General features: G+C 42.5%; 4 protein-coding genes across 10 annotated transcripts; 2 read left to right on the top strand and 2 right to left on the bottom strand.

Annotated features, from left to right (window-relative positions):
- Positions 1-12913: 12913 nt before the first annotated feature.
- Positions 12914-33029, top strand: dhrsx (dehydrogenase/reductase (SDR family) X-linked). 6 transcript variants are annotated; one of them, XM_063465915.1, is made up of 7 exons: positions 12914-13074; positions 25280-25387; positions 26716-26784; positions 27823-27924; positions 28015-28222; positions 30565-30772; positions 31575-33029. In XM_063465915.1, the coding sequence occupies exons 1-7, from the start codon at positions 12975-12977 to the stop codon at positions 31755-31757; spliced, it is 978 nt and encodes a 325-aa protein (XP_063321985.1). In that variant the 5' UTR covers positions 12914-12974; the 3' UTR covers positions 31758-33029. The 6 variants fall into 6 exon arrangements, with proteins under 6 accessions (XP_063321985.1, XP_063321986.1, XP_063321988.1 ...); XM_063465916.1 differs by lacking the exon at positions 12914-13074 and adding an exon at positions 13098-13204; XM_063465918.1 differs by lacking the exon at positions 12914-13074 and adding an exon at positions 19281-19345.
- On the top strand, positions 19178-21746 carry LOC134620024 (E3 SUMO-protein ligase ZBED1-like). Its single transcript, XM_063465912.1, has one exon. The coding sequence runs from the start codon at positions 19178-19180 to the stop codon at positions 21239-21241; it is 2064 nt and encodes a 687-aa protein (XP_063321982.1). The 3' UTR covers positions 21242-21746.
- Positions 33030-33296: 267 nt separating the features above from the next.
- Positions 33297-36683, bottom strand: LOC134620334 (ankyrin repeat domain-containing protein SOWAHC-like). The gene has a single exon (XM_063466461.1). The coding sequence runs from the start codon at positions 35456-35458 to the stop codon at positions 34241-34243; it is 1218 nt and encodes a 405-aa protein (XP_063322531.1). The 5' UTR covers positions 35459-36683; the 3' UTR covers positions 33297-34240.
- A 1695-nt stretch (positions 36684-38378) lies between these two features.
- Positions 38379-52198, bottom strand: cep70 (centrosomal protein 70). Of its 2 annotated transcripts, XM_063466675.1 has the most exons (12): positions 51609-52198; positions 51196-51295; positions 50713-50836; positions 49434-49614; positions 45984-46132; positions 42461-42566; positions 42231-42362; positions 41987-42136; positions 41681-41849; positions 39185-39293; positions 39025-39104; positions 38379-38742 (listed from the first exon to the last, which is right to left on the bottom strand). In XM_063466675.1, the coding sequence occupies exons 1-12, from the start codon at positions 51744-51746 to the stop codon at positions 38681-38683; spliced, it is 1500 nt and encodes a 499-aa protein (XP_063322745.1). In that variant the 5' UTR covers positions 51747-52198; the 3' UTR covers positions 38379-38680. The 2 variants fall into 2 exon arrangements, with proteins under 2 accessions (XP_063322745.1, XP_063322746.1); XM_063466676.1 differs by lacking the exon at positions 41987-42136.
- Positions 52199-71406: the final 19208 nt, after the last annotated feature.

Here is a 71406-nt window from a genome sequence, read left to right as displayed (position 1 = left end):
CACTTTCTGTTCCTGTTCCAACACACAGTAGTGTTTTTGTGTAGTTTATCTGCGTAGTCAATTTAATTAAAAACGAAATAATAGATAACATCTTACTATTCATCACAGATTGAAGAAAACAAGAACAACCCCAGGTTTCTCTTCAGCACTGTAGCCAGGCTGACAAAAAGTCAGAGCTCTGTCGAGCCAACCATCCCTTTAACGTTAACTAGTAATGACTTCATGAACTTCTTCACAAATAAAATTTTAATCATTAGAGAAAAAATTACCAATAATCATCCCACAGATGTAATATTATCTACAGATACTAAAAGTAGCTGTAGATAATAGTCTTTTTCTCTAAAAAGCATCTCTAGACCCAGCTGTCTTAGCTAATTATAGGCCAATCTCCAACCTTCCTTTCATATCAAACATCCTTGAAAGAGTAGTTGTCAAACAGCTAACAGATCATCTGCAGAGGAATGGCTTATTTGAAGAGTTTCAGTCAGGTTTCAGAGCTCATCACAGCACAGAAACAGCTTTAGTGAAGGTTACAAATGATCTGCTTATGGCCTCTGACAGTGGACTCATCTCTGTGCTTGTCCTGCTAGACCTCAGTGCAGCGTTCGATACTGTCGACCATAATATCCTATTAGAGCGATTAGAACATGCTGTAGGTATTACAGGTACTGCACTGCAGTGGTTTGTGTCATGGTCCGTGGGAGTGTCCGGGTTTTTTCCATCTGTGGCTGTAGGTCTCCCGTCCACCCCTTTAGGGTGGAGCCTCCTACATCTCCCCTGGGCCTCATGTATGTGCAATCAGCAGGAGGGCTTCTTAAACCCGGAGCAGTCTGCCATGCCTCGTCGGTCTGTTGTGTGCCATCCGACGGTAACTAGGCCACTCTTTCATGTAGTTAAACTAATTGCCTTTTCCTTGAGTAACCTTCTTCTCCATGTGTGCAGAGGTTGATGTTTCCATAAATCAAACCATCAGGAGTGAGCTTACCTTACTCCGCCCTGGTGATCTCTGGCTGCTTCTCCTACCTGGTTGCCTGCCCACTACACCCCAGCAATTGCCAGGTTTATGACAGGTTTTTACCATATCTATCTAATAGATATAGAGTCACACACTAAGGTTAATTATGGAGTTCCACAGGGTTCAGTGCTAGGACCAATTCTGTTTAGATTATACATGTTTCCCTTGCTTGTTGTTCCTAGAGTATTTAAAAGTAGAATGGGAGGCAGAGCCTTCAGTTTTCAGGCCCCTCTTCTGTGGAACCAGCTTCCAGTTTGGATTCAGGAGACAGACACTATCTCTACTTTTAAGATTAGGCTTCAAACTTTCCTTTTTGCTAAAGCATATAGTTAGGGCTGGACCAGGTGTCCCTGAATCCTCCCTTAGTTATGCTGCAATAGATGTAGGCTGCCGGGGGATTCCCATGATGCACTGGGTGTTTCTTCTTCAGTCACCTATCCCACTTACCTCTCTGCATTGAAAAATTACTTTTTATTAAGTAATGCCCGCAGACCTGCTCTGTCCCCGTTGCTTGCCTCCCAGTCGGCCTCCTGATCTGCCTCGTCCCTGCCCCTGGTCACTTGGCCGGCCTCCTAAACTGTTTTTGTGTCGGACTCTGTTTCCTCAGAACACGGCCGGCCTTCAGAACTGTTTTCACCTTATTGTTGGACTTCTGCTCCTGGTTTTGGGGTTTTGGACTGGTTTATTTCTTCTGTCTCTCTCTCCTGTCTCCTCCTCGCCTGGGTGGCGCTCATTGTGGGCTCTCGCTCTTGGCCAACACACCTGCGGCTCATTATCCTGCCACTCCCGGCCACCATTTAAAACAGTGGCTCAGTGCTTCTCATTACTGGAACGTTAAACTACTCTTGTTAGTGTTGGCTGGTTCTATAAGTATCTCTCGTGTTGCTTTCGTGGTTTTCCTAGTCCTGATTCTCTCGTCTGTCTTCATGTTTAGATTCCCTGGTCCCATCCTTCATTCCCGTCCCTGGATTTCATGGATGCATGGAGATCTGGCATGGTACCTCTAGACTGGCAGACCGGGGTGGTGGTTCCCATCTTTAAGAAGGGGGACCCCTTATCATTGCATGTGACAGAAAGGTAAACTCTGACTTTACGAAAACTGTATGTCAAGGGGCCATGTTGAAGCGTGGTGTTAGGAATAGTTGTAGCCCAGGTTTTGGGTGGCAACAGAAAGTAGAATTCTTATCTACTCCATGATGCGTTTACATGTCATGTTTGTGTAAACTTTTTAACAGCTATCAGTTTATAACCAAACATGTGTAAATAACTTGATACAGTCTATCATGCCATCAGTGCACTGTAGGCTCTAATATTAGATTATAAAAATAATTCCCACTTTAATACATTAAAGGACAGTTTACAAGAGAGTTATTGTCACAGAAGCTTGTAGGTGGAGATCAAGTGAGGAGTGTGGCTGCTGCCCCCGCTGTCCAAGGAGGCTCAGACGCCAGGTTTGGGCTGGGCCTCCCTGGACTCCCCACAGCTCAGCAAACATTATAACAAACACAAATTGTTTGTTATAATGTTATAATGATTAGAGGCATGTTGTACCAAATGATTCGTGACGGTTGCACTAGAGAAGAACACACTCGGTTGTTGGTGCCAAAAAGCCCTCTGGAATTAATTTTCCAGGCGGCTCATTATAGCCTGATGGCTGGTCACATGGAGTATGAATCAACTGTGGATCAACTGATGACCTGATTCTATTGGCAGGAGGGCTGTGCACCGGTTGCGTGCAACTTGTTTACCAGGCTGCCAGTTGGTAAACCAGCTGGCCATTTCAAAAGTGCTGTTGGGTCTGTTACCTTGAATTCAATTCAATTTTATTTATATAGCACCAAATCACAACAACAGCTGCCTCAGGCACTTTATATTCTATGGTGAAAATCCTACAATTATACAGGGAAAACACAAAAGACGTGCTAGTTGCAGGTGAGTTACAGGGTCATTCTAAAGAGATCACTAAATTCAGGTGTTAGCTTGTAGTAGCATGCCAACTTTGCAACAAGATATCTTCCCTCCATAATGAACTGTAATTGACATTATTGCAAAGGACTTGGGAAACCCAAGCAACTCCACCATGAAGTTACAGAGTCGGCACTTTGTGTGTAGAAATCACTAGTGCTCTGCTAAGCCATGAGTCACTTCTTTTTTAAATGATATAACCTCCCAAAAAACTACTCTAAAACTGTGTTTCTATCTTAAGATCCATTTAAGTCCCTCTAATAAAGAAACAACTGTCCGAAGAGATTTAGTTGTTGGTGTGAAGACAGTAAACATCAGAGAGTGCCAAGACATGAATCAGTTTGTTTGAAGCCCTACTAGCAGTTCCTAGAATTTGGAATTTATTGGAAAAGTGAACATTCAAAGTTTGAAGTGGAACAATTAGTCCTGACATCCATGCTAGAGAAAATTAATTTCAGTTCAATTCAATGTTATTTATATAGTGCCAAATAACAGCAACAGTCGCCTCAAGGTGCTTAGAAAAGGTTTGATTCAATGCCAGTAAAGACAAGGCAGCATTTATGACTTATACACTTATACTTCATATCCACATAGCTGCAAGGGCCCGCATGATGCAAGCTTTCATCTGCGTGAACCTGTTATACACTGTGCCTTTATCACAAAGTGGAACTACAAATCCTGTGATGTTTTTGAATTAAGTGAAGACTATATTTTTAATTTATGTGAGAGACAAAAGGATGCACTTATATGTAATCATTCTAACTTGTGCAAACCAATTTGACACTAAAAATGTTTAATAAGATTAGTGTGTGTGTGTGTGTGATAGAAAACATGAATTATTGCAGTGATCAAGCGTGCTGTAGTTATTAAACGCAGTGGTTTGTATCATATCTATCTAATAGATATGTTCATGTAAATGGAGAGTCCTTTTCACACACTGAGGTCAATTATGGAGTTCCACAGGGTTCAGTGCTAGGACCAGTTCTGTTTACATTATACATGCTTCCCTTAGGCAGTATCATTAGAAGACAGCATACATGTTCACTGCTATGCTGATGACACCCACCTTAGGTGCGACCATAAAGGGAGTGACTTTTTTTAAGTGGCAAGTAATTTCAGATGCAACGTTTTTATGAGCTCAACAAACAGCGAACACAAACTGTTTGTGTGCAGTTTGTCTCACAGTGTGTTGCCAGCTAAAAGGTCCAGCTGCTTATTTCACAGGGAGAGAAAAGAAAGAGCTAAGAGAGGGAGGAAGATAAGAAAGAAGATAAGAAAGACAGGAGAGGAAGAAGAGAGCTTAGATTTAAAGGGAAGGATGCTCAGGAGTATTTGAAAAACTGGAAATGTAAAGCTCACATGTAAGTCGTCATGTTTTTAAATCAGCTCTTGGGTCTGTACACGTGACGTTATGTTTTTCATATTGTGAAACCTGCTGCTAAACAAACTGAGGCAGAATAACAGTTTTTTAAAGGCTGCATGAAAATCCTCTGCAGGTTAGTGCAGGATAAACAGGTTAGTTTGCTGCACTGTGATGGATTTAAAGTAAAGAACAGTGTGTGACTGGTGCACAGTGGCTGTGGTTTCATCGTCACAGTTAGGTTACATCAAGTGTAGCAGAGATTCATATACATTGTAGCTGATGATGCTGAGATCCATTGACTGAATTCCACCTTCACACCAACTGTATAGTGTCTAATATAAAGACAGCGTAAACAGTCAGTGTAGAGGATGAAATCAGCCAGGACCGTTTATGAAACATCTGCTCACATCTGGTTGAATTAAGCTGTGTACATCCACAGAGAGCAGCAGGTCAGCTGATCACAGCCTGTACACTAAAAAAAATCTACTGGAGCTCTGTTATGATTTGTTTCCCCACACTAAGACATTACAACCCCAGCCTGCTGAATCCACGGGACCTCCTGACTGTACATGTTTTACAATGTAGGCAATAGAAAATAGAAATATATTTTATTTTCCTTCTTTTTCTTCAGATTGAAGCTGATTATAATTAGAATTTAAAAAATAAATTCTATGAACTTTTAGAAGTTCATAAGCAATTCTGCTCCCAGGTCACAAACATAAAGAAGAAATAGACTATACAAATAAGCTGTAATATGTTATATATAATTGTAACTGTCACAATTACGAGGACCTCACAGCACAAGCATTACTCCCAACCTATGATAACAGTGTCTTGTACTGTAATATATGTCAATCAATCTTTATTTATAAAGCACTTTCCATACAACAAATGTAGCACAAAGTGCTTTACATGGTTAAAAGCAGCCCACCCCACCCACCCTCCCACTCACTCCCCACACTCTCATTAACATAAACGATCATGAATACACACATTCCCCCCCCACACACACACACACACACAGACACACACACACACACTTAAAGAGTAAAACTGGGCTAGGTACGTATTAGCCAAGTGAGGAAACACTATCACAGGGAGCCGTCTGCACCGGGAGCCGGTCACAGACCGCAGCCTCGAGGCTGGGCACACAGCAGGGGGGAGGCAAAGAAGCCCCCCAGCCAGGCTGAGATGACCCACAGAGCCCCGGCAGCCACGGTCGATCACAGCCCCGGTGCAGAGAGCCCCGTCCGAGGAAACACTGGAGATATGACCTAATAAGAATATATACAGGATAAAGAGATAAAATAAATAAGAATGTGATACAATATAAATATAAATATAAATAGCGTAAGAAGATAAAAAAATGAATAAGAATAAAATCAATAAATATTAGGTAAAACCTAAATTAATAATATAAATAGAATAACAGGATAGAATAAATAAGCATAAAATAAATAAAGGTGAAAGCTAAATTAAAAAGGTGGGTCTTGAGCCTGTTCTTAAAAACATGTACGTTCTCTGCAGCCCTGAGCTCCTCCGGCAGGCTGTTCCACAGTCGAGGACCATACCACTGAAAAGCTGCCTCTCCGTGAGTATGTGTCCTGACTTTAGGGACAATCAAAAGGCCAGTACCAGAGGACCTCAGGGTCCGCAAGGGTTCATATGGTAAAAGCAGATCTGAAAGATAAGAAGGCCCAAGACCATTAAGACATTTAAAAACCAATAAAAGAAACACAAGGGGAGCCAATGCAGCGATTGTAAAACCGGTGTAATGTGGGCCCGCCCTCTGGTCTTCGTCAGCACACGAGCTGCAGAGTTTTGTAAAAGCTGTAAAGGTGAAATATTCTTTTTGGGGAGACCAGAGAGCAGGGCATTACAGTAATCAATGCGACTGGTAATAAAAGCATGCATCAGCATCTCCGTGTTGGCCCGAGAGAGAATAGGGCGGACTCTGGCTATATTTTTTAGATGATAAAATCCAATTTTGGTTACGTGTTTAATATGAGGGATAAAACCAAGCTCAGAGTCAAAAATAACACCCAGGTTTTTCACTTGCAGTGAAGGGCATAGTGAAAATGCCTGTAATTTAGACAAGAGTTTCTCTCTCTGAGCCTCAGGACCGATGATTAAAACTTCAGTTTTGTCCTGGTTAAGCTGTAAAAAGTTTTCTGCCATCCAAGATTTTATATCTAGAATACAGTTAAAAAGGGCATCCATTGGTCTGGTGTCATCAGGAGACACGGAGATGTACAGCTGAGTGTCATCAGCGTAACTGTGGAAGTTCACTCCATGCCTCCTGATGACACTGCCAAGAGGGAGCATATACAAATTAAAAAGTACAGGGCCTAAAACCGACCCTTGAGGCACACCACATGTCATTTTATGGATCTTAGAGGAGCATGTATCCATACTCACCATAAAAGTTCTGTCTGAGAGATAGGAAGTGAACTAGTTGTGTGCAGCACCAGAGAGGCCCACCATGTGTTTCAATCTGTTTAAAAGTATAGCGTGGTCTACTGTATCAAAGGCTGCGCTTGGATCCAGTAGCACCAGGACTGAGAGCTTCTGGGCGTCCCAGTTACATCTAAGATCATTTAAAACCTTTAGGAGAGCAGTCTCTGTGCTGTGGTTCACCCGAAATCCAGACTGAAATATCTCTAGGATCTGTTTATCATTCAGAAAATCATTAATCTGAGTAAAAACAAGTTTTTCTAAAATTTTACTTAAAAATGGTAAGTTGGATACAGGTCTGTAATTATTAAAATCATTACAATCCAAATTGCTCTTCTTCAGAAGGGGCCTCACCACCGCCGTTTTAAAGTCAGCAGGGAAGACACCCAACTGAAGAGAGCAATTCATCATGTATAAAAGCTCAGCTTCAAAAAATCCATAAAGTGTTTTAAAAAGTGGAGAGGGGATTGGATCTAAAAGACATGTGGTGGGTCTCACTGTGGAGAAAACTTTCTTAAGGTTCTCAGCATTAACCAGGACAAAGCTGTCCAGTGTCTCCTCAGGTACAATCGAGCCTTCAGATGTGTTTAAAATCATATCACGAGAAGATAAAATATCACATCTGATGGTGTTGATTTTTCCCCTGAAGTGGTCTGCAAACTGCTCGCAGAGTGAGTCTGTGGGAGTCTTTGGGAGCTGTTAAAATCAGGGTTAAATAAATGATCTATGGTGGAAAAGAGGACCTTGGGATTATTTTTGTTATTACTGATTATTTTGGCGAAGTATGAATTTCTTGAATTCCTTAGTGTATTATTGTAAATTTTAAGTTGCTTGCAAAGTATTTGATGGTTGATTTCATTTTTATTTTTCCTCCATCTCCTTTCTGCTGCCCTGCAATTTCTTTTGAGTTTTTTGACTTCTTCGTTTCTCCAGGGTGATACATGTTTTACGTTAATCTTTTTGGTGGTGAGTGGAGCAACGGAGTCAAGGCTTTTCTTCAGTTTGAGGTTAAAATGATTAAAAATAAAATCACAGGTTGCAGGTAGAATCACAGGGGGGCATTTGTCTAAAACCCTGGTAAAATTTGCAGCCACTTCAGAGGTTAGATAGCGCCTCCTCACAGTTCGCACCGAGGTCTCCCGCTGAATAAAACCGGTGATGTTAAAAAACACACAGTAGTGGTCAGAGACAGCCAAGTCAACAACAGAGGACACACTGGTGGACAGCCCATGGGTGATGACCAGGTCCAGAGTGTGTCCTCTGTTGTGAGTCGGCTGCGTGACGTGCTGGGTAAAATCCATACAGTGAAGAATGTTCAAGAATTCTTTTGATGTAGGGTCAGAAGGATTATCTATGTGCAGATTAAAATCACCGGTTAGAATTATCATTTTATATTTTGAATGTATGTTTGTTAAAAATTCTGAGAATTCCTTGATAAAAGCAGCACTGTCTTTAGGTGGTCTATAAATTGTGACAGATAAAACTGGAGGGCTGCTGAAAACAATAGCGTGGAATTCGAAAGTGGTAAAATGATCAAATAAAATTTGTTTGGTGGTGAGTGTGTTATTGGTTAAAGATGCAGTCCCACCACCTCTCTTACCACTTCTAATAGAAAAAGAGAAATTAAAATTTGGTGGGGAGGCCTCAGTGAGAACAACTGGTGCATCCGAACCCAGCCATGTTTCAGTTAAAAATAAACAGTCAAGTTTATTATCTAAAATTAAATCATTAATAATAAAAGACTTATTCAACAGAGAGCGGACATTTAAAAGTGCCATACTGATCGAGACTGGTGGATTTTTGACAGTAGAGTTCAATGAATGCTGAGATTTTTGAAGAGGCCGGAGGTTATTAATGTTTTTGGAGTTACTGGATTTATGATAATTGTGTTGCTCTCTGTTTGTGATTATGACGGGTATTGTGTTGACTGTGGGAGAGAGAGGTCCGAGTCCAGAGTTTTGTGTATTACTGTTAAAAGTGGAACCAATACAGGAGCTGGGACCAGGGGGACATCAGTCAGTGGCGGACAGATCAGCAGGTAATGTCGGTTTGGGGTAGTGACAGGGCCGTGTGCGGGAGTGCTGTAGGCCAAATACCAAATTGGCGGACAGCAAACGGCGTCCCCAGGCATTGAGGTGGAGCCCGTCTGCCCCAAAAAGATGCCTCCTCTCCCAGAAGGCATCAAAATTGTTAATAAAACCCACGCCGTGGGAGACACAGGCGGAGGAAAGCCAGGTGTTAAGGCTGAGCAGCCGGCTGAAACGGCCTATCCCTCTGCCGCAGGTGGGGGTGGGCCCGGAGATAAAAGCACTCACCTGCAACTGACCAAGGAGGCTGAAGAGTTGGAGGAAGTCCAGCTTCAGCAGCTCAGATTGCTGTTTGGGGATGTCATTGGTGCCGATGTGGATGATGAGCCGGTTGGCCTGTGGGTGGGACGCCAGGATGTTGGGAATTCCGTCCACTATGTCGACAACGGTGGCTCCCGGGAACGACAGCGTGAGCGCCCCCCTCATCCGCACGTTCCTGACGATGGAATCCCCGAGGACCAGCGTGGAGAGAGGAGGTGCCACCGGGAACTGCTGACCATCTGAGACGCCCGCGCCGCGGCACCGGGGGTGTTCAGGTGGAGAACCTTGGTGTTACATTTGATACAGCTCTGACGCTGGACACACACGTTAAATCTTTGGTTCGCTCTTGTTTTTACCATTTAAGAAATATCGCTAAGCTGAGTCCCATTGTGTCACGTTCCGAATTGGAAATGATTATTCATGCTTTTGTTTCATCCCGCTTAGACTATTGTAATTCCTTGTTTACTTGCTTAAGTAATGCCTCCCTGGAACGGCTGCAGGTTGTTCAGAATGCTGCTGCTAGGCTTCTGACAAAGCATCACAAACACTCCCATGCCACTCCCCTCCTGATTGAGCTGCATTGGCTCCCTGTCAAGTTCAGGGTCCAATTTAAGATCCTAATCATGACTTATAGGGCCCTGCACAGTGTAGCTCCAACATACTTAAGTGATCTTCTTCTTTCTTATCACCCCAGCAGGTCCCTGAGGTCTTGTGACCAGGGGTTGCTGGTTGTCCCGCATACAAGGTTAAAAACAAAAGGTGAGAGAGCGTTTGTATCAGTGGCTCCCAGACTCTGGAACTCGCTCCCTTTGAGTTTGAGATCTGTGGACTCAGTCATGTCTTTTAAAAAGCAGTTAAAAACCTATCTGTTTAAACTCGCTTTTGGTTAATTTTGTTTTGTTTTGGATTTTAATGTCTGTTTTCTGCCTCTGTAAAGCACTTTGTGATTGTTATCTTGAAAGGTGCTATATAAATAAAATTTTACTTACTTTACTTACTTAGATGCGCCAGCCGGACCGCGTGAGTGACTCCCAGGTAGCCGCGCCTTGGGTCCTCTTCTCCGAGGAGCCGGGGTAAAGCACAGTTCTCCGCGGTGAGTTTGCACCACAGCGTCGGGCTGCCTGCCGCGGCTCCGGGGACGCAGTGGTGGAGATGGCCCAGACCTCAGCGACACAGCGGGATGGCGAGGGCTAGCGGCCAGAGGAGGAAAGTCCACAGGGTCCAGGACACTGAATTTATTCTCCAGCACTACCGCACCGGAGGGGTGAGGGTGCGAGAGACGGATCCTCCTGGCCCCTCTGCAGCCACCGCGCGTCCCAACCATGGTCCATGGCGCTGGTTGGAGTGGAGTGGAGCTGACCAGAGCCTTGGGTCTGGCCCCTAGTTGAAACCAGCAGTTCTCGTCCGTGGCAGAAACACCAGCGACACAAGTTGGGAGCCTGGGTTGACTGTTGGCGGGATCTTGGGACACAACAGCTGGGTGGTGCACTGTGTCGGCTAGCTCAGCGCTAGTAGCGGTGGTTTGAGCTTTGCCAAGGAGGATCGTGTCAAGTTCGCGTTCAGCCCCCTGGATTTGGTATAGCGTGGATATCCTTTGTTCCAGCTCGATCACTTTTTGGCTCAGGTTGATGCAGCTTTCACAACTGGATGTTGAGGTAAGTGGTGCCATTCCGAAATCTCGTACCGGTGACAGCGTCAAAAACAAAAACTGCCACTTTAGCTTACGTTTAGCTAGTTGTGGCAGTTGCTAGCATGTAATGTTTTATTTATCTGTTATCTTTACAAATGTCATCAAGCAAAGGGAGAACACAGCATGACACATGTTCAAACAAGGAAGGTTTCTTCTTTAAAATGATTCATTAGTCAAGTGGACATCACATCATTGTTCAGTCAAATACATGTTCAATGATCACTCAGAAATGTCTCATTATATTAAACAGAACCTGCCAACTGAGCTCTGAGAGTGGGCAGTTCATTGAACTTGTAGATTCAAGCTGTGTTTCATGTTTTTGCCCACCAGATGGCACCAAAGCAGGCTGTATTGAAAACTTTGAGTAATTAAGCCTTCCTCAGTACAAGCTTCAACGCTTCAGAAAGCTTCATTAGCCCATCACTACTGAATAGCCATATTAGTTTTATTGTAGTGTAGGTGGTAGGCTAAACACCAACCGTCTGATTAATAGGTGACCTGCTGTAACTGCTGAACTACAGCCAAAGATGTGGAGAATGAATCTGCTGAAGACCAGAAAATGTCTGTTTGTTAGCAAAAGTATGTAGACAGGTGGAGTTACAGCTAGAGGCTTTTGAAAACCCACTTATCAAAGGAGCAGTGTTACTGATTTAATTTTAGTGAATAAAGCATGTGACCATAGAGTGGAAAATCACTAATGCATTACACTAAGACAAAGAGGGAAGTGTTTCTGGAGATGCAGATTTGGGTTTTATACCCACATAATCTCACTGAGTGTGTGACTAATGACAGATTTGTTGCATTCCTTTTTGTGGGAATATCCAGCAACATTACAAAAAGATCGAAACTGATTGGCCTTTGATTTAATGAGCCAAATATTCACTTTTAAAAACGGACTTTTATTCTAGTTCTGAACATCAGTGTTACTGGTGACGAAATCAAGATTTGTTGGATATTTGCAATAAATCAATCATCTTTACTAATATGTGTGCTTTTGTTGGAAAGAACCAGGAGGAACTAGATTAGAGGTGAGTTTATCTGAGAGATAAACTAGATGCTTTTTCTGTGTGTCTATTTATAAACTGGCTTTTTGTGGCCAGCTGAACCTGTTCTTGCAGTCTGCATCATTGCAGAATTAGAAATCAGCATAGATAATGTTTGGAGCATATCACTACACTGTAACCAGGATTTGGACTTCAAGCAGTATTAAGTTAAGCTTTAGTGTTCGAGTTTACAAAACGAATATCTCTGTATCTACTATTATTGTAGGATCTACTGTACAATATAAAGCACCTTGAGGCGACTGTTGTTGTGATTTGGCACTATATAAATAAAACTGAATTGAATTGAATCATTCAGAAGGATGTTTCAGTCCAAACTATCATGTGATAGATTACAGTCTCGTGTCACTGTAAAGCTCCCTCAGCAACAACAGAAAATATCTGAGCCTCACTCATACAAGTTTGACATATTTTTATTGTCTGTATTTCTTCCAGCTGGGACTGGTTAATGTCTGCCTAGGAACAGAAATTTCAGTTAGTATGGCAAGTTTGGTTAAACTGGTGGAAAATATGACTTTGACATTTACCTGATGTGTAACCTAGTTCTTAGTAGTGACAGTCTGTGAAGCTGAAGCTCCAGTGCATGTGACAAAAAACAAACCACACTGTGCTTCAGAAGCTCTGTGTCGAGGTACCCCCCCCCCCCCCACCCCACTGGGATATATTGTTTTATTTTGTATTCTATTTTTATTGTTGTTAATGTTGATCAATAGACATGTGCTGGGTCTGCACCTCATCTCTGCCCCTACTTTAACCCAGCTGCTATGGCCCAATAAATATAACGTCTAAATAAGGCCATCAAACAGCTCACAGCCTCTTTATCAGAAACGACAAAGTACCAATACTGTTATTACTGACATAACGACAGCAGGATGCACTGATGTGGCTGTTCAAACTAAACAGTGTTCACAGCTTTAGCCGAGAAAATGCGTTTCAGCTCATTTGGTTCCGCCCTCTTTGCGTCAAAACGTCTTGAGGGCGGAACCACTGACAGACTTATCCCAGTGAGGCGTCCACTCGGACTCAGTAACGGACGCACACTCGGACTCGGAAGCGTTTCGGTGTGGGAAGCAGAAGGATGTCTCCTCAGTCGGTGCTGGTGCCTCTCTTCAAACTGTACTTATGCGGGATTAAAGTTCTTCTCTACCAAATTTTCAACCGCTCCTTTACGCTCCCAGGTCAGCTCCGCTCCTCTCTCTTACACAGCTCTCTGTCTGCTGCTTTGTGCCTGATGCATATTTATCACCATATGATCCATGTGCGGTGCTGATGTCGTGAGCATGTCGTCATCGACAGAAGCGCCTGCAGGTATGAAACTGTTCAGTCAGCTGTAAGGACAGGACACGGAGAGTTTGAAGTACTCGTTAGTTCTCTTTGTAGTTCCGGACCGATCGATAGTGTGAGGAAGATGTGATTTCTGTCAGAGACGTGCGGGTGCGTGTGTTTGCGGCTGAAGCTGTTAAAATAGCGTTTTGTATCTCGCAAACGGTTTTATGCTGGGATGAGATTAAACTGAGATTATTCTTACGGTGAGTCCGTCTCCTTGTGGCACCTGCGCGGGCTGTGACACACCTGTACCTGCGCTGTGACACAAAGCTGACTCAGATTGCATCAGAATAATCCTGTTTTCAAAGGAGGTTCATTTAATTTTCATTATCAATCATTTGTTTTTATTTCTTACACTGATTCATGTTTGTACGCTTCCTGTGATGGTGAATGCACTGACCTTTACAAGCACGTTTCTATGCTTTTTCTATTGACGTGCATTAAAAATGTCCCCAGGGACAAGCTTCATACCTCACTGAGCTCATAGGCACTATAGGAAAGGTGTGACATAAGACCAAATGCAAAGAAAAATCTGTGGCGCTGTAACAGCCTGGGTCCATTAAAATGGTGACAGAGGTAATAAGAAGTGAAGCATGTTTTTACCAGCTATTTTAGTCCAAAGTGAACTATATTTATATAACATTAGTGGTGCAACGGATCAAAAATCTCACGGTTCGGATCGGATCACGGTTTTAAGTCACAGATCGGATCAATTTTCGGATCAGCAAAAAAAAGAAAAAAGACAAAAAATTTAACATTTACTTATTGAAGTATTTTTTGCCTGTTAAAAACATTCAACTCAAGACTCATTCCACGCAATTATTTAAAAAAAATTATGGTACAATATAGGACAGTACAGTCTTTGTATCTACCACTCAATTCAATTTTATTTATAAAGCGCCAAATCACAACAACAGTCGCCTCAAGGCGCTTTATTTTGTAAGGTAGACCCTACAATAATACATACCGCTCATTATATCACACTCTGCTGTGATATAATGAGCGGACACGGTCACGTAGCTTTCCTTTGCCCTGGAGGTCCACCCATTTGTAGTAGTTAGGGCAACAGAAGATGCCTGGGACAGTTCAGCCGCAACTTAAATTTTTTCCTGCTCATACATGCTTGGAACTATCTTGCCACTAAAGTGGACGCAAACGAGATATCATAGGGTGGTTCAAGCACGTTCATCATAGTTTAAACCCCTTGTTTTGCACAACGGAATACGGCCTCCCGTCTGCACGTAAACACCCCAATAGCTTCTGTAATAGCTTTAGCCCGGTCGGACTGGGCAGCAAAGGGCTGCTTAAATACCGCAAACTCCTCTGCTCCTCCAGCTAGCGCTGACCATAACTATCGCTTGACAGACCCACCACGCGCACCATACACATACTTTTTTTTTCTTTTTCGAATCATCGGATCACGTGCGTGCTGAACCGTGGAGTGGGATCGGTTCGGATTACGGATCAACCGTGATCTGTTGCACCACTATATAACATGTAATAAAATAATAGTATATGTGAATCCAAACTTTTATTTTTAACCCAAACAGAACTCCTGGGTTAAAGTGGAGTTCAGCAGGTAGGGGAACACCAGCTGTAGTACTGTAACATATCTGAAAGGATCCCAGTGATTCGTGCTGTGAGCTCCAGCAGATCTTTGTGTACCTGTGATTAGCTGCCATGTGTGACCACTGCTGCTCCATAGTGGACTTACACAGCTGACTTCACCATGATCTAACCCAGTGTTTCATTTTTCCATTCCCTACACTGAGGTGGTTTTTCAGGTGAACTTCTCATCACCGAAGACCAGAAAATGTTTGTTTTTATTTTATTTTTCAAAATCATAGCAAAAGTATGTAGACAGGTGGAGTAACAGCTAGAGGCTTTTGAAAACCCACTTATCAAAGGAGCAGTGTTACTGATTTAATTTTAGTGAATAAAGCATGTGACCATAGAGTGGAAAATCACTAATGCATTACACTAAGACAAAGAGGGAAGTGTTTCTGGAGATGCAGATTTGGGTTTTATACCCACATAATCTCACTGAGTGTGTGACTAATGACAGATTTGTTGCATTCCTTTTTGTGGGAATATCCAGCAACATTACAAAAAGATCGAAACTGATTGGCCTTTGATTTAATGAGCCAAATATTCACTTTTAAAAACGGACTTTTATTCTAGTTCTGAACATCAGTGTTACTGGTGACGAAATCAAGATTTGTTGGATATTTGCAATAAATCAATCATCTTTACTAATATGTGTGCTTTTGTTGGAAAGAACCAGGAGGAACTAGATTAGAGATGAGTTTATCTGAGAGACCGCTCAGGTTGGAGGCAGGGCTTTAGACATGTACACAGTAGGATTGTCAAGAAAAAAATGTTACTCCAGTATTTATTGATACGAAAATGAACACAGAATTACGATACTCATTTGCATCAATATTGATACAAACAGCTTAAGAGGAATTTTAGAGGTCAGTAAAGCTCCCGTTTCAACAACATTGATATAAAGTTATCATAAATGTTAACCTGGATGATGCACACGTTAACATTAGACACTTAACTATTAGCTCAAGTGGCTATCAGGTAATTGCTGTGTTATCATTGATGTGGCAGCTAGCAAACTGTAGTTGGATAGAAGAATTATTCCGGCTCAGCTGGTCACAGATGGAGTATTTAACCAGGGCAGATTATATTGGCATAATGTAAATATTGCTTCTTCTTCTTTTTTCAAATGTAGTTATAATGTATCAGCAATTTTTAATTAAAAAAATTCAAGGGAATGTATATTTTTCATCTTCTGCTTATTGTTGTTACATCATAATATAATTATTCTAAAAAACAATTAAAGGAACACTTTGAAAACACATCAGGTCTCAATGGGGAAATAAATCTATACTGATATGGAGTGGGTTGATAGAAATGACACAAGACTGAGCATTTTCTTGCACCAGGTGGGACCTAGAACTAACTGCATAGGGTTTGACAGTGGGTCTAGGGTAGTCTGAGTGCTGTTATCCAGCCTGTAGAGATCCGTGTGTTGCTCCATGGATATACCTTACCAAACTATCACTGACCCACCGCCAAATGCTGCACATTCTCCACAGTATTTCCAGACCCTTTTACATCTTTCACATGTACTGAGTGCTGCAGGTACTACGGCTGCTGCTTTGAAAACCACAGAGCCCCACTAGTGGACGTGACAATTCCACAATTCTATGGCAAATGCTAATTAGGCTCCACAGGGCCAAACAGTAAGCACATAATCCACTGGAGGACCTCGGACCCTCAGGCCACCCTCATGAAGTCTGTCCCAGGGACAGCAGCAGGGAAGCCCAGACCTCCCTCTTGCCACTTCTTCCAGCTTATCTGAAGGAACATCAAGATGTTCCCAGGGAACAGATACACACTCTCCAGTGTGTCCTGGGTTTACGCCGGGGCCTCCTCCCAGTAGGACATGCAGGGCTGGAACACCTTAGAGGACACCCTTAGCTGTTTCCTTTCAATGTGGAGCAGTAGCAGCTATACTCTGAACCCTTCCCAAATGACTGAAAGCCCATCCACGAAAGGTGGAAGCTAATATTCGCTATATATGACAAAAACATCAGGCTAATATTAAAAGATTTATTGCGACGCCACCATTTGCGGCATCTGGTGACAAATGGCTGCCACCAGATGGCAGATGGACACAATAATTTACCTGTATTGGGCATCAATTAAAATTTTAACAATTAAATTAAGCAACTAGTGCGTCTGGTACCAACTACTGATGACAGCAACGATTAGTCGGTTAGTCTCTAGTTAACTCTTCATCATCTACGATAAAACCACCAGAGCTTATCTTTGCATTGTTACATGCTGTAGTGCTATGTTTTTGTTTTTAAGCATTTCAATTTGTTCTACATGGGCAGCACGGTGGTTAGCACTGTTGCCTCACAGCAAGAAGGTCCTGAGTTCAATTCCACCATCAGGCTGGGGTCTTTCTGTGTGGAGTTTGCATGTTCTCCCCGTGTTTGCGTGGGTTCTCCCCGGGTACTCCGGCTTCCTCCCACCGTCCAGCGACCCTGAAAAGGATAAGTGAATGGATGGATGGAATTTGTTCTACATCAATATTACATTTTTTTTTAATCCTAATTTTAGTAACTTTAGTTCATAGTAACTAAATAAATTGCTAAAAAGTGCAATAAAACCACAAAGAAACTGAAAGTCATTTTTCTAGCTGTAGACCTCAATTTATAAATAAAAGGTTGAAAATCCTTTCAAACCACCTAAAATTATTTTTTTGTTTTCATAACTTTGTTCTTGATATGTATTTATTTTTATATATAAACTATAGCAAAAATGGGGAAAAAAACAGTGCATATTGTGCTCAATTTACAAAAAGTCATCAGTACTAAGGTAGTGCAATCAAAGTGTCCCAGTAACCAACAGAAAGTGTATATAGAACAGGAAGTATATAGAAGGCCACAAAGTTAAACAGTATTTTTTTCTGTTATTAATTTCAATAATGCCAAAGCAGCTGAAGCTGATTGACAATCCTCTCTGCTACTTCACTGACCATATCAATGTCTCAGAGGTTTAATTGACTTAGTGCTGTACTCTGATTAAAAAGTGTTCCTTTAATTTGTTTGAGAAGTGTGTTTATATAATTCGCGCAACCTGTGGCAGTCATTTTCACGCAGGGCTAAACAACCATTACACAAACTTGAAATCTGGTTCCAAGAATGTGAACGTAGTTGAAGGATTCGTGTTTTTGTTTTTTTTGTTTTTTTGAAGAGCATGTGAATTGACCGTGTCACGTCACATGTGCCACTTTGGAATGTGAACAGCGTTTCACACGCATTAAATGCGCCATGCTTTAGCAGTATTTGCAACCGGTAGCCTTCATTCCTTAAGGTTAATGTTAATATGCCTGTTTATAATTTGTCATTCCTGTAATTAAATGGTTGTGTCTGATTACTCTGACTCACAAACATTTATTTTGTACAGCCAAATATTGGAGAACTGCAGCTCCCCTTGGCTGTTATTGGTCTTGAGTTAGATACGATGTGGCTGCCAAATAGTTGTGGGTGGAACCATGGTGTAGTAAAACCAGCAGTTAAATGATGTGGTAAACGAATTAGATATGAGTAATTTGTTTAATTGACTAATATTTCTGTTACTGACCTAAAAGGGCAGCAACATTATCGACTTATTAAAGGTAGGTTTAAAGTGGACATGAAACACTGTGTGTAAAGACTCATTTACACTATGGAGGATGTGCTGTCAAAAACTGACATAGATGTAACACTAAAATAAGAATAAGTGCTTAAAGGTTTTAGAACATGCTTAGCACTATCCTGTGCCAGTACAGGATGTGACATCACAGAGTTGGTTGGTTGGTTGGTTGGGGTTAACAGACTTATATTAGTTTATGTAAGCTAGTGACGAAAACTGCTAACTCAATGGAAAACAAGAAAACTAAAACTAAAAAATGTGTTCAAAGGGTATTTTTTTTTTAATTACTCCTGGCTGCAACAACGAGTTTTTTTTCAATCTAATGTGGGTCTATCAGTTGCAAATAACCAACCAACCTGGTGACCTGATATTCTATACTAACTCAAGATGGTGCTAAACATGTTCTAAAAATGTGAACTTTTAAACAGTTATTTCTTAAATCCAGCTTCAGAGGCAGTGTTAAATCTGTCAGTTTTTGAGAGCAGGATTGCGTAGTGTACATGTAGTGTCTCATGTGGCGTTGTTATGTTATGTTACTTGTGCAAACCTCAGTATCAGTGGTAACCATCATGCAAATTCCTATCTTAGCCAGATATGTTATTTTATCTGCTCATTTGCATGTTAATTGTTGGGAGGATTGTAAAATCCAGTTCTCAAACACTTAAAATGTTTTTATCACCAAAATCAAATGTTTATTTCACTGTTCTTGTTAGGTTCTCGATAAGAGAAGCCATCCTGATGGACTTTTTACCTAAGGAGCCAATGGAGGGTAAAAGTTCAGGACCTTCGTGCTCAGGCCTCAACCTGGTCGCACACCCACGTGCCAAAAGCAAAGTGTGGAAGTACTTTGGCTTTGACACAGATGCAGATGGCTGCATATTACACTGGAAAAGGATTTACTGTCGTGTATGTATGAGCCAAATTGCCTACTCTGGAAACACCTCAAACTTGTCATACCACCTTGAAAAGAACCATCCCATAGAGTTCAGTGAGTTCGTGAAAAGCAACACAGATCAGATGCGTGAAGCTTTTGCTACGGCGTTTTCTAGGATAAAGACTGAGCCTACAGTTTCACAGCAGCAGTCCCAGGAAACATGTTTAAGGCAGAGCTTAGACTCTGAAAACAAACGACACAATGATTTGACAGTAGCTATTATGAACTTCATTTGTGAGGGGTTATATCCTGTATGTACAGTTGAGGAGCCTACGTTCAAGAATTTAATCGGTATTGTCGACCCTGGATATTCTCCTCCAAGCAAAAGTGACCTCGCAGGCAAAATGGTTCCTCAAATGTACTGCCATACCCAAAATGTGGTCTTTAATGAGCTTAGTGGAGTTATGAATTGTGGCATTGCTACAGATCTGTGGCAAAGCCAAACACAAAACAGAACATATATTTCACTTTCTGTGCATTCAATCAATTACAACAGTGCATCTGGCTTCTCAGTGACCAACAAATGCCTTAAAACTTTTGAAGTACAAGAGGACAACAGAGCTGAGAATATCACCAGAGCCATGTATGAAGCCTTTGTGAAGTGGGGGATAACTCATAAAGTCATCGGGGCTACCACAGACGGTTCGGTGGATGTGGTGAAAGCATGCTCCCTCCTGGATCTGTCAGTAGAAATGCCCTGCCTTGGGCACACAATCAATCATGCAATGGCTGAAGCCTTCCAGCTGCCACGAGTGAGTGGCTTTTTGGGATGCTGCCGCAAGCTTGTCGATCATTATAGAGAATCTGCTATGTATACAGTACGAGAAAAGCAGAAGCAACAGGGCCTTGCTCAGTGTACACTCATCACAGACCAGGACAGGTCATGGTTTGGTACATTGGCAATGCTACAAAGACTGAAAGAGCAACAGGCTGTTATAAGTACGACACTTATAGAGAGTTCTAGTAGCCATCATTTCACCTTCAGTGGTTCTGACTGGGCCTTGTTGGAGGGCTTGATTGAAGTCCTCCAGCCCTTTAAAGTTGTGGCAAACATGATCACTTCTTGTAAGTATCCAACCATTAGCATGGTGAGACCTGTCCTTCATATGCTCCTGAACACCACCCTCAAAATTAAGGAAGGGGATCTCAAAGAGATCAGCATGAGCAAAGAGGTCATCGCCAAGGTCTTGTCAAGCACATATTCACAGAATTCACAGTTATCCCAAGAGATCGCAACATTCCTCAACATTGCTACATTTTTGGATCCTCGTTATAAGAAACTGCCTTTTCTTTCCACCCAAGAACGCTCCAAAGTTGAGAGTATTATTATTGAAGAGGCCAAAGCAATCCTTGAGAAGCAGATTTCAGAGCGATCGTGCCTTGATGATTTTTCTTTGGTGTCTGATGAGCCACCTTGCAAGAAACAGGGACTTCCGGGTGAATCTTCTGCCAGCACTTCAGTTCAAGACAACCCTTTGGCTGCCATATTTTGCCAGTCAGATGCAGACCAGAGCCAGGAGGAGCTACATGCTCAAGTAGTAGAGGAGCTGAGCAACTACAAGTCACAGAGGGTTCTAGGTCTGAATGAAGACCCTTTGCTTTGGTGGTCGAACCATGCACCTTTGTTCCCCACACTTCCTAAGGTGCTCCAGAAGTATTGGTGCGTTCCTGCCACAAGTGTTCCTTGTCATAGGTTGTTCAGCTCATCAGGTACTTTTCTTTCTGGGAAAAGAAACCGTATACCTTCAGCTCTAGTGGATATGCAGGTTTTCCTGTATGAGAACTCTCGGAGCTACTATGAGCCTGAACCCTGTGAGGATGAATTTGAAACTGTTTTGGAAACCAACTCTAGTTTGGCTCAGCACTAAAGTGACTGAGGTTTTAAAGAACTTTATTTACTTTGCTATCTGTATTCTTTGTGTGTTTACTTGACAGAGGTTCTAAAGGCTGAAAAGCCACTGGTGGCATAAAGGGACAACGTTTTCAGCCTTTATAACATATGGGACACATTAGCTTTTAAGTTAACTGCTGTAAACACATTTCTCCTTTACAGAGTGGATGTCCTTATGCATTCAAAATCTGCACAGAAACTCTATTGTATTAAAATGAAGTAGAAGGTTATAAAAGAAGAAAAGATTTATCGTTTATGTAGCAATATTGTGTTTTGTCTTTATTATAAATGTGTATCAGCTGGTTTTTTGTTTTTGTTGTTTTGTTTTTTAAATTACAACTCATGTGTTCATGCATGCTCAGTCGGCCAGGTAAGTAAATCCCAAAAGGCTGATTCTGTTCATCTGGACATTTTTTAGTGGGAGAAACGTTTCGTCATATCCAGGTGACTTCTTCAGTCTCAGCTGACTGCAGGTTTCAATCTTATAAACAGTACACTTGCATAATGACTGAAACCAGCCCACTGAAGGAACAATGGGCTGGGAGGTCATTTCCTTGATCATTAATATGCAAATCAAAGCTCACTGATCAATGGCCATGAGTCCCATTCACAGAGAGTTGGGGAATGGCTGCAATCACAGCATTGTAAGATGGTGACAGATGTACCCTTAGACCCCATCCTCGATTCAGAGATGGTCTTTCCCTTTTCACGTAAATGGCCTCCTTGACTCCGCCCTCAAACCAGCGTTCCTCCCTGTCCAGGATGTGTACATCCTCATCATTGAAAGAGTGTCCACTGGCCTGTAGGTGTAAATAGACTGCAGAGTCCTGGCCGGACGAGGTAGCTCTTCTGTGTTGTAGCCAGAGGTTGTTTGGTTTCTCCGATGTATAAATCCTGGCAATCCTCCTGGCACTTAACAGCGTACACTATGTTACTCTGTTTGTGTCGGGGGACCCGATCCTTGGGGTGGACCAGTTTTTGGCGCAGTGTGTTTTGGGGTTTAAAAGCCACAGAGACCCGGTGTTTAGAAAAAATGTGTCTCAACTGTTCTGACACTCCTGACACATATGGGATCACTATGGGTTTTCGCTTAGTCAGCGGTTGTGTTTCTCTCCTGGATTGGCTGGAGCTTCCGGGTCAGGACCTGGACCTGGATCAGCTGGAGCAGAGGTGGGAAAGACCATCTCTGAATCGAGGAGGGGGCCTAAGGGTACATCTGTCACCATCTTACAATGCTGTGATTGCAGCCATTCCCCAAATCTCTGTGAATGGGACTCATGGACATTGATCAGTGGTCTTTGATCAGTGGGTTTTGTTCAGTGGTTGTTGATCAATGGTCATGAGAATTTACATAATTATGATGAAGGAACTGACCTCCCAGCCCATTGTTCCTTCAGTGGGCTGGTTTCACTCATTGTGCAAATGAACTTTTTATAAGATTGGAAACCAGCAGTCAGCTGAGACTGACGAAGTCACTTGAATTATAACAAAATATTTCTCCCACTGAAATCACTACATCCAGATGAACAGAATCAATATGGAATATTGGAAGGCTAGGTATTCAGGATTTTTCCATTAGATGGGTCACAAAACCTAAAATCCACAGCCTATTTTTTCCCCTCATCTGTGCACATCTGTTGCATTTAAATGCAAATTAATCTGACAAGTGCCACGCCAAGTCAAGAGGGTATGAAGAGCTATAAGGGAACATGCATGTATCCATTGTTTTTGTGTTTGTTTGATTGATTGATTTGTTTCTTTCTTTGCTTTCTTGGTTTGAGTTATGCAGGCAGTGGCCTAAGCCTAAACAGTGAATCTCAGACTTCCATCAACCCAGAATCCTCTTCTGGCTTATTCTGGGTGGGGCACCAAGTTGTTTCCAAGCTAAATGAGGGATATAATCTCTCCAGTGAGTCCTGGGTCTGCCCGGAGGTTTCGTCCCAGTAGGACATACCCGAAACACCCCACCTAGGAATCATCCTAGTCAGATGTCTGAACCACCTCAACTGACTCCTTTTGACGTGTAGAAACAGTGGCTCAACACAGAGTCTCTATTGATTGACTGATCAAAGGGAGAATCCACCCACCTATTTAAAAAGAAACTCAGCTGCTTGCTACCTTCTCTTGGTTGCTATGCAGAGCTTGTGATCATAGGTAAGAGGTAGGAGATTGACCAGGGAATCAATTGCATTGTTTTAGCTCTGCTGTCTTTTCACTGTAAAATGTCACCCTCCACTTTAAGTATCTCTCACTTTTGAGATACTTAAACTGAAGTGGGCGCTTCACCCTTTTCTAGACTTGGAGATGCTGTCTATCATTCCCACTGCTTCACACTCGGCCACGAACAGTACCTGATGAACTGTGGAAGACCGTCGAGGAGATGAAGTGTTGAGGCCAGTAGCATCTCACTACCACTATGTAGAGTGTGAGTTTAGCTCCGATTCCCTCTCGTGAGTCATTTGACAGTTTTCCTGAATCACTTTGTGGCCATTCTCAAAGTCTTGCTTGATGGTCTCACCTGTACACATCTTGTTGTACACATCTCGGTGGGGGAACGTAGTGCACAAACACACCTCTCCAGGTAAAACATTTGTTGCCCATGCGGGCATGGAAATTCCACAGTAAGGGGTACAAGCACACTCTGCCAGCCTCTTTTCATTTAGAGTAAGTCCAGAGTGGAACAGAGTACAGGCCAGGAAACTGGTTCCAGTGCCCAAGCTGTGCACTGAAGTGAGCCTAACTCTATCTAGTCGCCATCGCTCGCTTGCTTAGGCTCAGACTCCTTTCCCACCAGTGAAGTGACACTGCATGTACCACAAGCCAATGTTGGAAGCCAGAGATGGATTAATTATATCTCTTTAAACTTCATACATTTAAACATGATATTGTGTGATAAGGAAACGTGTAATTTACTGCGCTGTGGTGAATTATTGGTTCATAAATATCTCTAAGAAATACCACTAGGGTGATCAGTTTACACAGTCTGAAACAACAATGTTTTATTTGCTGTTAAATTTAATTTTCAGTGGCTGTTGAGATTTATGTACCAAAACTACATTGTAATGGTTAGGAGAAGATCATGGTACAGATTAAAATAGAATATTTTAAACTCATTAACCATGTGAAAATCTTCCGGTTTGTATGTTGGGGGACGAATGCCTCGCCAGACTTACAGAAACCTGCCTTTGATAGTAGTTGGGCGCATCTTACCTCACTGATCAGTTGTTGTGACTTCCTAGAATACTCTGTTTAGTTGTCCTTTTTGCCCCTCAAATGTCATTCAGGCTATGTACTTTGTAAATACTTGTCCACATATTGCAGAACTGACTGATAATAATTGTGAGTAAAGGTTTAGCTTGCCTGGCTGCGTGATGTCTTCACTTTGCATGGGAACAATGTTCAATATTTGAAAATGCAATGCAGTCGTACAAACGGATTTCACCAATCTGTTCTGGAGCGGTGTATTTCATAGGTTTCATATATTCCTGCTGTTTTCCTGGGTTAAAAGCAAAACAAAGCAGATTAACTGGTATTTATTTCTTAAAGAGCGTTACAAGAAAGGTTCTGTGAAAATTGATCTAAGAAATCCACATTTCATGCTCTTCATTGCACTATTTAAAAGATGTCAGTCACTGGCCTGGGTAATTGGTCATTGTATTTCCCAGTGGCAGTCAAGTAGACTGACATGTCATTGCATTCATAATTAATTTGCATCGTCTTCAGATATGTTTCTAAGTTCTATACAAAACCAGCAGAGCAACTATAGAAAGTTTCTTGTAAATCACCTGACTTACAAAAGTGTGTATAGACTTATCTGCACTCACTGTAATTCTGTTCTGTTGATTCTTTGAATGCTGTGTTGCTGCTGCATATTTACAGATGACTGTTAATAAATCAGTCACGGAAGACTTTCATCCCAGCATTGTCTTAAACCTCATCGTTACTGAACCTCGCCAGAGTTTAAGTGAAAGATTGTGTAATGTTCTTATGTGGTCCCCTCTCTCCTCCTACACAGTCTTACCCAAGCAAAATGGAAGGGTTGCCATTGTGACTGGGGGTACCAGAGGAATTGGTTTTGAAACAGCAAGACACCTGGCAAGCCTTGGCATGCATGTTATCATAGGTAGGCTAATGTCCGATCACATGCCTTCACTCGGTCAGTTCCCCTTTTTATACTTGTTCTTAGTTGTGGCAGTGCCTTAAGGTTGCATTGTTTCAGATGTCCCACAGGCTGGGACTCTGGTCTCAAAAATAAGCTCACTGTGTACAACTATGAGAAAAGGAACCTACTGCCCACTTGATCTATAAACCTTTTGTATGTTGTCTATGGAACTAAACAGCAGCTGTGTTTAATATGAACTTTTTGACCTTTTGTATTCATTTATTGAATGACTTGCACACAACAGCACTGGAATCTTTCCATATATGGAGCTGAATGCTTCATATCTGCACTGCCAGTAGATCCTAGGTTCTCAAAGTGTAGCCCACAGGCCAGCTAAATGTATTAATGAAAATGAAGTGATCTTGAATGAATCTACAGTTTATGCAGGACCAACTGAGCGTTTCACTTAGATTTAAAATCTTTAACTTTTCTAGCACAACAAGGCTAACTAAACGTTCCTGGTGTCAATGCATGCCACCTTACTACTGATTAAAGATTGTTACAAAATGAGAATTCCAACAATAAATACTTTCTGTAAAGACATTAACATACAGACTTTGCAAACCCCAACTCTGGAGCAGGGATGTCAAACTCATCTTATATTGCAGGCCACGTACAGCGCATTTTGATCTTAAGTGGGCCGAACCAGAGACGCCCTCGTTTCAGTCAGTGTAAATACGTTAAACTACACTTTTAACCCCATTAAGTGCAATTTCAATAGTACGTCTCTTTTTTACTACAAGATAAAGAAATGCTGCTGTAGTAACTGAAAGAAATCTGTTGTCACAAATAAATGTGTAAAATTATAGAAAGTTCTGCTATCTCATCGCCCAGGAGAGTAATTCACACGAATTCTTCTGTGTTTTAATTATTGTTTATCTAATTACTGTGGTGTACTATGAATGGTCATGGTACTGGTGTTCATCAGCAGGAAAAGCTGTAAAACCCATGAAAATACAGCTAAAAGTCCAAAATCTATAACTTCCTAAACATATTCCAAAACCATCCAGTGGACCCCATTGGAGTCTTTGGCAGGCCGATTCTGGCCCCTGGGCCTCATGTTTGACAACCCTGCTCTAGATTATTTTTTCATTACCTCCATCATCCTGATGATGACGGACTAAAATACAAGAATATTACCTTCCCCTGTTGATAGACGAGTTGTGATTGGCTTTTTCTCCAGTGTTTTGTTCATTAGTGTCAGTCGTACCAAAGGTTTTGTTAGTGAGTGTAGGCTGTAGGATTGATATCTGCCCACCAAGCCTCTCTTTGATCTTCATCATCTCCAGCTGGGAATGAGAGAGAAGAAGGTGCAGCAGCTGTTAGGAAGATTCATGAAGAAGGGACCGAAGGAACCGGTAAGTCCCATCCAGTAACACGGAAGCTCTCATTCGGTACTGTCTATGAAACAGGAAGTGGGTCTTCCAAAATAAAAGCTCAAATTTCAGATAAAAATGTTATACCATGGCAATGCTTTACATCATAAATACATGTATGAAATAATGTCAGCTGTGATACTTGCTCTCTGAAAAGCTAAATAACATGATCACATCTGAGCTGACACAGAGAGCAAATGAAAGCCGACTGTAGACCCAGACACGGTTTAATGAGTTAAAATAAAGTCTTAGTGTAGTCCAGCCTAACTGGAAAACTCAAAAAATACAGTGCAGAAAAACACACACACATGTCAGGTGTTGCTATCCTAGTGGGGACATCTCATTGACATAATGCTTACCCTAACCATCAAAAATGAAGGCCTGAGCCTAAACCTAACCATAACCCAATTGTAACCCTGACACTAAAACCACATTTTGAGTGTGACACACACACACACACACACACCTTTTATCCCTACACACGGTGAGTATCAGTCATCCCAGCCTGTAGCAAAACATATAAGTGATAATCTAAAATAATATCAATGACAATATTCCAGATTTCTTCCTAAAAATGATACTTTAACAGTAAATAATCGCTGTTATGAACCAGGGATGTCACATTTTCTTCTCCATTACCATGGCAACATTGAGGGTGTTAAAACCAGTTTGACCTCAGACATGATCTCCCCTCAGAATAAAAATGTAAATCCTGACAAACCAGCTTCCCCTGCTGTGTAACAATATGTAAAGAAATTAGCATGTGTGCTAATGCTCACTAGTATAAAGCCCTTCGTCTTACATATGTTCCATACTGTCCTCACTTGTTGAGATGTTTGTTACCTTTGGGGAGTTCTGGGAGACAAACTAAATCATTTCTGCCTATTGATGGTGGAGCGAATGATGTGGCGTGCACAGTGACCTCGAGAGGTCAAATGCACTGCAGCTACTAACTGCTGTTACCTGATGACAGTCATGGAGTCAGAGTCAGGATTCAGTGCTGTTCTTTTCTTACTGCAGCTGAGTTTGTCTTCGTGGACATGACGTCACTGAAATCTGTGCGGCACTTTGTGCGGTTGTTCAGGGACAGAGGTCTACCCCTCCATGTCCTGGTTAATAACGGTAGGCTATACAAACACACACACACTGATGATGGTCTTTACAAAGTCACGCACCAGTTTACTAAATATTGAACTTGTTCCTTTCACGTAGCTGGGACCATGATGGTTCCTGAGAGACAAACAGAGGATGGCTTTGAGTACCACTTGGGCCTCAATTACCTGAGCCACTTCCTGCTGACCAACTTGTTGCTTGATCTGCTGAAGAGGTCAGGAAAACCGGGCTGCTGCTCTAGAATCATCAACATGTCCTCTGCTACACATTACGCAGGAGTCGTAGACATGGAGGACTTAAACAGGAGGTGAGAAGATCAATCAGTGCGTATGAAACCCTCTGAGTCTGAAAGAATACAAAAAGTTTGAGTGATTACATTTTATAATAATCACACAGGAAATCTGCAACTTCACTGTCATGTTTAAACTGGAACACTTTGTCATCTTCATTCCCCTAGATCCCAGAGTTAGCACTGTTAGCGCTCCTGCACACCACTAAAAACAAACTACAGAAGGTACATCCTGCTGCAGGTCACAGCATAGCTGCAGACTTTAATCAGACACATCTGAAGACTGTGCTTCCTGATTTCACCCAGCAAAGTGGTGTACACGTGAGAAGTGGAAGGAAAATCATACATGATTCCAAACATTTTTTACAAATAAATAACTGCAAAGTGGGGTGTGCGTAATTATTCAGCCCCCTTTGGTCTGAGTGCAGTCAGTTGCCCATAGACGTTGCCTGATGAGGGCTAATGACTAAATAGAGTGCACCTGTGTGTAATCTAATGTCAGTACAAATACAGCTGCTGTGTGACGGCCTCAGAGGTTGTCTAAGAGAATATTGGGGGCAACAACACCATGAAGTCCAAAGAACACACCAGACAGGTCAGGGATAAAGTTACTGAGAAATTTAAAGCAGGCTTAGGCTACAAAAAGATTTCCCAAGCCTTGAACATCCCACGGAGCACTGTTCAAGCCATCATTCAGGAATGGAAGGAGTATGGCACAACTGTAAACCTACCAAGACAAGGCCGTCCACCTAAACTCACAGGCCGAACAAGGAGAGGGTGGGGGAATCTGTCCATAGGACAACTATTAGTCGTGCACTGCACAAAGTTGGCCTTTATGGAAGAGTGGCAAGAAGAAAGCCATTGTTAACAGGAAACCATAAGAAGTCCCGTTTGCAGTTTGCCACAAGCCATGTGGGGGACACAGCAAACATGTGGAAGAAGGTGCTCTGGTCAGATGAGACCAAAATGCAAAACGCTATGTGTGGCGGGAAACTAACACTGCACATCACTCTGAACACACCATCCCCACTGTCAAATATGGTGGTGGCAGCATCATGCTCTGGGGGTGCTTCTCTTCAGCAGGGACAGGGAAGCTGGTCAGAGTTGATGGGAAGATGGATGGAGCCAAATACAGGGCAATCTTGGAAGAAAACCTCTTGGAGTCTGCAAAAGACTTGAGACTGGGGTGGAGGTTCACCTTCCAGCAGGACAACGACCCTAAACATAAAGCCAGGGCAGCAATGGAACGGTTTAAAACAAAACATATCCATGTGTTAGAATGGCCCAGTCAAAGTCCAGATCTAAATCCAATCCAGAATCTGTGGCAAGATCTGAAAACTGCTGTTCACAAACGCTGTCCATCTAATCTGACTGAGCTGGAGCTGTTTTGCAAAGAAGAATGGGCAAGGATTTCAGTCTGTAGATGTGCAAAGCTGGTAGAGACATACCCTAAACGACTGGCAGCTGGAATTGCAGCAAAAGGTGGTTCTACAAAGTATTGACTCAGGGGGCTGAATAATTACGCACACCCCACTTTTCAGTTATTTATTTGTAAAAAATGTTTGGAATCATGTATGATTTTCGTTCCACTTCTCACGTGTACACCACTTTGTATTGGTCTTTCACGTGGAATTCCAATAAAATTGATTCATGTTTGTGGCTGTAATGTGACAAAATGTGGGAAAGTTCAAGGGGGCTGAATACTTTTGCAAGCCACTGTAGTTACAGTGCGGTGCAAATGTACTAAAATATGAAAAGTCTGGGAAAATACAAAGAACAGGACTGTGAGTACTGTCTGTCAATGTTTCCTGTAAAAGCACTAAATATTCCTTCTAAATATTATTTATAAATAAATAATAGGCATATAAATAATATTTATTTCTATAACTATTATCCTTCTAAATGTGTTTTAGCTGTAACCTTGCTAAAACAAAGGTACTGTAGATAAAAATATGGCTCAAACTAAAACATTTTGAGAACTTTCTCTGTTTAACTGAATGAAGAAAAAGTGTGAAAGGACTCAGTATAATATAAATCATATTAGGATAAATATTAGTCCTGACAGACGAGTAAAACCAAAACATGTAAATGAGTTTTTCTGTGTCCATGTTCTTCTGAATGGTAGCTGTAGTAAGCAGGTGGAGTAATGAGTAAAGTAAATGCTGACGAGTACATAAGCAGCCAGTAAAGATGAGTCTGGGTAACACCCACACCGTACTCTTTAACAGCAGCTGGATGTGAAGCAGCTTTTCCATCAGGCTGCTCTGAGCTCTGTACCGGCTGCAGTACTCTGGGGGAAGTTTGGGATATATAAAAAAGCCAGGTTAACTCTGATTCTCCCTTCATCCTCTTCTTCCCAGGATCCAGTACAGTTCCCATGGTGCTTACTCCCAAAGCAAACTGGCTCTGGTCCTGTTCACCTATTACCTGCAGGAGCAGCTGACTGCCAGCAGCTGCTCTGTGACTGTGAATGCTGTGGACCCGGGAATGGTGGACACGGCGCTGTACGATAACCTGTGGACTCTGGTGCAGCTGCTCAAGAGGCCAGTAGCCAAGATACTGTTCAGGGTGAGGACTAAGTTATTCATCGTCTTCAGCTGGAAGCTTTTCCTCCATTATTATTATTCTTTGTTCATGTTTTGGAGATTATGTATCGGAATTTCAGGAGCAGGACCACGCCTCCAAACACGCTCCTTCCGGTTGTCATCTACAGAGGTTCCCCCAGTTCTGCAAACTGATCATTCTCGTTTACGTGCCCCACCCTCCCTCCTTGTTCTCAATTCTTTAACTTCTTCACTTCTATTTAGTGCATGGGGATCTGCCAGGCCCGGGAGCCGTCGCCAGTCCCCTTCCAGGCCTTCCCCAAACCACAGCTCTGTTCATGTCCAAGCGTTCACCTTTACCACTAAAAAACTGTCAAACATAAAATGAGGACGTGGCCCAGCTGGTGAATTCTTATCTCCGATACTGATAATGATGTATATAAAGACCTGGTGTACGGTCATGCTGGCCTGTGTGTGTGTGTTCCTCTGTCAGTCATAAATAGTGAGTTGTCCATTGATATTCATCATCACTCTCTCTCACTCACTCTCACACACACACACTCTCTGCAGGTGTAAGCTGTTGGTTAGCAGCTGTGTGTGTGGCTGATGCTCTGCACTAAACCTTCAGTTCAGTTTGAACCACATGGTTGTGAAACTTTGCAGGTGTGTGATGCTGTTATGACATGATGTGTTCACTGACAGGCACAGAAATCAGACATGCTGCACCTGAAGTCTTCTAAACCATCTTTCTGAGAGGAAACACTCACTTTTGGAGATGTTACAGATACGAGACTTTTGAAGCTGTTGTTGTTCTGTGCTTTGCTCAGACTCCAGCAGAGGGAGCCTCTACAGCCGTCTATGCTGCAGCTGCTTCTGAGATGGAGGGGGTGGGTAGCTGTTACCTGTACAACGGCCAGAAGACGCAGTCTGCAGGTGTTTCCTATGACTCTGAACTACAGGCCAAGCTGTGGAAAAAGAGCTGTCAGCTGGTGGGTCTGCAGGAGGCCTGACCCACCCAGCTGACCTTAAGGCTGGATACTTCTGCATCCTCAGTACTCACTGGGACAATCTTATCTAACAGTGTTTGAGAAGTCAAACATTTCAAAGTTTTGCAACAATACTCTTGATTTCATATATAACTTTTACTCATATAGACGTGTTCATTGTGTTATGATTTTAACCACCTCTATTTGAGCTTTACCTGACAAAAAAGATAACTATACCAAAGGAGCAATTACATCCATGGCCTCTGGTAGACCCGAGCTCATGGCCCATCATATGTACCAGACATCAGCATGACTCCACACATGTGCCTGTTTTTAAACCACACCTTAATATGATTAATATTCCAAACAAAGACAGACGTAGAAAGGTCTGAGCTCACATGAAGCCTTCGTGCCTTAGCTTTACCTGTTCATGCCCGTAAATGACTGTGGACTGATTTATATTTCACTGTGTGCTATGATGTTGCTGCTAAAGGAGCAAATCGTGCCTCAGGAGTGATGTATGCTTTATCAGTTTTATTTATATAGCACCAAATCACAACAACACTCGCTTTAAGGCGCTGAAATGACTGAAGGTGGAGCCGGAGGTGGAGCTGGCAGAGTTCAGTATGCTGTGATTTTCATTGGCAGTGAGCAGGATGGATGGCAGTATAAATGAATATTGTGTGCTCAGGCTGGGACAAAGTTAGAGGTGAGACATGTGCATATACGGGACAAACACAGCTGCCAAAGAGGAAGTTCATGGATGTAGTGAAGGAGGGAGGTTAGGATGATCTGCTGTGGTGACCTCTAAATAGAGAAGCTAGAAGAAGATGATTAAAATGTTGGAATGTAGATGTACATAATAAAATACTACATTGATGTGTTTTACTGCAGAATAGCCTTGTATTGGCTGACAGGTGAGTACAGTCAGACTTGGAGCTGAGAGCAGTCCCTTTACCTCAGGCTTCACCCAGAGACGGGACCACTTAGTGTGACTGTAATGCTTCATGAATGTGACTCCATAAAACAAACATGAACCTGTCAGTGTTATTAAAACTAATGATCACTGCTGCTTTAGTCTGGTTTGCTGTAATGAACTCGTCTCCTACATGTTAACGCCTCTCAGACGCTGTCACAGGCCCACAGCGCCACCGTGTGGACACTGTATGCATGACTTCATTTATGTTGTTCCATGTACATTCTGCTCTGTTTCAGCACTTTGGACCAATGTAGCCATGTTTCTGCTGCCTGTGCTGTTATTTGATCTCTTTGCAATGGTAAATAAAAGTCACGTCTCGGTCTATTAAGGATTGGTGTTGTTACTCTGTAGTTTAGTACTGTTGTAAGTACTTTTTCTTGCATGTACTCTTTTAGAGAAGAGTTTTTAGAAAGGTCTAAATCAAAGTCACTCACTGGGCTTTTGTAAAAATCTGCATCTCTACTGAAGCAGCAGTTTGCTTTAACGGATTTGGAAACGAAACATTTTCAAATTACAAAGATGGACAGCCCGAATATTTCCTCAGACCAGGAAACCCAAGCTGAGCTGAAACAACAAGAGTTAAATCAGATGGAGATGGAGTGTTTTATTTAATAAGTAAAACAAACATTCAAATGGTGTCATTAAACCAGGTAAACGTGCAAAAATAAATGCTGAAGTGCAAGCTGTTAAAGATTAAACGTGCAGCTAAGAGAAGAAGTGCTTCTTTACACACTGATGAAAACAGGGTGACGAAACTTCCACACATCCACACAACATCAGGGAGAAGGGTTTTCCCAGAAATGAGATGCCGGGTGTGAGAAGGAGGTGAAGCAGGACGTTTAGTACATGCGTGGCTCATAAGCCTCTGCTCCACTGCTGTCCTCACATACAGTAAACCATAAACTCAATGGATCATGTGACATGTGTCAGTGCACTCAGTGCTCAGCGGTCACACAAAGTGGTCACACTTTGCTAGAGCTTCTCTGTCACCTTACACTCCCTCACAGCCTCGTGACACAGTAATCTGGATGACTGCAGGCGGATTACTGACTTAAGGTCGACGGGCTTTACTGTCAGCTGTGGATGGATAAAAATACCCAGCTTGGCCTGCAGAGGGAGTCTCACCATCTGTGATCTGATTTAAAGGCTAGTAGGAGTTACTGCTGTGAACACACAGTGTGCGTTTGTTGTACATCATGGAGCTGATCATTACTGTTCCCTTAGTTTATTTCATAAAGAAAACTAAAAGGAGAGAAAAGCTGTTAAAAGTACAGTCGCTCATGTCCTCCTCCACTGACCCCACAGCCTTCAGTGGGCCACAGTAACCATGAAAGCTGCTTCATATATTCACCACACAGAAAAGTTCCTGTTTGATAATCCAAAGCTAGTAAAGCATGTTTTTCATGTTCCCATTGAATCAACATGATGTTCAGTCAAGTCAAGCAGACACTGCACTGAAAGGCTGTTTGCAATAACGATAAATGAAAATAAGCTGGGAGATATACGTAGTGCTCCACCACATCCTGTGTCAGTACTGATCTGACCCAAAGAAGTGGCTCTTGGCTCTGGATCTAGAGGCTCTCTTTGACCCTCCTAGTTGCTCTTTATCTTTGAATGAAGTGCTGTGGACGATCTGGGATGTCCTGTCACGAAGCTTCTGCAGTTTGGGCTTCATCCTGCTCAGTGAGGACTTCCTCCTGAGGGGCATTTCCCTGGGTTGGCCCTCACTGTCCCCAGAAGCACAATCGTTGGAGTTAAGCTGGCTGAGGGGCTTTATGTTAGAGATCCTCCAGCGTCTTCCGTCCCTGGGATGAGAGTTCTCACCTGCAGAGCACTCACAGCCTCCAGCGATGCTCCGTATGTCCACGCTCAAGTTGTCAGTGAGGTACTGGCAGGCCTTCCTCCCACTATAGTCTCTGATCTCCACATCTGCATTGTAGGTTCTAACCAGAAGCTTGACCACCTCCACACGACCGTGCATGGCGGCGATGTGCAGAGGTGTGTAGCCAGTGCTGGATCGAATATCAATACTAATAGAAATGTTGTGCAGCTTGGCAAAATTAATAATCATGGCTATGAGCTCAGGCTTGCCGTGCTTGGCGGCCCAGTGCAGGCAGGTGAAGCCAGTCACAAAATCCTTCTTCAGGATGAGGCTGGGTTCTGCGGTGAGGAGGCGATGCAAGCTGCTCCACTGCCCGTCTGAAGCACACATCATCCACTCATGCTCCATAGGCTCCAAGGCTACAGCTGTCCTGTCTTCGTCCAGGGTGGAGGAAACCATAGAGGTGGAGTCAGCTTCAGCCCTGGGGGACAGGTAAAAAGAGCGCCGAATCGCTGGGGAGCTGTTCATCATGACCTCTATGAAATGCTTGCGACTCCCTCTTGGGGTGCTGTTATCGTCACTTCCAGACAAACTGTGCGTATCTACGCGCTCCTCCTCCTGTGACTCCGGCGGGCCAAAGGGAGACCTGTGCTGGGACTCTGCAGACTTTCTGCACATGGTCACACTAAGCCCCTCTGCTGCGCTCAGGCTTTCCTGTGACTCAGACTCAGCCTGCTGCTCAGCAGCAGTAAGTACCTGTCCCGTCGTACCAGTGTGTGCAGGCCCGGGTACGCTAAAGAAAGATCTCTCTGGAGAGAGCGGCGACGCTTCAGTCACTGTAATTTCTGGTACGTTGGGCTCTTTTCCAACCGGCTCCTTTCTGGACTCCCTGTTGTCTCGTCTGAAGCTTTCCCAGTTTCCCATCGCCTTCCAGCTGCGGTCCAGTCCTCCACTGTACAAACACACCGAGGACACTTTGTCCCGTCAAATTCTTTCAGTGTTGAAATTATGCGGAACTCTGACTTGGCTGTTATTTCCGTAACCTGAGCCAGGTGTTTCTCCTCACTTCTTGTTCCGCGGGCTGTAACGCATCCACCAAAACTACTAACAGCTGTGATTTACTGGACTTCTACTTTTTAAGTACCGATTGCGCCAAAGCACCATTTTTCTGTGAAATAGGGCAGCGCTTATAAAACTAAAATACTCGTCGACTTTTTATTTACACGTGTACCTGTGTACGTAAAAACCCACGACGGAGTGTTAAAGCCACATTAGGAAAAAATAATTATAGCTCAGTTTGAGAAGAAAATCTCTTGTAGAGCCTTTTTTTTCAACGCAGTAATACCCGCACGTTTAAGGAGTCAAACTGGACCCCACCCAGTGTTTACTGGACAAGATACTGGGACACTAAACCAGAACTGATGAACGTCTGTACCGCACTCACAGCATTTATTACAGTCTAACCTCCTGCTAGTTCCGTTGGATACTTTGAAAGCATGTGTTGGATCAATAAATACTGAAATCTGTTCCGTCGTTGTTGTTTGTTAAATCCAAAAACTGAAACCTGACAAACGTTATTTCACTTTCTTTCATTCTGTTCCAGCCGTTCTGCATAATCTGCTGCCACACTGTTGTTATTATGTGTTTGGAGCAAACCATCTGTGTAAATATTAATGTAATTGGCCTTAAATTATTCAGAATATTTCGTTTTGGTATTAAACTAATTATCTCTCGCTTCACTGTATACATTGTTTTATTGCTTTACGAAGCAAACCTCTGATATCTGCGCAAAATGCTGAAGCCTTCTTGTCCTGGTGATTTTCTCAGAGCCGTTCTCTTCGTAGCTGAGTCAAGTTCATTTTTAAAAAGTCACTTCCTTTTCAGATCAATCTGACAAATAACCAGTTTAACCTTTTCTAAAAATAATACCTAGAGAGAGTAGCTATGGAGTTAAAATATTCTGATAACATTTACATTTTCTTTACGGCTGGTCATAATTGTACCGTCACATTTGCTCATTCTCCTTTTTTGTAATTCGATGAAGTAGGAACTGTTTTTTTTAATCACCTTCAGTAATGTTTGTATTATTGTAGGGTCTGCCTTACAGTGTAAAGCGCCCTGAGACGACTGTTGTTGTGATTTGGTGCTGTATAAATAAAGCTGAATTGAAAATCTGTTTACATCTGGCTTTACTCCGATACAACGCGTCTAACCTGATCGGACGTTTCTAAGTTATTCCTTGTGGGTATGTGACACTACATTGTTTTTACAACAAATACCGATGTCATTGATTAGTTTTCTCTCCGTTTCTTTTGTCTGTAGTTTGTCTTCTGGGATTCTCTCACTTTATAAATAGAAATAAACAAGTTGACCTTTTTCATTACATGAATTTGTTTTTCACCATCATTTAAACTTTATGCGTTAAATTTCCACCATTTTTGTCAGTGTTAGTTCTGTTCCAGGTTTTAAAGTTATAGTGACGCCACAATGATCAATAATTTTTATATTAAGGAGTGCGCATGCGTCAACCGGCACGCAGCCTGTTTCAGTTGCTCCCGCTTTTCTCTCCATACTTTGTCTTACTTTTAATTAAAGTACTCTGATTCAGATGAATGGCAGCTGCAGAGATGTTGGCTTGCAGCACATTTAACAAATATCTTGGGTAACAAACCAAAAACTAATTCTTGAGCAACAATATCAATTGGGTCTGATCCATGAAAACCAGCTTATTATGGGGTTAAAATGTGTCCATACACCAATTACATTATTATTATTCAGTTAAATTCAATGTTATTTATGTAGCACCAAATCACAACAACAGTTGTCCTGAGATGCTTATTAAAAGAATCTTGTAATGTTTTGATTGTATTCATGGTGTAAATAGGAGACTATCACACCATTCATCAGGGCCACAACTAACACCCACTAATGTAAAGTCATCTGGGTATTTTGCTTTTAGATCTCCAATAACATCTGAATTTTTTCCCAGTAATATCTTGTTCTTAGAGTCTCCATTATATCCAAACATTCAAACGAATAAAGACAGACTGTTCGACATTCAAAACTGCAGAAATCCAGTTTGTTTCCTGGGAAACTGTTCGGGTGTACAGCTAAATAAAACTGTCCCTCTATCATTGATTACTCCAAAAGTTTGAGTCTTCCTTACTGGAATTAATTTTATTGTAGAAAGACTCAGAGTTCATCGTTAGTTTACTTCAACTAATTTCTTCTTGAATCAGTCTCACATGAATATGACATCTTTCCAACATCTCCTCTTAGTTTCACAGGGTTACCTTTTCTCTTCACGACTCTGGGTTTCAATCACAACATAATCTAAAATCCCCTTTTCAGTCGTACATGGTAAAGTTCTCACATCTCTCTGTCTTCTACAATCTCACATATAACACTATCTGCTCTCACAGCAGTGATAACAACGCTCCTGGGAGTCAGGGTAAAAAGGTCAGGCCTAAAAATCCTTTCCATTACTCAGACTACATTTCTCATTCATGAGTTTGATTATATCCTGATTAGGATTTAACCATGATTCAGCTACATGTTGCTGCTGCCACCAAATAAAACCATTCTGATGGTTAAACCAGCAAACAGTGTCCAGTTAAACCTACTGATCAAGACGTTATCTGTGAAAAGCACAATAAGTGTTAAACTGCAACATTTTGTGTTTCCCTCAGTAACACAGTATGCTAACCAGCTTCATGTGAGGCGTTTGTCCATTTACAGCTGGCACAGTTTTGCTTCTTAATGCTTGGGAGTATAAGTCTATGAGACGTGTGTGGACGCTGCATTCACCAAACCAAATGAAGACGTCACAGACATGAAACCGCTAATAACTGACAAATGCTTTATTCCTCCCATATTTGGGACCTGCTTTTGGTACAGCTATGTACACATGTCAAACACAAGTACTGACAGTACTGACATGATTTTCAGAGACCACACCTCCTATGGCACCACCACCATCACATCGTGCCTTTAACTCATCTACTCCTGTAAGCTTTACAATGGTAAAGTATCAAAAGTGTAAAAATCTGTTGGCATCATCCACACAGAGGTGAAAACAGTATCAGCCATGCTTTCAAGGCAGCTTATAATATAGACGTTTGACTAAAAACAAGAAGCTGATCCAGGTCACTGTGCTGTTTCTGTCAAAGCCTTCAGAGCTGGCAGGATGTCGTCTAGGTGGCTCACTCCTGTAACACACAGAGAGAAGAGCAGTAGTAGAAATCTCAGGCTTAAAGTCAGCTCGGCCAATCCCAGCCCAGGATCGTCTTAAAATCAAATTACAACGAGCAGTTCACAATCAGTCAGTGTTTGGAAGGCACCCAACACCATAATGATACTGACTGCGAGCTCCTCGAAACACCAATCTGTTCATCTTCATGTTTCCTCAGTAAATATTGGATGAGAGTCCTGGATTTATTTCCACCAAGAAGTCATTTGTAAATAAAATAAATAGAGTTGGTTGAATTTACCTAGAGTCTGTAAGATTCCTGTAACCAGGGCATGGAAAGCAGGGAAGAACTCCTCGTGCCGTTTCACCTTCATGATGATGCTGAAAAACAGGAGCAAAGATTGAAGCAGGCCTGAGCAGCTGCCATCTGGTAGTCCAAGTAATGTGTGAGAAAAGCAAACCTGTCAATATCAATGTCTCCCAGCAACTCAGGGAACCTCGCCATGCTTTCAATGGAGGACACCAGTCTGGACACATGTTTCACAACTTCAGCAGGAGAAACACCACCGTCTGACAAAACCACAGACAGCCCTGTTAGTCACATGCTGAATGATGCTGAATGACAGTAATCCACACTCAGTGTAATATGGAAGACTCTCCTGACTATGGAAGCAGCATGAAAAAGAAGCCATTATGAAAGCTACTGCTGTGGTCAAGGTCAGGAGGAAGATGCTCGTTAGTAATCGAGAACAAAGAGTCACAGCCAGTGGAGACATGAGACCAAGGGCGTCGATTTGGCATGGAAGGAGTGGACATGTCCCCACCAATATCCAGCGATTATTGAATTGTCCCCACCAATAATTTGATCGCTTCTTGTAAAAAAAACCCAAACCCGATAGAAAGAAAAAAAAAATCGATCAGCGTCTCAGTCACCCAGCGGTGCAGAAAGGGTTAAATGACGTTCTCTACTGGAGTCCGACCTCATGTGACAAATATGGCCAATGTGATTGGCTGAGCCTTTCAGGGAGCTCTGTTTAGTTTCAGCAGCGGCAAACCTGCGCTGAGAGGAGGAGAGGAGGACGGCAGCAAAGAGGAAGAACGTGCATATAAGAAAGTATTTTTCAAAGAAACCTGTAAGTCACTGAAAGTCAAGCTCACTCATAAAATGTGTCCGTCACAATAACGTTACAGGCTATGCTCGGCTTTGGCCCACATCAGTCTAAAATTGTGTTTAACCATGAATGACGTGTTTTGGACACTAACTGCACAACAGGCAGCTCTGTTGGTTCTCTCAGTCTCAGAGCAGCATTTCTAATTTTGATTGAAAATGTCAGAAAAAATGGCAGCCTCGAGCAAGCCAGGATATTAGTTTACAGAGGCTGTTAAAATTATATGTCTCTACATTAAAATGTTGGTGACACAATAATTTCATCCTAGTGGCACTGACATATTCATAGGGTTAATTTTTGAGACAAAATATCATGAGGTAGTCATGATTTTGCAAATATTCCACCTTGTAGTGCAGTTTGCACTACAATTGTTAGGCTGCTGATGTAAATTGATTGATTAGTGTAGATTTGACAAAGAATCTGAATTGACATGTCTCACTTTTTATATGGCACGAATCAATGTGTTATTTTATCAATATGTCCTAGTGCAGTCAGAGGGGAAAAGCCAGGGCCAAAGGTGAGGCACATCAAGCATAGAATAATAATTTTGTGGTCATCTTAGATGAGTTTTATCGACAAAAACCACCAGTTCATTTAGTGTTCCCTTAGTGCTAATGTATAAGAGAAGTTGGTGTACTATAACTGAAGTAATCGTGTCAAGATAAGATTGCCTTTCGTTTTGTCACAGCAGAAAGTGGACAGTGCAAAGTTATATAGCAAAAATTAGAATACAATAAGAATAATATACTGTACAGAATAGAATAAAATAGTAGAATAAAATATACATTAGGATAAAAATAGAATACAAATGTTATATACAACTGAGTAAAAATACAACTTACAACGTCTTATTGTGTGTTTGATCAGCTGCAAAAGTCTTTGTTGTGGAGTCTGACAGCAGTGGGGAGGAAAGACCTGCGAAATCGCTCCCTCCCACATTTAAGTCCTTAAAGTCATATTCTTTTATTGTCTTGACTGTATTTGAAGCTATTTTTAATTTTGTATGATACCTGATTTACATGGAATGTGGCTGAAGTAAACTAAAGTCTAAAATACTTAGTCAGTCATTTGTTTAATAGTAATTTAACATTATATAATTCACATATAAAACTATGAATTGTAATTTTAAATGGTTTAATAGCATGTAGAATAGCTTAAGTAGGCGAGTATATTTCTCCTTTTTTTATCAAGAAGCAAAGACGAAAAGGAAAAAAAAGAAACAGGGTGGGGTTCGGTGGTTGAAACACCCGTCCCCACCAATGCCAAAACCAAATCTACGCCCTTGCATGAGACCCAAACTGCAGGAACCAAAGATGACGATACAGTTATACAAATATTCATTTTTGTCAGTCTGCCCCATCTAGTGGCCGAGGCGTGCATTAGGAGATAAGTGTAGGTGATGCTACCTGCAGGGAGTAGCAGTGTTTGGCAGGTCCAGGCCTCTACAGTCGCTGTTTTTAGTTTACTTTGAACTTCTGGACAGTGTGTGTGCCAAGTGTTTTAATTAAGCACTACTGTGCAGTACTTTGGAATATCTTGGATGTGAAGAACCGGATGTTTATACAGTCAAAACAATGGATTATCATGAGGACATTAGCACTAGTACCTCCTAGGATAGGTCTACTCTGCCTCCAGGAGTGAGTTTGCTTATTTTAATGACTCTTAATTACTTTTAACTTCAGGGTTTCAATCCTAACAAAGAAAAACGTGTCCAAGAGATGCTCATAGAAACCCATACTGTCATACTGCATAAATAACATCCATAACTAGGCACTCTGTGTAAGTCACCTAGATCAAGTATATCTCGAAGGTTCCTCATGGCATTGGTCATCTCTCCCAGTTTAGTGTAGACCTCATTCATACGAGGGTACACTCCTCTCAGAGAGGTGACGTCAAACAGCTTCTGAAAATGAGACACCATGGACTCCAGAGTGTGTCGAGTGGGGCTTCTGAGGACCTAACAAGGAAAGAAAACGCTCCAATAAGCAGGCTTCTCTGAAGTATACGCTCAGACATGTGAGCCACCGCGCCCTGCAGTGTCATTTACACACCAGCCTGATAAAGTAGTACAACAAAAGAGTAACAAACTTCTACCTTATCATCAGCCGAAGCATTTTCCAGCATGGCGTCTACAAGCAGCAACATGTCTCCAACCTCTGCTGCTTCGTCAGTGTTATAACCACCATCACATGGTTGTAAGGGCATTAGTCTGACAGACAGTTCTTTTAAACGGCACTGAAGACCCTGAAGCACGCATGCACAGGAAGTTCATCTTCAAAGCAGACGTCACATACCTAACCGAGGGCTCGAGATAGTTTCGCAGGTTGTTGGTGTTTACCTTCAGCAGGTCGAGCTGCTCTGCCCACACTTTCAGTGTAGACAGGACATCCTGGAAGTCAGACCGCTCTGGTCTGTGCACTCTCAGAGGACCTTTATGATCAGTTACAACTGCACTTATCTCATTCAACAGCTGAAATTTCAGGAAAGAAAAGTAGAAATATTTCTGTTATGTCAGGAAAAAAAGGCTCAAAGCAGTACGTGCCCGAGACTACATGAAGTCACACTTACATGATGATAGTAGACACACAGCCTGGCTTCCTTGGCTGGGTCACTGATGAGCTCGCTAATCTCAGCTGTGCAGTCTTGTTTTGGCGAGCTCCACAGGAAGTTGGCTCTGCGAATGAGAAATGAGATGAACTGCCGGATACAGAAATTCTACTTAAATTCTGTTTAATACTTTGGACTTTCAGGAACAGGTCAAATTCACTTTGGTCATCTTCACACTGATAAAGTCTGGACAGCAAAAAACTCATATGACTCATTTAAACACTATTTGGAGTTTTTTTGTTTGTTAATGGGAGTTCAGTTTCTACTTAAATTGGATTTTGTGTCTATCATGAGTCACAATGCAGTGCATGACCATTTCTAATGGAGTGTGACTGACGATAAGGTTGCTCAATTAATCGAATCTTAATCTAAATTACGATCTGGGCTTTCAACGATCATTAAAAATGACTGAGCCGATTATTAGCCCCTCCCTCGTGCTTTACTCTCGCGCTGCTCCCTGTGGCAAATCTAGCGCACCTCTCTGCGTTTCGAACACGCGTTACAACAATTAAGAGGACACGAGGGAAGCTTGGAAAGCTAAGCAGAAGTTATTTGGAGAGGAGAGGATAACAGCTGCTGAAGAAAGAATGCCGTTGGTTGAAAAGAGAGGTAAAACGACTTCAGTGGTGTGGAAACATTTTGGGTTCGTGGAGTCAGACGTGGATCAAGTAGACATAGTGTGTCGTAGCTGCACCACAGAGCAACACTACAAATTTATTCAATCATTTGAAGACCGCTCACAAAGTGACATACGATCAAACAATGAAGGAGCATAGAGAAAAACTCTCGACAACACCTGCTTCATCCTCACAGACCTCCATTCACGCTACCCTGTACAACGCGACTAAATATCCCACCAGCTCCCAGAGACACCAGGAGATAACAAACGCGGTAAAGTTTTCCTCGCCAAAGACCACTGCTCAATTTCATTTATTTTTTATATTGCAAACATTTGCACTGTAATCAGTATTTGCACACTATTTTATATAATTTTTTTGACATCTTTAAAGCCAATTTTCAATACATTGTTATTGTTAAATAAATATCGTCAAATAATCGAGATCTCAATTTCAGTGAAAATAATCGTGATTATCATTTTTGCCATAATCGAGCAGCCCTAACTGACGATCTAGGAGAGTGCTGTGGAGGAAAGCTTGGAGTTTGTAGGTATATCTTACAGGAGGGAAGCGATTGCAGCTTCTTACATAGTTACTGAAACTTGCTGAACAAACTGGGATGATGAAAACATGTGTATGAATGATGAGTTATTGTGACATGATCCCCAAAGCCTGAGAGGATTTTTCATAGTGACCGAAAACAAAACCAGGGTTTAACTGGTAGATGGACTGGTTCTTACAGAGCACTCGGAGCACTCAAAGTACACTCACACACATTCAGACTCCAACGGATGCAATGGAGAGCAAGTTGCAGCCACAGTGGGCACGGGGCCCTACAGTGGGCCCTACAGTGGGCACGGGGACCTACAGTGGGCACGGGGCCTTACAGTGGGCACGGGGCCTTACAGTGGGCACGGGGCCTTACAGTGGGAACGGGGACCTACAGTGGGCACGGGGCCTTACAGTGGTCACAGGGCCCTACAGTGGGCACGGGGGCCTACAGTGGGAATGGGGCCCTACAGTGGGCCTGGGGCCTACAGTGGGCACGGGGCCTTACAGTGGGCACAGGGCCTTACAGTGGGCACAGGGCCTTACAGTGGGAACGGGGGCCTACAGTGGGAATGGGGCCCTACAGTGGGCACGGGGCCCTACAGTGGGCACGGGGCCCTCTCTTCTCTGTATTATTGTGGGGTGTTTACTTTACAACAGTAAGCGCCTTGAGGCGACGGTTGTTGTGATTCGCTGTTATATAAATAAATAACAACACTTCCTCCTGATACCAGGACTCACAGTGGGCCATAGAGGGCCCAAGGCTGCTTAAGAACAAGCTGTTCTTTACCACATAACTGACTTGGCAGATGTTTACACCCGATTCCCCTCCCAGTACAACCTACAAGGGTTTTACAGTATTCACTGCCCTTCACTGGCTCCACATTTTGTCATGTTACAGCCTTATTGGAAACTGGATTCATAAAATGCAAATTCATAAAATAAATAAATGTAACTTTAACAAAAGTGTTCATCTTTTAGTCTGTGAAGGTTGTCAGTCATCCAGGTCATTGTAGTCTAAGGAGCTCAGAAAGAAAAGGGGCTGGATTTCTTTAAGTTTCTTTGAAGGGGTTTCATCTGAGTTCTCAGTTCTAAGAGGAGGAGGTGGAGAGTCCCAGATTTTATTACACCAGTTGCTCTTAGAACTGAAGAAGCTTCTCAAATGAGAGGTGAAACACCTTCAAGAAACTTAAAGAAGTCCAGAAGCTTTTCTTTCCAAGCTCCTTAGACTGTTCGTCTTTTAGTTTGTACAACTTGGAGTCCACCTGTAGTAAATTCAGTTGACTGGACACATGTTGTAAAGTAGCACACTTGTCTATATAAGATCCTGCAGTTGACAGTGAATGTCAGGGCACAAGTCCTGAAGTCCAAAGAGCAGTCTGCAGACCTCAGAGACAGGACTGTATCGAGGCACAGATCTGAGAAAGACTACAGAACAATTCCTGCAGCAGCGATGGTCCTAATGAGCACAGTGGCCTCCAGATGGCTCTGAAGCTCAGACCTGGGCAAAGGTTTATCGTCCAAAACGACAATAACCCTAAGCCCACAGCTGAGATAACAAAGGACTGGCTTCAGGACCAGTCTGTATATGTCCTTAAGTGGCTCAGCCAGAGCCAAGATACGAATCCAACTAGACATCTTTTGAGAGATCTGAAACTACTAGCAGCAGCCAGTACTAGCTCTCAGCCTCCCAACAGTGTCAGAATCCTACATCGCCTTGTTCTGAAGTTATTGCATTCACTGAATTTTCAGAAAACCTGACCTCTGACCTTGCAGTCAATTCACCAGGATTCAAACCAGTCTCTGATTTTTTTTATTACATGAAACTATGGTATCAATTTGAAAATCCTATATCGCATTGTTCTCTAGACATCGCATTGACAATGTGACGTGCACTGACCTTGGGTCAGATTGGTCTGTTTCCTCCGGGTTCTTCTGCTGGTGCTCTGACTTAGAACGAGGCCAAATTTGAGGCAATCTGGGGTCAGATTAAGCCTCGCTGACTCAGTCAAACAGCAGCGGAGACTTCCCCAAAAACTCACAGCATGTTTCCGTCTGCATGCCTGAGCACGTCTGGGGCACAGGCCTGACTTTTGAGCACGGGCCCTGCTACAACATGCCATGTTTGACTGATGTGAATAGGCTCACTTTGACTTGGTATTCTACAAAAACTATGTTGTAGCATTATTTGATATGAGCCCTCCTCTACAGATCTGCACAACGGTATGGCTGACTGCCTACCCTAGACAGTCTAGAACAGACTTTACACACTGTTCAATGATTTTGTGTGTGGGGTTTTCAAATAAAGTAGTTCTTACTGTTGATCTGCAGACCTCTGCTGGGAGGCTTGACGCTGCAAAGCCAATCGCTGCTCTTCTTTTTTGGTGATGAAATGGAGTTTCCTCTGAAGCTGGGTTGCCTCCTCTTTCTGTTTCGACAGCTTTTGCTCTAGAATCTCACACCGTCTCTGAAAGTACGCAGAAGGTTTTTCTTTTACCAGTACACGGAAACTGCAAACCATTGAAACATGAAACATAACTGTGGTGCGAATGAGACACGGCAAGCCCACGGGTGACAGTTTTGAGCCATTTTATTACATGCGGCTGCAGCTCTCAAGCTGCCAGCCGCAAATACACCACAACAACCACACCAACCCCTGAGTCCCCGTGTTTTACCAGGCGGCCGTGATTGCGGATGCCGTGCAGGTGCGTCCGCACGGCACCGCCAACTACGCCTCGCCACAATAACATTAATGTTTAAATGTGTGCTCTACAAGAAAACATGCAGTCGATAAAAATAAACGCCTACACTCATCTTAAAGAGTTCAGGGTAGCCTGTTAAATGTTTGGGAAACAGCTCAAGGTTCAGTGTTAACTTTGGTGACTCGGGAATATCTTTGTTCATTACAGATAATATGTTCACATCATGTAAACTTTAGCAGACACCTGGAGACATCTGCTTATATGAATTATAGAGTTTGTTCAGTGTTTTACATGCACAGAGCTAGTGCTGGGCGATATGACGATATATATCGTGTGGACAATAGAAAAGTGTCTATTGTGCCATTTGTCTTCTATCTTTTATATCGTACTAACCCAAATTTTATAAATTATTACATAAAATATATAATTAACCCTTTACAACCGGTCGGAGCAGGCACACTCCGTTTTACCTAACTATTTTTAAATCCCTGTAGAACTGGAACCACGTAAGGTAGTGCAATTTTTTTTTTTTTTGCATGTGAAACCGGAGGAGTTGTACTTACATCTTATGCCATTAGCTTGTCCTAGGTCACGGTTTCCTTCCACATATAACTTTGCAAAAATTGCATAAGAAGCACTTGCAGCAACAAAAACATAATATTCCAAACTTGCAGCAACAAAAACATAATATTCCAGAAACACGCTTTGCTGACATTCATAACACTTCCTACGTTGGCATAGACGTCAGCGCGAACTATCGCATGTCCGCCATTACCTGCCCGAAACCGGAAGTGACGTCATTTTCGCAAAAGGGCCTTATAAGCCTATGTTGGTGTTTCTAAAAGTCATGTTTGACTTTATGCTTTTCTGTATCGTTTCTGCGATGCTTAGAACTCAAATTACACTGTTGGAAATAGTTTATTTTGATGCATTATAATATTTATTTTCATTTTTCCTGTAGTATATAAGAATTAGTGTATCTCAAAAATAAAACTATGAAGACACTCAAAATAAATTTCTCCTGGTTGGAAACTTTTGTATTTACAGTTTTGAGGGATACACCTCTTAAATTTTTTTTAACTAGAAATATATGTAAAAAACAAAACAAAAACGATTTTCAATTTTTTTGTAGTTTATTGCACTACAAGTTTTTGCAATTTATGTAGTTACTATGGACTTAATGCATACATATAGAGCTGGGCGATATAAGATTTTTTCATATCACGATATGTTTTTTTCATTTCAGGCGATAACGATATATATCACGATATAAGCCAAATAACTATATTTGTAAGATTTAAATGTGCCGTTGCTCACAAGTAAAATGTGAAATAATCTGCAGCTTGTCTTGATTTTAATATTTATTTCCCATAATAAGTTCAACAGGGTAGATGTACTTAAGGAACGTGAGACTTCAGTTTCAGATAAATAAAGGCAAATATTGCAAACTACACAAAAGGCAGCCGCTAAAGCGTCTAAGTTTCAAAATAGAACAAACAAAACAGACTACTAAATTGTCAATTCCACTTAGAAACAAAATATTAATTCTAAAAATAAATCTTAGTTTGTTTTACAGAAGAACAGACAAAATTGACTAACTTGTCAATATCAAATAAACTGAGAACTAAAAGGAAATTGTCAATCTCTCCTTGTTGTATAGCTTAGCTTTTCAAACAGTTCTAACAGTGACTTTAGTCTGACAAAAGCCGAATGACGAATTAGCGCTTTCAGTCAGAGATTGAGCATGCACCGGTTTATTGTATTGGCATTGGAGCCATCATCGTTTTTTTCTTCGGTAACCTTCGCTCACGCTCTCGGTTGATTTTTCTCTTTTCTCGGCTTTTGTCAGACTAAAGTCACTGTTAAAACTGTTTGAAAAGCTAAGCTATACAACAAGGAGAGATTGAGAATTTCCTTTTAGTTCTCAGTTTATTTGATATTGACAAAAGTTAGTCAATTTTGTCTGTTCTTCTGTAAAACAAACTAAGATTTTTTTTTAGAATTAATATTTTGTTTCTAAGTGGAATTGACAATTTAGTAGTCTGTTTTGTTTGTTCTATTTTGAAACTTAGACGCTTTAGCGGCTGCCTTTTGTGTAGTTTGCAATATTTGCCTTTATTTATCTGAAAAAGTCTGATGTTCCTTAAGTACATCTACCCTGTTGAACTTATTATGGGAAATAAATATTAAAATCAAAACAAGCTGCTGATTATTTCACATTTTACTTGTGAGCAACGGCACATTTAAATCTTACAAATATAGTTATTTGGCTTATATCGTGATATATATCGTTATCGCCTGAAATGAAAAAAACATATCGTGATATGAAAAAATCTTATATCGCCCAGCTCTACGCAATACATATCGTTATCGTTCTATCGCCCAGCTCTACATACATATTATTAAAATTTGGGCTATAACGGTTGTATTGATATATGGAAACTTGAAATACTCCCACAAGTGGCACTACAGCATGTAAAATGTAAACATAAGCTCTGGCGGACTTGGTTCTATGGTTGGTCTTAAAGGGTTAAATAGCCTGTGGCAAATATATTAGTGTTGTCTTCTCACTATACATGCTCTTAACTTTATGCAAGAAAAAATAAAGTATAAAAAAATGATATTTTTCGCAAAGAAACTCCGTCTCGTGGTTTGCGAGCTGGTGCTGCTGTACGTGCACCCGGATTTGCGACATACTTTACGGTAACTCAAAACAAAGACTGCACCCTCGGCACTCGCTGTTTACAGACTGCGTACTTTCTAGATGACCACAGGTCAGGTCGTATATCGTGATATATATCGTTATCGTGATATAAAATAATTCATATCGTGATAAATATTTTTTCCATATCGCCCAGCACTACACAGAGCTGTTCAGCATGATTATGACTAAGACTTCCAAAAGAAATTTAATTTACTTGGTGCCGAGTTGGAGCTTGAAAGAAAAATTATACAAAGAAGTAACTGTGGCTTCGAGTGCCTGTCCCGTTTGTTTTGACCCTTTGTACATGCCCTTTTGTTAACGGGAAATTTAAAGACAGTGAAATAAAAAGCTGAATGACCCACGTGTGCTTCCAGTTTTTCCTTCTGCAGTTGCTGTGTGTGGCTGTGCTGCTGGACTGCCTTGCTAAGGTAGCGGTCCTCCAGATCCTGGACTCTGGTCTTCACCTTGTCCAACACTTCCTCCAGCTCTGTGACCCTCTGAGACTGCTGAGCTGCTCGGCTCATGTGCTCCTGAACCTCCATTCTAACAACACACAAAGCAAAGCATCTTTGCACCTGCTGACTGCAGTTTGTGTAGTCCTGAAGGCCCTGAAAGGCTCACTGAATACTTTATGGCAACATGACTTCAAACTTCTACGTAAAATTATTAAAACAGCATCAACAAGTTAAAATCTCAAAGGGTGAGGAAAGAAGAGCATATGTACCAAGAGGAATGTGCCAGACTCTTACTCTGGATGGCATTACCATGTCGTCTAATAACACTGTGAGTAACCTTGGAGTCATTTTTGACCAAATATGTCCTTCATATTAAACAAATATGTAGGACTGCTTTCTTCTATTGACCTCTCTGCACTGAATCATACCTGTTATTAATCTCTGTTTCTCTTCCACAGCATGTCTTTATCCTGTCTTCCTTCTCTCACCCCAACCAATCACAGCAGATGGCCCCGCCCCTCCCTGAGCCTGGTTCTGCTGGAGGTTTCTTCCTGTTAAAAGGGAGTTTTTGCTTCCCACTGTGGGCAAAGTGCTTGCTCATAGGGGGTCATATGATTGTTGGGGTTTCTCTGCTCTAATTTGGATTCTTTGCTTGACAATATAAAGCGTCTTGAGGAAACTGTTATCATTTGGCCCTATAAACATAAAACTGAATTGAATAGAGCTGAACTGTTGGAGAAAAACCAAGCACCAACAGAAAACTTGGTGAGCATGCATACTCCATACAGACTCCATCTCAGCAGCGTGCCACCCAGTCTCACATTTCATGCCTGTACTGGTCTGTGAGGATCGAGAAATGTGTGTTCCTGATACTCATCTGATGTTGGAGAGGTTAAATGACAGCAGGACAGGTGGTCTATACAACACTGCATATACATTATTAATATCCAGCAGTAGCATTGCACATGTGTCACTGAAACAGACCCCAGCTCTCCTAGCCACGTTACAGGACAGACTGAGGTTCAGTCCAGTCAGATTCGTGACTGCAATAAAGTCCTTGGGGGGGGGGGGGGCTATTTACAGTTTCCATATTTAAACAGATAGTTAGAAACATGTTTCACTGAAAACATCACTAAATAACATCACATTATCACTTAGAATTTTTCTTACACAGTGCTGAACTTACTTGAGCTGGTTGTTGGACATGACAAGCTCCTGGATCAGGGCCTGCCTTCTCTCTGAGTCTGTGAGCATCATCCTCAGAGTTGTCCTCAGCTCAGCAGCCGACTTCTTGTCCAGAAGGACCAAATCTGCAAACACAGCCGTATACATTACTCATCAAATCACAGTGACAAGTCTCTTAAAGCCAAACATTTTTGCTTAAAAATCAAAGTAGAATTTATAAACAAGTAAACAACAAAAAGACCATTCAAATCATTCTTTTCATTTAAAGTTGCATCTAAATTAAATCTATTGACATTTAACACAGTAACTATATTGTTGAGCCACTTTAATTTTATACACTCTGTCCTTAGTCAGCCGTTTTCAATTCTGTTTTTTGTTTCCATTTATAGTTGGTTACAGTCTTCAGCCTGATACGATTGTTCACTTTCGACCACCGTAACACGTGACCTTTGATAAAGTCTTATACTCGTACTTTTATTCTTACCTGCAGGACTCTTATTCTCAGCGGGATCTGCAAAAAGCACCGGTTTAAAACCATGATGTTGTAAACGTTTGTTCACGTCATCCCACTCCACTTGTTCCTGCTGCAACACACACAAACCATCACTGCCAGCGGAGTTCAACACGTTCCAGTTAACAGAAATACAGCTCTACCTGAAACTGCTTGTAGCTCCACAGATAAACATATGTTTGATTTCTTGACTGTAAAGCATAAGTAGTCCTGAAGTCCATATCCACGCGTAAAAACGTCCCGCTCAACGTAAACCCAGCTTTCATTAACAATGCAGCTCGTGTATCTGAGAGCGGTCGCTGAAGCTAAGCAGTGTATGAAAGGCGATCCAACAACCCAGCAGCCTCGGATCACCTTAATCATGCTGTTTTAATAACGTAGCTTACCTGTTTCATCGGTTCAGTCTGCAGAAAGAAATCAACAAGTGTCCAAAGGGCTTCAGTGAAAAGCTCTTCTTTTGGCGTCTCAACACAACTTGGTAATCTTCGTTTAATGTATTCTTTAATCAGCCAAACCACATTCATTCACTTTAGACTTCCTAAAGTGGTTAAATTAAGTCCTTACTGTAAGTACTTCCTGTAAAAAGTCGATAAATAAACGTCCACTTAAAAATATAATCCTAATCGAGCAAACAGGCACAGACTGTGTTAGCAGCACTAGTAGCTAACAAGTTAGCGTTGGCCCTAAACGTTAGCTTAGCAAATATTACCGTAGTGAACAAAGAAGTCTAGTTAATTTAGTATAAGTTACCAGATGTTGATGTACACTTGGCTAATTTTTAGACATCTAATACAGAAAATATGCTCCTTCCGTCATTCAAATAAGTGCGCGATGATGTCACTATAGTAAACCAATAGGAAGTGCTTATTCGACTTGTTCACCAATCAGCTTACAGAAAAAAATATCCGACAGGGTTTTTTTTTTTCAAACAAGTGTAACAAGCAAACTATCCGACAGGTGTCGTGCCAAGGTAGGTATCCCCCGCTTCCTCTTCTTCGTCTTCTTCGTCTATCTTGTTAAACTTCAGGTGCATTACCGCCACCTTCTGGGGTGGAGTGTGGATCGGAACAGCTTTTATACCTATGGTCTCATATAAATACTTATTGCTCTTTAAAAACCCAAATATTTCCATTAGTTCCTTTTAGAGGATACTTAACTTCGGCTCAGCTCCTCACTTCCTGGCTGCTAAACAGGCTTGGGAAAGAGACCTAGGCCGCTCTATAAATGGCCCAGACTGGCAGGAGATTTGGGCCTGTGCCTCTAGGATATTTGTCTGTAACCAGGCTAAATCGATTCAGTTCAAAATTGTGTGATGTATTCATTGTGCATACATCACACCCTCTTTAAAAAGTAAAGCAGATGTAAACTCCTCCCCTTTATGTTGGAAGTGTATTGCGGGGGGGACTTTATCCATTGTTTTTGGTCATGTGTGAAAATTCTAAAGTTTTGGTCTGATGTTGCAAAGGTGCTTTCAGTTATTTTCATTCCCGCTGTTCCTCTGGACCCTCTAGTTCTTATACTGGGAGTAATGGACATTCTGGTTTTCAAAGGCAAACACAAGAGGCTGTTCCAGTTGTTATCTTTTGCGGCCAGAAAGAATATCCTGCTCCTCTGGGGCAGGCTAGCAATCCCAACTAAGAAATCCTGGCACAACATTGTTATGGACTGTATTCCCAATGAATATATAACTTGTATGCTCAACTCCACCTTGGACTCTTTCCACAGACCTGGGACCCATATCTACGTTGGACCTGTACTGCCATCCTCCTTGTTGCGGGGCTTTCCCAAACTGAATTAATTTGCCTGACTGTTGGTCTTACTGTGATTTGTTTTGATTCCTGGAGGGGTTGTGGTTTACCTCAACTGCCTTGTATATGCCTCAAATTTTGTACTGTCTGAGGTAAGTTCTGGTCCTTGTGTACTTTTTCTTTTGTCTTTGTCTGTTACTATGAAAAAAATCCTAATAAAAATATTAAAAACAAACAAAAAATCAAATATTGCCCTATAAACTACACCACCTGTGTCCCTTTGAAATATTTCTTTTACCCTTAATTGAACTCTATTCTTCTGCAATTCAGATTTGAGCATTTGCCTTTCCCATCTGTTTACCATATTCCAACATCACATGTTCAAATGTTTCCTCTTGTCCACAAAGTTCACAATTCCTTGTCTCATTCTTATTCATCTTTTTTAGTGTTATTTAAACCTATGTGACCAAATCTTACTCTTGAAATTATTTCTTTTTCTTTTTCTTGTTGCACTTTTTGCAAACTTATCAGCCTGTTCATTTTCATCTAAACCGATACGTAAAATTTATTTCTATTCCCGCATGTTTGACTCTATAGATTAAATGAATTATATCAAAAAACAATATCGTGTCTAGAATCCAAACACATATCACATATGCTCGATAGTGCGCTACTGGAGTCTGAGCAAATCAAATACTTCCTACTGGTGCCTCCTCCACCCAGTTTGAAGTGATTAAAACTGCTACAGTTGCCCAGTATAAACTGTTAAATCATCAGTAATTCTTTTATTCATCACAAAGCTTCTTTCTGGAATAACAAACACGACAGCCGCTTTATTATCTAACAATTATGATGCATCAGTATTTATCTCCACATGTTCTGAATACTTTTCCCTTATATAATCATATATCTGGCTCTTTCCTTGTGTAATGAATGAAATCAGGAGTTGTCATATATCCATGGCAGTAAAATTGAAAATGTTTCTGCTGGATTAATATGTTTGTTACTAATTCCTATCTCATTTATTTGTCCCCTATAATCCAACCAAAACTTCTTATTCGTTCACTTTCTTTTTCTTCTTCTTAAACAAGGTTTAATTATTTTCTGAGTTTTATGATTTTCAGTGTGTCCCTTTAACTTTGCACTTTAAGTTAAAGACATTTGATGTGTCCTGATTTCTAACAGTTTTTCACCCATTCCAACTCACAGTGTGGACACTGGTGTAGTTTTAATGGCTCCACAACACAACCTCAGTGCTTGATAATGAATTTTATCTAAGTTATTTAACAATGTTTTAGCCGCTGAACCATAAAGCAGAACTGATCTAATGAGACCTATATGTAAAGCTTTTAATGCTGTCCTATCTGTATCCCACTCGCTTCCTTTTAAACATCTTAAAATATTCTAAATCTTTTTACATTTCTCAGTTATTTCCCCAATATGTGTTTTCCATGTAAGCCTTTTATCAAACCAGATAAATATTTAAAGCAATCAACCTTTTCTACTTCATTCCCATATAATTTGAGATTAAACTGGTAATCTACTCTCTTACATGTGAAAATAATTCATTTTATTTTTGTAACAGAGAACCTAAATCCCCATCCCAGAGCCCAATCCTCCACCTTTTGTAGTTCTTGCTGTACTTTAGTCATGATGAACCTTATACATCTTCACTTTCCCTTCACTTAATGTTTTAAATAAACCCCAGTTTGCTTCTTCTTAATGAATAAACTCTCGATGTGACGATGGTAGAATGTAATTGTAACCCTGTGTTAATTTAGTCGTTTGATACTGTTTAATATTCAGTACATCTGTTGGGTGTTTTGTTATAACATGACCTGCAATAATTTTAAGTTATACAATGCCGCTGATTTACGACTATTTCACGACAGTCAACTGGGGAGTAATCTCTGGTGGGTCTCATAGCTAGCTTATATGAGCCAGCAGTGATATCTGTACACACAGTACCCTTTAAATACTCATCTTTCATTCTGCCGCGAGTGGTGGAGGAGACTGTTCTGTTGAGGAAGAGGCCCTGCTGTCCTGCTGGTGCCATTGATAAGATAAGATAAGATAAGACTTTATTGATCCTATGACGGGGAAATATTTGCGTTACCTCAGCTCAGGTACAGATATCAGAAGGAAATACAAAAATACAAATAAGTACAACCAATGAAAAAAAGTAAGATAATACATTATGTACAATGGTAGCATACACAGTATGTGATTATGGATATGGTTGGAAATATGCAAGACATAGACTATATAGCTTAACATAACTATTGTCCCACTACTATTCCTATGTATAGTCATGTACACACACACACATGTACACACTAAATATACATATGTATACATATACATACATATATACCTGCACATGTCCATACACATGGAAGGTCCATTATGCATGAAGTGGTGACCGTGGATGTTCACAGTGTCCAGTGAGTCATGACATCGTGATTGAGGAGTTATAGAGTCTAACTGCTGTTGGGATGAATGATCTGCGAAAGCGCTCCTTCCTGCAGCGACAGTGTTTCAGTCTCTGACTAAAGGAGCTGCTCAGCCCACTCACATACTTATGAAGTGGGTGATGTGGGTTGTTCATGATGGATGTCAGCTTTACTAACATCCTCCTCTCGCCAACCACCTCCACAGACTCCAGAGGACATCCCAGCATGGAGCTAGACCTCTGCACCAGTTTGTCAATCCTGCTCCTGTCCCTGTCCGTGTTGATCTGCTGCCCTCTGGCAGACGGTACAGAAGCCTGCAGACCAGGACCACCCGACACAGGAACAGTTTCTTTCCCCTCGCCATCTCCCTCCTAAATAGTTGACCTGTCACACTGCTCCCACTGCCAGACTGCAACTGCACCTTGTGTACATTCTGTAGTATTCATTGCACCTCATTTCATTTCTGTATTTTATGTATATAAGTTTAGATTAGTTATTTATAGTTGGTTTATACAGCTTTGTGTATGTATGTGTGTGCATGTGTAATGTATATATAGACATGTATATATAGACACGTGTGTGTGTGTGTGTGTGTGTGTGTGTGTGTGTGTGTGTGATTTACATTGCTGTGCTTGAGAGCCACCATCTACCGGAACCAAATTCCTTGTATTTGTCTGCACATATACATGGCCAATAAACACGATTCTGATTCTGATTCTGATCCACTCCCCCAGCAGGCCACTGCATAGAAAAGGGTGTTGTAGGGGATGACTTCCTCCTGAAGTCTATGATCATCTCCTTTGTCTTGCCGGCGTTGATTTGGAGTGCGTTGGTCTCACACCAGGCAATAAAGTCACTGATGACCCCCCTGCATTCCTGATCATTCCCGTCTGATACGCATCCAATGATGGCTGTATCATCTGAGAACTTCTGTAGATGGCAATCATCTGAATTATAACAGAAGTCTGAAGTGTAAAGGCTGAACAGGAAAGGTGAGAGAACCGTGCCCTGTGGTGCTGCAGATTACCACCTCGGACACACAGTCATGGAGCCTCACATACTGTGGTCTGTTGGTAAGGTAGTCGACAGTCCTGCTCCGGCTCCCTCCAGCTTCCCTCTCAGTAGTGCAAGTTGGATGGTATAGAATAGCCTTTATTGTCATTGTACAGGGTACAACGAAATTCGAGTGCCACTCCCATGGTGCAAAATACAATAATAAATATAAATATAAAATATAAAATGTGCAATAAAACAATCGTAAGTACTCAAACAATAGTAAGTATGATATTTACAGGATAGCAGCATTAATATAATGACAGTATGAACAGCAGCATAATATAATGGCAGTGACAGTATGGTATAGCTAAGCAGGTTCAATTGTTTTTGTGCTTATTTACTACGGTGATAGCTCTGGGAAAGAAGCTATCCCTGAATCTGTTTGTCCTGGTTTTATGTGACCTGTACCGTCGGCCTGACGGTAATAGTTCAAACAGTTGATTGCTGGGGTGAGAATAGTCCTTGATGATATTGCCAGCTCTGCTGAGGTACCGAGAGTTTGCAATGACCTCCAGGCTGGGCAGAGAGCAGCCAGTGATCTTCTGGGCTGTGTTGATGACCCTCTGCAGTACTTTCCTGTCTGCAGCTGAGCACCCTGCATACCATGTTGTTATACCGTATGTTAGGGTGCTCTCTATGGTGGCTCTGTAGAATGTCACCAGCAGCCTCTCCTCCAGGTTGTTCTTCCTGAGCACTCTCAGAAAGTGGAGACGCTGCTGGGCCTTTTTTTACCACCGCCGTGGTATTTGCAGTCCAGGAGAGATCATCAGAGATCTGCACGCCCAGAAACCTCATGGAGTATACCCTCTCCACACAGTTCCGGTGAATGTAAAGTGGGGCCGGGTCTGCTCTGCCCTTCCTGAAGTCCAAGATAAGTTCTTTAGTTTTCGTGGTGTTCAGTTGGAGGTTGTTAACTGAACACCACTCAGTCAGTCTGTTGACCTCATCTCTGTAGTCCGACTCATCCCCCCTTGAGATGAGTCCAACCACGGTGGTGTCATCCACTAACTTTATGATGGTGTTTGAGAGATGGGTAGGGGAGCAGTCGGATGTGTAGAGCGTAAACAAGAGGGGACTCAGAACACATCCTTGTGGAGACCCGGTGCTGAGTGTGATGGTGCTGGACAGGTGGGGGCCGAGTCTAACAGACTGTGGTCTATTTGTCAGGAAGTCCTTGATCCAGAGGCAGATGGGGGTGGAGAGTCCCAGGTGAGACAGTTTCTGGACCAGGATCTCCGGGATGATGTGATTGAATGCTGAGCTGAAGTCCAGGAAGAGCATTCTCACATAGCGTCCTCTGTGCTCCAGGTGACTCAGCGCAGTGTGGAGCGCTATGGTGATAGCGTCCTCGGTGGATCGATTTGTCCTGTAGGCAAATTGGTGGGGGTCCAGTGTGGGTGGCAGACCGGCCCTGATGTGCTGACAGACCAGTCTCTCAAAGCATTTCATCACTACAGGCGTAAGTGCAACAGGCCTGTAGTCATTTGGGCTGACCACAGCTGTCTTCTTGGCGATGGGGATGATGGTGGAGGTTTTGAGGCAGGGCGGGACGGTATTTAATGACAAGGAAAGGTTGAAGATTTTAGTGAAGACTCCGGTCAGTTTGTCAGCACATGCTCTGAGAACCTTTCCATGTATTCCATCAGGACCAGCCGCCGTCCTGGGATTCACTGACCTTAGAACACACCTCACTTGATGTTCCCCAGGGGCGGATCTAGATTAATTTTCTTAGGGTGGAATGAGGGTGGCAAAGAAATCAAATGGGGTGGCAAAATCAAAGCCTTTTTTTCCCCCAAACACATACGCAGGTGGTTACATATGGTTAAAATGATTCAAATGCAGTAAGTATACACGTTTTTCATATAAATATAGTCTATAACTTAATTATTGTCTGTAGCCCACATAATTACACAATTTAGTTACATAAAACATGTGAGTTTTGATGTTATGTACTGTATAGCCTGTATAATAAATAAATATGTAGCCCAATAAGTATAAAATCCAGAAAGCTACACAACATGGGGCGGTTCATTTACAAACACAAGTCTAATTTAAGTTTCACACTGTTTTTTGTTAGAAAACAATCACATTGTTACAGCTTAAATTACACAAAATGTCAGAAATCTGCACTGTCATGAACAAAAATTTAAACCTAATTTTTCATGATTTGTTGGATTAACCCACTGAGGTCTGAAATACAACCGGCCATTTTTGACTCCTTTTGAGTTTACGTTTGTATTTCACGCTCAGATTGTTTCATTTATTTTCCCCCTTGCCTTGTTTGGTATCTTTTCAGCTCAACTGAATTTAGTTGTTTTTTTCACTGACATACTGCATTAGTATTACTGATCTGAAATCAGACAAAGAACTTGTTGAGTAAATTTTTATAACTTGAAATGCAAATATAAATTGTACATTTTGTAAACATATACAATTATTTATCTAAAAATGCAGCCAATACACCTGCCGTTTTTTTTTTCATTTTCTACAACCATTTAAAAATATTACTAAAACTAAAATGAGAGAACAATCAGGTGTCGCAATAAGATGCCCCACAAATGATGTGTGCCAGTAAAAAAAAAAAAAGTTTGTCCACCAAAAGACAGAGAACAGCGCAGGGATAAGCCTGCAGGCCTGACAGCAGGAGGTGTATCACTCCGCTGGTTTTCTACTTAGTCACAGTGTTTACATTGCAAATGTGCCTTTGTGACATTCATTAGTGCCCTCACTGACACACAAAACAACGACTACACAACAGAACAGCTACACAAGACAACACAACACACTAAGTATACACTCCACACTAAACGTCACAAATCTCCCACATCTAAAAACTCTCTCTCTCTCTCTCCCTCTCTCACTCGCTCTGTCTCGCTGTCGTTACCGTCACTCCCAAAACTTTCCCCTTTTCCTAAACCAAATCCAACATGTTGACTTTTTTTTAATTGGTCGACATGGTACATTTTTCCACCAATAGGAAAGAGGTGGCTTTTTTCCCTTTCTTTACTGTTTTCGCGCTGTCCTTAGAAAACGCTTAAAACACACACACACAAAAACGTGACGACAGTATTTAGAAAAATATATATATTATCATAACTCTGGATTTACTGGCCTGTAATTAAAATTTAAAAACTTTGAAGTCCGAACTTTCAATGTGAGCTGAAATAGAGACTCAGCGTGGCTGCAGCTTGTTGTTGTCAGCTAAAAATAGTCATGTGATTTGGAGGTGCAGCGTGCTCGTGGACCACAGAGGGTTAATAACACTCACCTTCCTTCCATTTCCAGAGTGTAACATCCAAACACCTGTGTAAAATCCATGGTGTTGTTCAAAATGTGCTCTGGCACAATAATAAGCATCGCTTGCTACTGAAAACAAGAAAAAAGCCGGTGTTCTGACAAAACGTCCTACGGTCCCGCTATGGGCTGAACCATTTGTTAATGGTGGAGGGGGGGAACACTATGCAATATATTCAGTTTTAGCATTTATATTTACTGTTGACTGTAACTACGCTCAAACTGTTAATGCTATCTTATTTTAATAAACTACACTGTCATATGCAAAACTGGGGTGGCACTTGGGGAGGCAAGGGATCATTTTAGGGTGGCACTTGCCACCCCATGCCACCCTTCTAGATCCGCCCCTGATGCTCCCTAAGTGTTAGTGTGCCGGTGCTGGAGGCGGGTGGAAGTGGTGTGACAGCTGAGGGCCTGGTCGTCTCAAAGCGGGCGAAGAAACGGTTTAGATCCTCAGCCAGCGAGGCATCAGTCCTAGATGTCGCCTGGTTATTGCTTCTGTAGTTGGTAATGTGATTGATCCCCTGCCACATTTTTCTGGGGTCGTTGTCAGCAAAGTGATCTTCAATCCTCCTCCTATAGGCAGCCTTAGCTTTCCTGATGCCTCTACTCAGGTCTGCCCTGGCCGCCCTATACGCAGCCCTGTCCCCTGACTTGAAGGCAGTGTTGCGGCTTTTTAGGAGGGATTGCACTTCGCTATTCATCCAGGGTTTTTGATTTGGAAACACCCTGACCCTTTTGTTGACGGTGACATTGTCAACACAGTTCCTGATGTACGAGAGTACAGTGTCCGTGTTCTCCTGGAGGTTGTGGCTGGAGAATAAATCCCATACAGTTGTTGAGAAGCAGTCCTGCAGTTGAGAGAGGGCTCCTTCAGGCCAGGTTTTTATTGTCTTTGTCTGGAGCTTTGTTTTCCTCAGCAGGGGGGTGTAGGTGGCGGTGAGGGACATGCAGAGGTGGTCAGATCCAGCCAGGTGGGGGAGGGGTGTCGCTCTGAAAGCATGCCTGATGTTTGAATAGACACGGTCCAAAGTGTGTTCACCTCTCATAGCAAAGTCCACAAACTGGACAAATTTAGGAAGCACAGTCTTTAGGCACGCTTTGTTAAAGTCGCCGGCGACAATAAAAACCCCATCGGGGTGGGCAAGCTGTTGTTTGTTTATGGTGTTGAGCAAGAGGCTGAGAGCCGTGGCAACGTTAGCATCCGGCGGTATATAAACAGCTATCACAATAACTACTGTAAACTCCCTCGGGATATAAAAAGGTCTGCACGAGACTGCCAGAACCTCCAAATCAGGAGAACAGTGTGTGTGAATGATCCTGCTGTTACAACACCACTCGTTATGCACGTACACACATAGCCCCCCTCCTCTGCTTTTACCTGAGTTGCTGTTTCTGTCATGCCGGTGTAGCGTGCGGCCTGCTAACTCGACTGCAGCGTCGGGAATCAGCGGGTGAAGCCACGACTCCGTGATAAGAATAATGCTGCAGTTACATGCAAAGCTCGTGGTGGCTATCTGTAGCTCCAATTCGTCCAATTTGTGGGTGATGGATCTGGCGTTCGATAGGAAAAGGCTCGAAGTGCTTGCCGGTGTGGTTGTTCGCGTAGCCTAGCATCTGAGCCCGACCGGCATCCCCTCTTCTGCTTTCTCTCCCTCCGTCGCCTCCTACGCTTGCTGGGCGGGCAGACCATCCACGGTGACCCTGGCGGTCTCGCTATCTCCTCCAGGATGTTGTGTGTTCGCTGATAGTCGCCAGAAACAGACAAACTATATTTGAAACCTAGGTCAATTAGGTTCTGGCGACTGTAAGAGATGGCGGCGTTGCACACATTCAAAAATATACACAGTAAAAGTAAAAACGAGCACCAAACTGGAGAGCTAAGAGCCGCTGCACCCGTGCGCGCCGCCATCTTGCATCTTGTGTGGTATTGAAAGTGCTGGAGAAGTAAAAAACAAAAAAAGATCCTCACGGTGCTCCCTGCCTGCTCTAGGTGAGAGAAGGATCGGTGTAACAGGTAGATGACAGCGTCATCCACCCCGATTCCAGAACGGTAGGCGAACTGCAGGGGGTCCATCGCTGAGCCCACCAGTGGGCGAAGGTGGTGCAGGATGAGCCTTTCCATGGTCTTCATCAGATGAGAAGTCAAGGCCACAGGTCTGAAATGGTTGGGCTCCTTGGGGTGTGCGATTTGTGGCACTGGAACCACACAGGAAGTCGTCCACAGTTCAGGAACCCTCTCCAGGCTCAGGCTCAGGTTGAAGATGTACAGGACCACCTGGCAGCAACTGGAGGGGGGTTGATGGAACCTGGGGGGTGGGAGAAGGGATCAGCTACATATTCTTCTTGACCTCGAGTATTTGGACTGAAGGATTCACAGACACATTTCATATTTAGCTCTATACATGTTTTTAAATTTGCTGGCCAGCTATTTTCTTATTCACAAAGGCTGTATGGAGACATTTTGGCTATTGCCACAAATGCTTTCTCTTACTGCATATGGAGGATGTTGTGGTTTCACAACCCACGGACTGAGAAAGGACTCAATAAGTAATCTGTTCACATATTCCAGGGTTAAACACAAGTGAGTCTCAATCTGATGTTAAGTGAAGTGTTGGTAACTGATGCTGGGCAAACTTTGGAGGGAGTTTGTTTGGCTTACTGAATCTGTAACATTGCCTTGATCTGCCTACATCATTTTTTTTTTAAGTGTGTGTTGTTAAATGAGTTTTGTGTCACTGTGCACAGAGAAACTCACCTGGTGTAGTGGTAAGGCCATGTTCACCACTAGATGGAGACAACCTGGCACAGGTATGTTCTCTACACACTAAATTTCACACTGAAAAGCCTTGGTGGGAATTTTTGTTTGCATAGAAAGCAAAAGAAAAAATGTCTTGAGGTCTTTCCAGTGTTTTCAAAATTGTGTTTTTCAGATACACATCAAAACTTCACACAGACAAACACACACACAAAACAACAAAATATGTCAAATTACACGTCTCATTCATTTTTTGAGAATCTTCCCACTTTTAGTTTTCATGGAAAATAACTTGTGTTATTCATGACATGACATCATTTCAAATAACTTTGTCAGGTCAGTAAATAGCTGCCACATAACTTTAAATCATACATGTGTATTATAGAAAAAAGCAAAAACAGTTGTGCTGTTAGTTCATAATAAATGGGTAGGGGTGCATAGTCAGTAAAAGTCACCAAGGCTCTGCAGAGTTCCAAACCTCCTCTGCCACAAACAGAAGCATCAAAAATGTGCGCTGGGAGCTTCATGGCATGGATTTCTACAGCCAAGCAAATCTATATGTATGTGGCCAAGAACCTTAGTGCATGTAGGGTATCTTAGCACAGTTTATTTGTGTCAGTTAGGTCAGCTAGTGGGAGGGCAGAGAGGGCAGCCTCTTCATTATTTTATTGTAGAGTGACAGGAACTGCCTATGAGCTTCTAATCAGGCAGAAGTATTGACAGAAAAATACACTGATGAAAATCAAAGAAGAGAAATATTTATGTGATGCTCCATTTTCCTGAGAGCTGATTGGCTGTGATGACTCCTTCAAGTACTACATGCTACTTTGTCCTGCTAGTTAAGCCTGCTGTCTGTTCTCAGGCCTCCTCATGCTTCACTGGCATATATCCATCACCAGAGGGCTCCACTGACCTGCCTGCTGACATCAGAGCACACCCCTGTGTCATGTGACCTGGCTGGAGTTGCAAAGCTGGACTCAGACCTGACCCAGGCAAGTTTAAAGGCAGTTGTGGTAGAGAGAGCAGGGAGTATAGTAAAGAAGGATGAGGTGGAAACAGGAAGCGTGTAGATTCAGTGGACTTGGCATCCTCCATGACCTCATCCTGACTTAGCTGCTCCTCTTCCCCACTTCTGAATCCAAGCTGGGAGGCTCCAGGCTGTCAGCCTGCTGCTTCATAATCAGAACAACCCTGAATAAACTTGCCAAAAACACCTCTGCTGCTTCCAAACAGCCTCTGAAAATCTGCCTTTTGTTTATTCCCTCCCACATTCTCGTCCTTGTCCTCATGGCTATCAGTCATGTTGATGCTTTCTGTCTCCATGCTCTCTTTAATGGCCTCTTCACAGCTGCACATGCCTGAATCTAGATTCTGGAGCCTACATTGGTCAGTGTTGAGTCTCTCAGATTTCTCATAGTTTAAAATCACCTGCACTGGCTCACTGTAGCTGCTGCCTTTGACAAGAAACTTTAACATCACTTTTTCTTTCTCCCTCGCGTCAGTGCCATCTTTACTTATGACTTACTTTACTTATTTAAATGCAGGGTAACGAAATATAGTTTGCATCTAATCAGAAGTGCAAGAGCAGTAAGTGCAATAAGAGCAGATTATATACAAGTTAAGTAGAGAGCATAGTAGAGCAAGTATACAGATGTTCTACATATATACATACAAGGGCTGTATGAACTGTGGAATAGTTATGAACAGATTATGTACAGAGAGACCAAACATACAGCTGAACTACAGACAAATGTATAGCATACAGATGTTCTGTATTGCTGTACAGACGGGCAGATATACAGGTGTACTATGAACAAATATACAGATGTGCTACATATATCCCAGATGGACAATCTGATATCCTCATGTTGGTGTTGTTCCCACATCATCATAATAAATGTTGTTCCAGGTTCAACATTGCAAGTAACCAATCACCTTCTTGTGACGTCATACTTTTGCAACTTTGAAAAATACCCACCTTAAAAACATCTACTTCACTTGTGAGAAACTGCCCTTGTCCGCCGATCCAGCAATTTGAATTCCTTTCAGGATACTTTTCTTTAATAAACGGTAAGCATTATACATATTTTCCCTGCAACATTGAATTCATCGCTTGGCTTGCCAGTACATGTACCAAAAAAAATACGATTTATTCATAACACACGAGAAGAGACCGGGGGGGGGGGGGGGGGGGGGGGGGAGTGTCCAGGGAGTGAGGGGTCCTTGATGATGATGCTGGCTTCCTGCTGAAGTCTGCCACTATACATGTCTCTGAGGGGGGTTAGTGAGGGGCCAGTTGCTCGCTCTGCTGTCCTCACCACCCGCTGCAGTTTCCTCTTGTCCTCCGCGGTGCAGCAGTTGAACCAGAGTGTGCAGCAGTAGGTTAGAAGGCTCTCGATGGTGGAGCGGTAGAAGTTTACTAGCAGTCTCTGGGGTAATTGGGCCTGACACAGTTTCCTGAGAAAGTACAGCCTTTATTGTGCTTTCCCTACCTGGTGGGAGATGTTTGTGGACCAGGTAAGGTCGGCCGAGATGTGGACTCCGAGGAACTTAAAGCTTTCTACTTTTCTACCGCCTCCCCATCAATGTAGAGGGTAGAGTGCTCAGATCGCTTTGTTCTCCTGAAGTCTGTTACCATCTCCTTGGTCTTGGTTGTGTTCAGATGCAGGTTGTTGTCATCACACCATTGCTTCAGATGCTGAACCTCCTCTCTGTAGGCTGAATCACTGTTGTTGTCGATCAGTCCTATGATGGTGGTGTCATCAGCAAATTTTATAATGGTGTTACTGGTGTGGGTTGGAGAACAGTCATGGGTGAAAAGTGAGTATAGGGCTTTGGAGTTGATGTCACGCCGCAATGCATTGTGGGAGCGCAGCACCATTTTAGCAGGTCACGAATCAAAACAAACACACTGTGTTGGAAGGAAGATTGCTATGAACCATACAACATACAAAAGAAAAAGGACGGTATAGAAACAGATTGTGCCCGGATGTAAAGAGACGGTACTTGCAAAAAATAGCGTGCATTGGAAATGTGGACCCGTATGAAATAACGGCAGTGGAGTAGAAACCCTGAGGACCAACCGCTATTGACTTAGCCTGATATATTTTTGTACCTGTGGAGTCAGCGCATACACGACGAACCAATTTCGCAATTACAAATCTCTGGAGGCGCACATCCACCAAGGATGGGTGCAAGATTTGGCTATTTTTAGACTCCACGTCGTGAATACACCGTCATTCAAACAAAGGTAAGTCAGGTTGAGTACTGCCAGTAAAATGCATTTGATTTCCCCCCGAACATTCAGATTAGTGCAGCATAAATTCATTCATGAGGGGAAATTACAGTGAGAACATGTGGAGGCTCTGTTAGAGGGATAACATAGTGAGTTCAGTGCATTGATGTGACATTGTCCTGAAGGATTTAGTCATTCTCTATGGTTAAAGAAATTGCACTAATTAATTCATAATTGTTATAAATAATCCTAATTATACACCTTGCTTCCGTGTTTATGTCCTGTGCAGAGATGGGCAGTAACGCGTTACAAGTAGCGCATTACTGTAATCCGATTACTTTTTCAAGTAACGAGTAAAGTAAGGGATTACTATTACAAAAAAGGTAATTAGATTACTGTTACTTTCCCGTAAGCAAGCTGCGTTACTGCGTTACTAAAACCGTGATTTTTTTGCGAGTGTCTCATGATAGTGACGTAAGCGAGTTCGACGTTCGTGACAACAGCTGTGTGCAGATCAACAATGGATAATATAACGAGTGCGGGAGAGAGTATGAGCGTGCAGCATTTAAAGCGTGGAAGTACTGACCTCACTTTGATTCTGTAAAAAGTGACAAAAACATCAGCGTCTGCTGCTCACTGCGTGGGAAGAAAACTTCTTTTTACAGCGAAAAAACCTCTAAACCTCCGAGCAAGCACCGAGTACGCTGCCGCTGGAATGTGAAACTCACAGAGAAACTGCCGTATCCTTCCACTAACCGTTGCAGCACACCTGCACCAGGGCAAACCTCCACCTACCCCACTCATGCTAAACAGGTGAAAATAGAGCAACAGGACCGCTGAGTCTTTGATTTTATTTATTTTCTGCTGTTTTACTTGCATCTATTTGAAAGACTGAGTGTAAACACAAAATACTATTTTATTTTATGTGCTGGAATGTGCAGAAAATAGGTTTAAATGTTAAACAAATTTCTTCCAGTCAGAGAATGTTGCATATAATTTAATGTTTGCTTGATGCATAAAGTTAAAAGACTAAAACTAATAAAACAAGTTTTAAAAAGAGACTTTTTCATTTGATTACATTTTATATGATGGATTATGCAGAAAGTAGAATTGGGCTGAAAGATCTATCGCTCTATCACCTATTTAGGTTGCAAATCGTGTTTTTTAAAAGTAACTAAGTAATAAATAACTAAGTAACTAATTACTTTTGAAAATAAGTAATCAGTAAAGTAACGGGATTACTTTTTTCAGGAAGTAATCAGTAATTAGTTACTGATTACTTTTTTCAAGTAACTTGACCAACACTGGCCTGTGTCACTAAAAATACATTCTACTTTGGTTTTATACATTGATTAATGACCTGCAGAATCTCCTTATCATATTACGTGTCCATAATTGTCACTTAAAGTCGAACTTTATGCTTTCACCATCTTGAAAGTGATTACATCCTTGCATTACATACTTTAGGTTCATTATCTGCAGGCCGGTTTCTGAGAGAGAACAGGCAGATTTAGAATATAACATGCAGCGTTCTATAGATGGATACATAAAAAGATAAAAAATTACATGTATGTGCTAACTTTCTAAACACTTTGTTACATTTATGATAAAGTAGATAAAACACATTTGTGTCGGCCTTGGCTCATAGTTCTTGTCTTTAAATGAACTTTGTCTGTGTGTGTTTCAGGTACTGCACTCTCAAAGACTGAATGAACCAGGATTGCAGCCATGGGTCACTGTGAGCATCACAGGGAAGGTTGAAGCCGCCCACTGCACCTGTATGGCCAGAGTCGCAGACACCTGCAGCCATGTCGCTGCTCTTCAATCAAAACATAAACAGACCACCCGTATTGAAAGGTAAAAGAAGCCGTCCTCAGAAAAGAAAAATCCCTCCTGCTACTGTGGAGGAGTTGTCTCAACTGATGGGAAAATATTTCTCCAAGCATAGTTCTGTTCTGAATAACCCATAATGTTTTATTTAGGGGGCCATGTAAATACTTTGCATTTACTGAATATGTACTTACTAAGTACCACTGTTCAAAAGTTGAATAAAGAAACAAATAAATGTTTTGCCTTTTTTTATTAAAACCACTTTGTAGAACATCAAATCAGTTACAATGTAGAATCAATGTCATGTATAGTTTACAAATGACAAAAAGTTCACATAAAATCATGACAGCATTTAAATAATATCACCCACTACTAGCCTTCTGTTATTTACTCTCCTCTCTGCCTCTCTCTTTTGAAATCACTACAAATACAGCACAAGACTTTTAAGACTATTTAACAAGAGTATTTTCCCTGGTTTTACTGCCACACTGGGGCACATGTTCACCAAAACGCAGCAAACCTTCACCATCTTATCCAGGAGGGTCACCTCTTCACCCTCACATGGATGAAGTAATCTGATTGGCATGCTGGTATGTAGCATGTAGTTTGAAGCAGGGATTTCGTAGTGCCCCATGTGTAGCGCTGGAAACCAGTCACGATGTGTTTCATTCATTTCATAGGCTGGTTTGGCTGCAATAATGAAAAACAATTAGCAACTCTATAAATAGAAGGTAGTTCTGCAAAATCACTCATTAGGATGTTTGTTCTAATTTGCTATAACCTCAGAGTGCATCGAAAATAAAACTAATAGGCTATAAAGAGTAATATGAACTTATTTAGAACTTATCTGAATGAAAATGTCTGGAGCACCAACAGATATCTGTGAATGGTAGAGAACCGGATATCCACTCGTCTCACAGCTGCTATCCAGGCTAGACGCCTTCTTTTGGTAACATCCAACACATAAGCTCCCTCACGTTGCTTCCAGGTGAGGAAATGATAAAAAGAGAGCCCATTTTCCAGCTTATTTCCTTCCCGAAGTGCATTAACGGAGATGTTCGCACGGCGCTGGCGGCACGGAGCACCGCTTTTGCCTCCGCGAACACATCGGACTACAAACACGCACATTACCAACTCCGGAAGACGATCAAAGCAGCCAAACGTGAGTACAGGGACAAGGTGGAGCAACAGTTTGACAACCCTCGGAGTATGTGGCAGGGACTAAACACAATCACAGACTTTAGAGGGAAAACCAGCACACCGCAGACCACGGCCTCTCTGTGTGAGGATCTAAACGTATTCTAGGCTAGATTCGACACAGCGAACACCATGAGACCGGACAGTGTGCGCACCGCGGATGACGTCAGTGCGCACACTGTGTCTGAGGAGGATGTGCGGAAGTGCTTCAGGAGGGTGAACGCACGCAAAGCTACTGGTCCGGACGGGATTCCCGGCCGCGTCCTCAAGTCATGCGCGGCTCAGCTGGCTGGAGTGTTTACACACATCTTCAACCTTTCCCTCTCTCTGTCTGTAGTCCCAGCCTGCTTCAAAATGGCCACCATCGTCCCTGTACCCAAATCCTCCACCATCTCCTCATTGAACGACTGGCGACCGGTAGCCCTGACCCCCATCGTGAGCAAATGCTTCGAGAAGCTGGTCAGGGACTTCATCTGCTCTTCACTACCCGACTCACTGGACCCTCTACAGTTCGCATACCGCCACAACAGGTCCACTGATGATGCCATAGCCCTGACACTCCATGCTGCCCTGTCACACCTGGAGAAGAGAGAAGGACTGTTTAAGATGGCGCCGAGTATGGCAGCCTCGTCGCGAGCTCCCCCAAGCAACAGCTGTTTTTTGTGTTTAATTTTACTTTTTCTTTATTTTTTCACGAGTAGCACATGTCTCCTTGTGTACGACCGACAAACCTTACTGGACATAAAAGATGGACTTTCTCATCACTTTCCGGAGTTCAAGTTTTGCAACACGGACCCTCCGTTTGCAGACCCCCCATTCATCTCACCTGAGACGCCTTTGTTCTGGGCCCGTGGAGGCCGCAAACGCCGACGCAGAGGGAGAAGATCTGGCGTTCTGGTTCGACTGAGACGGCGCACTAACAGACCACCGTTACCCAGTTTATTACTGGCTAATGTGCAGTCTCTGGAGAACAAGCTGTGCGAGCTTCGGGCACGGATCTCATTCCAGCGAGAGATGCGGGACTGCTGCGTGATCTGCCTCACAGAAACCTGGCTATCGGACAAGGTACCGGACTCCGCAATACAACTACCGGGGTTCTCTGTGCACCGCGCGGACAGGTCACAGGAGCTTACTGGGAAAAGCAGAGGCGGTGGTGTATGTTTCATGATCAACAACAGCTGGTGTGATTATGCGAACGTGCACCCGGTCAAATCTTTCTGCTCACCGGACCTGGAGTACCTGATGATTAAGTGCCGGCCATTCTGGCTACCGAGGGAATTCACAGCAGTGATTATTACGGCGGTTTACATTCCCCCACAAGCCGACACTGACCGAGCACTCAGGGAACTGTACAGCGCGATCAGCAGTGAGGAAACCGCACACCCAGAGGCGGCGTTTATCACGACCGGGGACTTTAATAAGGGTAACCTGAAGAAAGTTTCACCAAAACTACACCAACACATCCATTTCAGCACTCGTGGAGACCGGCTTCTTGACCACTGCTACACCTCTTTCCGGGATGCATACAAAGCCCTCCCCCGCGCCCCATTCGGCCAATCAGACCACCGCTCCATCCTGCTCCTGCCCGCCTACAGGCAGAAGCTGAAACAGGAAGCTCCAACCCTGAGGGCGGTGCACCGTTGGTCGGACCAATCGGAGTCTACGCTGCGGGACTGTTTTGATCACGCGGACTGGGAAATGTTTCAAGTGGCTGCTAAAGACATTGATGAGTACACAGACTCAGTCTGCGGATTTATCAGAAAATGCGTGGAAGATGTCGTCCCATCCAGAACAGTTAAATCCTTCCCAAATCAAAAACCCTGGATTAACAGAGATGTTCGCACAGCACTGGCGGCACGGAGCACCGCTTTTGCCTCCGCGAACACATCGGACTACAAACACGCACATTACCAACTCCGGAAGACGATCAAAGCAGCCAAACGTGAGTACAGGGACAAGGTGGAGCAACATTTTGACAACCCTCGGAGTATGTGGCAGGGACTAAACACAATCACAGACTTTAGAGGGAAAACCAGCACACCGCAGACCACGGCCTCTCTGTGTGAGGATCTAAACGTATTCTAGGCTAGATTCGACACAGCGAACACCACGAGACCGGACAGTGCGCGCACCGCGGATGACGTCAGTGCGCACACTGTGTCTGAGGAGGATGTGCGGAAGTGCTTCAGGAGGGTGAACGCACGCAAAGCTACTGGTCCAGACGGGATTCCCGGCCGCGTCCTCAAGTCATGCGCGGCTCAGCTGGCTGGAGTGTTTACACACATCTTCAACCTTTCCCTCTCTCTGTCTGTAGTCCCAGCCTGCTTCAAAATGGCCACCATCGTCCCTGTACCCAAATCCTCCACCATCTCCTCATTGAACGACTGGCGACCCGTAGCCCTGACCCCCATCGTGAGCAAATGCTTCGAGAAGCTGGTCAGGGACTTCATCTGCTCTGCACTACCCGACTCACTGGACCCTCTACAGTTCGCATACCGCCACAACAGGTCCACTGATGATGCCATAGCCCTGACACTCCATGCTGCCCTGTCACACCTGGAGAAGAGAGACACGTATGTGAGAATGCTGTTTGTAGATTACAGCTCAGCATTC

The sequence above is a fragment of the Pelmatolapia mariae genome, linkage group LG23, assembly GCF_036321145.2.
Source record: "Pelmatolapia mariae isolate MD_Pm_ZW linkage group LG23, Pm_UMD_F_2, whole genome shotgun sequence".
In the NCBI taxonomy this organism is placed as follows: Eukaryota; Metazoa; Chordata; class Actinopteri; order Cichliformes; family Cichlidae; genus Pelmatolapia; species Pelmatolapia mariae.
Note: the sequence above shows the minus strand (reverse complement) of the source record. Positions and strands in the feature narration are given on the sequence as shown.

What these genes read in the sequence shown, in the direction of transcription:
- LOC134620024 (XM_063465912.1), top strand. Translation starts at nt 19,178, where the DNA reads ATGGACTTTTTACCTAAGGAGCCAATGGAGGGTAAAAGTTCAGGACCT.
- dhrsx (XM_063465914.1), top strand. Translation starts at nt 25,144, where the DNA reads ATGACTGTTAATAAATCAGTCACGGAAGACTTTCATCCCAGCATTGTC. An exon ending in TGGCATGCATGTTATCATAG is followed by an intron (nt 25,388 to 26,715) that starts GTAGGCTAATGT and finishes CATCATCTCCAG; the next exon opens with CTGGGAATGAGAGAGAAGAA. An exon ending in TAGCCAAGATACTGTTCAGG is followed by an intron (nt 30,773 to 31,574) that starts GTGAGGACTAAG and finishes TGCTTTGCTCAG; the next exon opens with ACTCCAGCAGAGGGAGCCTC.
- LOC134620334 (XM_063466461.1), bottom strand. Translation starts at nt 35,458, where the DNA reads ATGGGAAACTGGGAAAGCTTCAGACGAGACAACAGGGAGTCCAGAAAG.
- cep70 (XM_063466675.1), bottom strand. Translation starts at nt 51,746, where the DNA reads ATGAATGTGGTTTGGCTGATTAAAGAATACATTAAACGAAGATTACCA. An exon ending in AGACTGAACCGATGAAACAG is followed by an intron (nt 51,296 to 51,608) that starts GTAAGCTACGTT and finishes TGTGTGTTGCAG; the next exon opens with CAGGAACAAGTGGAGTGGGA. An exon ending in ATGTCCAACAACCAGCTCAA is followed by an intron (nt 49,615 to 50,712) that starts GTAAGTTCAGCA and finishes GTGTGTTGTTAG; the next exon opens with AATGGAGGTTCAGGAGCACA.